The sequence below is a fragment of the Aegilops tauschii genome, chromosome 5 (genome assembly GCF_002575655.3).
Source record: "Aegilops tauschii subsp. strangulata cultivar AL8/78 chromosome 5, Aet v6.0, whole genome shotgun sequence".
Taxonomy (NCBI): domain Eukaryota; kingdom Viridiplantae; phylum Streptophyta; class Magnoliopsida; order Poales; family Poaceae; genus Aegilops; species Aegilops tauschii.
The window spans coordinates 345,970,546-346,041,629 of NC_053039.3; the positions used below are offsets into that span (position 1 = coordinate 345,970,546).

The window sequence follows — 71,084 nt, forward strand, 5'->3', positions numbered from 1 at the left end:
TTGCGCTCGAATTTTTAATTTCTGAAGATTGCAAAAAAGAGCAAACATACAACAAGTGATTTATTCAGTCTAGTATCTTGGGTTAGCCTAGAGGTGATTGCCATATTAATATACTTTGCATGAGTGATTACCAATGTGCGAATAAACTTGACATTCTTTCTAAACCTTTGGCATTGAAGATTTTGACTTGATGCATTTATTATAAAAAGTATGTGATAATTTCTTTTGTATGCGTTGAGATAGTTGAATATTATTAATATATCTCTGCCAAACATTTATTGTATTGCTTTACACTCATCGTAAGCATTACATCCGTTGATCAAGAGCATGATTGGTAGCATTCATATTCAAAAGTTATCCTTTGTTATCATCTACATGCTCGAGGATGAGCATGGATTAAGTCTCGGATGTTGGTACGTATCAAACATATCGATAATTTTTGTATGATTCATGTTATATTGCTATCAATTACATATAATTTACTATGAGTATAGATTGTAATAACTAATGGAAGAGGTGTGCATTACATGGGTTCAATCTTGCAAGTAATTTACCACAGTAACAGGAAGTGGAAAAGGCTTGTACTGAATTGTTGTCACTGAGTACATGATTCATAGTCCCCTAAGCATATTACTATGTTATCTTGCTAAATGCAATTACCTGTGTTTACACTTAAAGTCCAGATGGTGCAGAGAGGATCTCGATCTATGGACATGCTACTTAGCTATTAGATGTAGAGACGGTCTTCGTTTAATAGTATTTGGACATATTGCATACGTAAAACTTACACATTCATTAATCTGGCATGCGCATAAGATTTTCACTTCTCCACATGATTATGTTACTTACCACACTTTTATGCCTTGGAGAGTTACACTTGTTGAACCTATGAACAACCAGTCTAATTTTTGTCATAAGAATCGTCTTCCAACAACTTTTACATGTTGTATTTGAAGGAAATATGCCCTAGAGTCAATAATAAAGTTGTTATTTTATATTTCCTTATATCATGATAAATGTTTATTATTCATACTAGAATTGTATTAACCGGAAACTTGATACATGTGTGGATACATAGACAAAACACCGTGTCCCTAGTAATCCTCTACTAGACTAGCTCGTTAATCAAAGATGGTTAAGTTTCCTAACCATAGACATGTGTTGTCATTTGATGAATGGATTCACATCATTAGGAGAATGATGTGATGGACAAGACCCATGCGTTAGCTTAGCATAATGATTGTTTAGTTTTATTGCTATAGCTTTCTTCATGTCATATACATATTCCTTTGACTATGAGATTATGCAACTCCCGGATACCGGAGGAATGCCTTGTGTGCTATCAAATGTCACAACATAACTGGGTGATTATAAATATGCTCTACAGGTATCTCCGAAGGTGTTTGTTGGGTTGGCATAGATCGAGATTAGGATTTGTCACTCCGAGTATCGGAGAGGTATCTCTGGGCCCTCTCGGTAATGCACATCCTAATAAGCCTTGCAAGCAATGTGACTAATGAGTTAGTTGCGGGATGATGCATTATGGAACGAGTAAAGAGACTTTCCGGTAACGAGATTGAACTATGTATGAAGATACCCACGATCAAATCTCGGGCAAGTAACATACCGATGACAAAGGGAATAACGTATGTTGTCATTACGGTACGGCCGATAAAGATCTTTGTAGAATATGTGGGAACCAATATGAGCATCCAGGTTCCGTTGTTGATTATTGACTGGAGAGGTGTCTCGGTCATGTCTACATAGTTCTCGAACCCATAGGGTCCGCACGCTTAACGTTCGATGACGATTTTGTATTATATGAGTTATGTGATTTGGTGTCCGAATGTTTTTCGGAGTCCCGGATGAGATCACGGACATGGTGAGGAGTCACAAAATGGTCGAGAGGTAAAGATTCATATATAGGACGATAGTATTCGGACACCGGAAGTGTTCCGGGGGTACCGGGTACGTATCGGGTCACCGGAAGGGGTTCCGGGCACCCCCCCCCCCCCGGCAAAGATATGGGCCTTACTGGGCCAAGGGCGGGACAGACCAGCCCCTTGTGGGTTGGTGCGCCCCCATATGGGCCGATCTAAGTGGAGAAAGGAAAAGGAGAGGAGGAAAGGAAATAGAGGGAATAGGATTCCCCCTTCATTTTCCTCTCCTCTGTTTCCTTGCCCCCTCCGGAGATAAGGAAAGGGGGAGGCCGAATTGGAGGAGGCCCCCAAGTAGGATTCCTCCTACTTGGTGCGCCCCAAGGCTGCTCCCCTCCCACTCCCACCTATATATACATGGGGAGGGGGCGCCTAGAAGACACACCAACAATTGTTAGCCATGTGCAACGCCCCCCTCCACAGTTTACACCTCCGGTCATATTCACGTAGTTCTTAGGCAAAGCCCTGCGCGGATTACTTCACCATCACCGTCACCACGCCGTCGTGCTGACGGAACTCTCCCTCGACACTTTGTTGGATAAAGAGTTCGAGGGACGTCATTGAGCTGAACGTGTGCAGAACTCAGAGGTGTGGTATGTTCGGTGCTTGATCAGTTGGAACAAGAAGAAGTTCGACTTCATCAACCACGTTAACAAACGCTTCCGCTTTCGGTCTATGAGGGTACGTGGACACACTATCCCCCTCTCGCTGCTATGCATCTCCTAGATAGATCTTGCGTGAGCGTAAGAATTTTTTTGAAATTGCATGCTACATTTCCCAACAGTGGTATCAGAGCCAGGTCTATGCGTAGATGATATGCACGAGTAGAACACAAAGAGTTGTGGGCGGTGATAGTCATACTGCTTACCACCAACGTCTTATTTTGATTCGGCGGTATTTTTGGATGAAGCGGCCCAGACCAACCTTACAAGACCACGTTCATGAGACCGGTTCCACCAATAGACATGCAACTAGTTTTGCATAAAGGTGGCTCGCGGGTGTCTGTTTCTCCAACTTTAGTTGAATCGAATTTGATTATGACCGGTCCTTGTTGAAGGTTAAAACAGCAAACTTGATGAAACACCGTTGTGGTTTTGATGCGTAGGTAAGAATGGTTCTTACTAGAAGCCCGTAGCAGCCACGTAAAACTTGCAACAACAAAGTAGAGGACGTCTAACTTGTTTTTGCAGGGCATGTTGTGATGTGATAAGGTCAAGAAATGATGTGATATACGAGCTGATCATGTTTTGTAAAAGTTATCGGCAACCGGCAGGAGCCTTATGGTTGTCGCTTTATTGTATGAAATGCAAACGCTATGTAATTGCTTTACTTTATCACTATGCGTTAGCGATAGTTGTAGAAGCAATAGTTGGCGAGACGACAACGACGCTATGATGGAGATCAAGGTATCAAGCCGGTGACGATGGAAATCATGGCGATGCTTCGGAGATGGAGATCAAAGGCACAAGATGATGATGGCCATATCATGTCACATATTTTGATTGCATTTGATGTTTATCTCTTATGCATCTTATTTTGCTTAGTATATGGCGGTAGCATTATAAGATGATCCCTCACTAAAATTTCAAGGTATAAGTGTTCTCCCTGAGTATGCACCATTGCGACAGATCGTCGTGCCGAGACACCACGTGATGATCGGGTGTGATAAGCTCTACGATCACATACAACGGGTGCAAGATAGTTTTGCACATGCGGAATACTCGGGTTAAACTTGACGAGCCTAGCATGTACACACATGGCCTCGGAACACTGGGGACCGAAAGGTCGAACGTGAATTATATAGTAGATATGTTCAACATAGAGATGTTCACCATTGAAAACTACTCCATCTCACGTGATGATCATACATGGTTTAGTTGATATGGATCACGTGATCATTTGGATGACTCGAGGATTGTCTATCTAAGTGGGAGTTCTTAAGTAATATGATTAATTGAACTTAATTTATCATGAACTTAGTCCTGGTAGTATTTGCATATCTATGTTGTAGATCAATAGCTCGCGTATAGCTCCCCTGTTTTATTTTTGATATGTTCCTAGAGAAAACTAAGTTGAAAGATGATAGTAGCAATGATGCGGACTAGGTCCGTGATCTGAGGATTATCCTCATTGCTGCACAGAAGAATTATGTCCTTGATGCACCGCTAAGTGACAAATCTATTGCAGGAGCAGAAGCAGACGTTATGAATGTTTGACAAGCTCGGTATGATGACTACTTGATAGTTTAATGCCCCATGCTTAACGGTGATACGTCTCCAACGTATCTATAATTTTTTATTGTTCCATGCTATATTATATTCTGTTTTGGACATTATTGGGCTTTATTATACACTTTTATATTATTTTTGGGACTAACCTATTAACCGGCGGCCCAGCCCAGAATTGCTGTTTTTTGCCTATTTCAGAGTTTCGCAGAAAAAGAATATCAAACGGAGTCCAAACGGAATGAAACCTTCGGGAACGTGATTTTCGGAACGAACGTGATCCAGAGGACTTGGACCCTACGTCAAGACATCAACCAGGAAGGCACGAGGTAGGGGGCGCGCCTACCCCCCAGGGCGCGCCCTCCACCCTCGTGGGCCCCACGTTGCTCCACCGACGTACTTCTTCCTCCTATATATACCTACGTACCCCCAAACTACCAGATACGGAGCCAAAAACCTAATTCCACCGCCGCAACCTTCAGTACCCGTGAGATCCCATTTTGGGGCCTTTTCCGGAGCTCCGTCGGAGGGGGTATCGATCACGGAGGGCTTCTACATCAACAGCATGGCCTCTCCGATGATGTGTGAGTAGTTTACCTCAGACCTTCGGGTCCATAGTTATTAGCTAGATGGCTTCTTCTCTCTTTTTGGATCTCAATACAATGTTCTCCCCCTCTCTTGTGGAGATCTATTCGATGTAATCTTCTTTTGCGGTGTGTTTATTGAGACCGATGAATTGTGGGTTTATGATCAAGTTTATCTATGAACAATATTTGAATCTTCTCTGAATTCTTTTATGTATGATTGGCTATATTTGCAAGTCTCTTCGAATTATCAGTTTGGTTTGGCATACTAGATTGATCTTTCTTGCAATGGGAGAAGTGCTTAGCTTTGGGTTCAATTTTGCGGTGTCCTTTCCCAGTGACAGTAGGGGCAGCAAGGCACGTATTGTATTGTTGCCATCGAGGATAACAAGACGGGGTTTATACCATATTGCATGAGTTTATCCCTCTACATCATATCATCTTACTTAAAGCGTTACTTTGTTCTTATGAACTTAATACTCTAGATGCATGCTGGATAGCCGTCGATGTGTGGAGTAATAGTAGTAGATGCAGGCAGGAGTCGGTCTACTTGTCTCGGACGTGATGCCTATATACATGATCATACCTAGATATTCTCATAACTATGCTCAATTCTGTCAATTGCTCAACAGTAATTTGTTCACCCACCGTAATACTTATGCTCATGAGAGAAGCCACTAGTGAAACCTATGGCCCCCGGGTCTATTTTTGATCATATTAATCTTCCAACACTTAGCTATTTTTATTGCCTTTTATTTTACTTTGCATGTTTATCATAAAAATGCCAAAAATATTATCTTATCATATCTATCAGATCTCACTCTCGTAAGTGACGGTGAAGGGATTGACAACCCCTTTATTGCGTTGGTTTCGAGGATTTATTTGTTTGTGTAGGTGCGAGGGACTTGTGCGTGGCCTCCTACTGGATTGATACCTTGGTTCTCAAAAACTGAGGGAAATACTTACGCTACTTTGCTGCATCACCCTTTCCTCTTCAAGGGAAAACCAACGCAGTGCTCAAGAGGTAGCAAGAAGGATTTCTGGCGCCGTTGCCGGGGAGTCTACGCAAAAGTCAACATACCAAGTACCCATCACAAACCCTTATCTCCCGCATTACATTATTTGCCATTTGCCTCTAGTTTTCCTCTTCCCCACTTCACCCTTGCCGTTTTATTCGCCCTCTCTTTTCCGTTCGCCTCTTTTTCGCTTGCTTGTCGTTATGGCTAGTCCTCTATCAACTCCGTTGTCTCCTGAGTTTGAAGTTTTTCACTTCAAACAAAAACAAGGGCAAAACTTAAAAGATTCTTGGTTTAGAATGATGGAGTCTTACCGTAATTGTACCTTTGAAGTGAACCTTAGATTTTTGCTTCGCAATTTTTATGTTGGACTAAATATGTCTCATAGACAACTCTTGGATTGCATTGCCAAAGTCAATTTTATTGAAATTGATCCCAGTATTGCGCATGAAGTTATAGAAGGTATAGTGGGAACACTACCTCAACAAAAGGGGCCTCATCATACCCAGGAAGAAACACAAGTTTTTGAGAAAATTTGCGAAGTAACGAAAATTTTACAAAAAGCTCTTGAACCCCTTAAGGGTGTTAGTGGAAATCTTCACCGCATGAACATGTTGATTACTCTTTGCAATAAGCGGTTGGATTCTTTAGATCTGAAAATATCGGAATATGAGGGGAAGCTTAAAGAACCTCCCGGATTCGAGCATAACTCCGCTAAGAAATTAAAAACCCAAGATGGCAATACCTAGATCTATCCTTGCATTTATGCCTAGCTAGGGGCGTTAAACGATAGCGCTTGTTGGGAGGCAACCCAATTTTATTTTTAGTTTTTTTGCTTTTTGCTTCTGTTTAGGAATAAATATTTGATCTAGCCTCTGGTTAGATGTGTTTTTATGTTTTAATTAGTGTTTGTGCCAAGTTAAACCTATAGGATCTTCTTGGATGATAGTTATTTGATCTTGCTGAAAATTCCAGAAACTTTCTGTTCATGAAAATAATTGTTAAAAATCACCATAACGTGATAAAATATTGATTCCAATTGCTGCTGATCAATAAACAAATTGTCTAGGTCGTCCTATTTTGGCTGAATTTTTTGAGTTCCAGAAGTTTGCGTTAGTTGCAGATTACTACAGACTGTTCTGTTTTTGACAGATTCTGTTTTTCGTGTGTTGTTTGGTTATTTTGATGAATCTATGGCTAGTAAAATAGTTTATAACCCATAGAGAAGTTGGTATACAGTAGGTTTAACACCAATATAAATAAAGAATGAGTTCATTACAGTACCTTGAAGTGGTGTTTTGTTTTCTTTCGCTAACGGAGCTCACGAGATTTTCTGTTAAGTTTTGTGTTGTGAAGTTTTCAAGTTTTGGGTAAAAGATTTGATGGATTATGGAACAAGGAGTGGCAAGAGCCTAAGCTTGGGGATTCCCATGGCACCCCAAGATAATCTAAGGACACCTAAAAGCCAAAGCTTGGGGATGCCCCGGAAGGCATCCCCTCTTTTGTCTACTTCCATCGGTAACTTACTTGGAGCTATATTTTTATTCACCACATGATATGTGTTTTGCTTGGAGCGTCTTGTATGATTTGAGTCTTTGCTTTTTAGTTTACCAAATTCATCTTTGCTGTACACACCTTTTGATGAGAGACATACATGATTCGGAATTTATTAGAATACTCTATATGCTTCACTTATATCTTTTGAGCTATATAGTTTTTGCTCTAGTACTTCACTTATATCTTTTAGAGCACGGCGGTGGTTTTGTTTTATAGAAACTATTATTCTCTCATGCTTCACTTATATTATTTTGAGAGTCTTAAACAGCATGGTAATTTGCTTAAATTGGTGAATTGATCCTAATATGTTAGGTATGCAAGACTAGTAATTTTTTTTCTTATGAGTGTGTTGAATACTAAGAGAAGTTTCATGCTTGATGATTGTTTTGAGATATGGAGGTAGTGATATTAAAGTTGTGCTAGTTGAGTAGTTGTGAATTTGAGAAATACTTGTGTTGAAGTTTGCAAGTCCCGTAGCATGCACGTATGGTAAACGTTATGTAACAAATTTGAAACATAAGGTGTTCTTTGATTGTCCTCCTTATGAGTGGCGGTCGGGGACGAGCGATGGTCTTTTCCTACCAATCTATCTCCCTAGGAGCATGCGCGCAGTGCTTGGTTTTTTATGACTTGTAGATTTTTGCAATAAGTATGTGAGTTCTTTATGACTAATGTTGAGTCCATGGATTATACGCACTCTTACCTTTCCATCATTGCTAGCCTCTTCGGTACCGTGCATTGCCCTTTATCACATTGAGAGTTGGTGCAAACTTCGCTGGTGCATCCAAACCCCGTGATATGATACGCTCTTTCACACATAAACCTCCTTATATCCTCCTCAAAACAGCCACCATACCTACCTATTATGGCATTTCCATAGCCATTCTGAGATATATTGCCATGCAACTTTCCACCGTTCCGTTTATCATGACACGTTCATCATTGTCATATTGCTTTGCATGATCATGTAGTTGACATCATATTTGTGGCAAAGCCACCATTCATAATTCTTTCATACATGTCACTCTTGATTCATTGCATATCCCGGTACACCGCCGGAGGCATTCATATAGAGTCATACTTTGTTCTAGTATCCAGTTGTAATCATTGAGTTGTAAATAAATAGAAGTGTGATGATCATCATTTTTTAGAACATTGTCCCAAGTGAGGAAAGGATGATGGAGACTATGATTCCCCCACAAGTCGGGATGAGACTCCGGACTAAATAAAAAAAGAGAAAGGCCATAAAAAAAGAAGAAGGCCCAAAAAATGAGAGAAAAAGAGAGAAGGGACAATGTTACTATCCTTTTACCACACTTGTGCTTCAAAGTAGCACCATGATCTTCATGATAGAGAGTCTCTTGTTTTGTCACTTTCATATGCTAGTGGGAATTTTTCATTATAGAACTTGGCTTGTATATTCCAACAATGGGCATCCTCAAATGCCCTAGGTCTTCGTGAGCAAGCAAGTTGGATGCACACCCACTTAGTTTCTTTTTGTTGAGCTTTCATACATTTATAGCTCTAGTGCATCCGTTGCATGGCAATCCCTACTCCTTGCATTAACATCAATCAATGGGCATCTCCATAGCTCATTGATTAGCCGCGTTAATGTGAGACTTTCTCCTTTTTGTCTTCTCCACATAACCTCCATCATTATATTCTATTCCACCCATAGTGCTATATCCATGGCTCACGCTCATGTATTGCGAGAAAGTTGAAAAAGTTTGAGATTACTAAAGTATGAAACAATTGCTTGGCTTGTCATCGGGGTTGTGCATGATGAGAGCATTCCTGTGTGATGAAAATGGAGCATGACTAAACTATATGATTTTGTAGGGATGAACTTTCTTTGGCCATGTTATTTTGAGAGGACATAATTGCTTAGTTAGTATGCTTGAAGTATTATTATTTTTATGTCAATATTGAACTATTATCTTGAATCTTTTAAATCTGAATATTCATACCACAATTAAGAAGAATTACATTGAAATTATGCTAAGTAGCATTCCACATCAAAAATTCTGTTTTTATCATTTACCTACTCGAGGACGAGCAGGAATTAAGATTGGGGATGCTTGATACGTCTCCAACGTATCTATAATTTTTGATTGTTCCATGCTATATTATATTATGTTTTGGACATTATTGGGCTTTATTATACACTTTTATATTATTTTTGGGACTAACCTATTAACCGGAGGCCCAGCCCAGAATTGCTGTTTTTTGCCTATTTCAGAGTTTCGCAGAAAAAGAATATCAAACGGAGTCCAAACGGAATGAAACCTTCGGGAACGTGATTTTCGGAACGAACGTGATCCAGAGGACTTGGACCCTACATCAAGACATCAACCAGGAAGGCACGAGGTAGGGGGCGCGCCTACCCCCCAGGGCGCGCCCTCCACCCTCGTGGGCCCCACGTTGCTCCACCGACGTACTTCTTCCTCCTATATATACCTACGTACCCCCAAACTACTAGATACGGAGCCAAAAACCTAATTCCACCGCCGCAACCTTCTGTACCCGTGAGATCCCATTTTGGGGCCTTTTCCGGAGCTCCGTCGGAGGGGGCATCGATCACGGAGGGCTTCTACATCAACAGCATGGCCTCTCCGATGATGTGTGAGTAGTTTACCTCAGACCTTCGGGTCCATAGTTATTAGCTAGATGGCTTCTTCTCTCTTTTTGGATCTCAATACAATGTTCTCCCCCTCTCTTGTGGAGATCTATTCGATGTAATCTTCTTTTGCGGTGTGTTTGTTGAGACCGATGAATTGTGGGTTTATGATCAAGTTTATCTATGAACAATATTTGAATCTTCTCTGAATTCTTTTATGTATGATTGGTTATATTTGCAAGTCTCTTCGAATTATCAGTTTGGTTTGGCCTACTAGATTGATCTTTCTTGCAATGGGAGAAGTGCTTAGCTTTGGGTTCAATTTTGCGGTGTCCTTTCCCAGTGACAGTAGGGCCAGCAAGGCACGTATTGTATTGTTGCCATCGAGGATAATAAGATGGGGCTTATATCATATTGCATGAGTTTATCCCTCTACATCATGTCATCTTACTTAAAGCGTTACTCTGTTCTTATGAACTTAATACTCTAGATGCATGCTGGATAGCGGTCGATGTGTGGAGTAATAGTAGTAGATGCAGGCAGGAGTCGGTCTACTTGTCTCGGACAGAATTCTCTAGTCACGATCACCAAGTTACTAGAACTTCGTGATGAACTATAATAGGCAAGGGATAATGAAAATGATTCCCAAGCTCTTCGCGAAGCTGAAATCGGCGAAGGTAGAAATCAAGAAATAGCATCAAGTGTAGATGGTTAACAAGACCACTAGTTTCAAGAAAAAGGGCAAGGGAAAGAAAGGGAACTTCAAGAAGAATGGCAAGCAAGTTGCCACTCCCGTGAAGAAGCCCAAAGCTAGACCCAAACCTGAAACTGAGTGTTTCTACTGCAAAGGAAATGGTCACTGGAAGCGGAACTGCCCCAAAAACTTGGCGGATAAGAAGGATGGCAGAGTGAACAAAGGTATATTTGATATATAGATATTGTGTACCTTACTAATGTTCGTAGTAGCCCCTGGGTATTTGATACTAGTTCAGTTGCTAAGATTAGTAACTCGAAACATGAGTTACAAAATGAACAGAGACTAGTTAAGGGCGAAGTGACCATGTGTGTTGGAAGTGATTCCAAGGTTGATAAGATCGCCATCACACAGTCCCTCTACCTTCGGTATTAGTGTTGAGCCTAAATAAATGTTATTTGGTGTTTGCGTTGAGCATGAATATGATTGAATCATGTTTATTGCAATATGGTTATTCATTTAAGTCACAGAATAATTGTTGTTCTATTTACATGAATAAAACCTTCTATGGTCATACACCCAATGTAAATGGTTTATTGAATCTCGATCGTAGTGATACCATTATTGATAATATTGATTCCAAAAGATGGAAAGTTGATAATGATAGTGCAACATATTTGTGCCACTGCCGTTTAGGTCATATTGGTGTAAAGCGCATGAAGAAACTCCATGTAGATGGATTTTTGGAATCACTTGATTATGAATCATTTGATGCTTGCGAACCATGCCTCATGGGCAAGATGACTAAGACTCTGTTCTCTGGAACAATGGAGCACACCACTGACTTATTGGAAATAATACATACAGATGTATGTGGTCCGATGAGTCTTGAGGCTCGCAGCGGGTATCGTTGTTTTCTAACCTTCACAGATGATTTGAGCAGATATGGGTATATCTACTTAATGAAACACAAGTCTGAAACATTTGAAAAGTTCAAAGAATTTTAGAGTGAAGTGGAGAATCATCGTAACAAGAAAATAAAGTTTCTACGATCTGATCGCGGAGGCGAATATTTGAGTTACGAGTTTGGCCTTCATTTAAAACAATGTGGAATAGTTTCAGAACTCACGCCACCTGGAACACCACAGCATAATGGTGTGTCCGAACATCGTAACCGCACTTTATTAGATATGGTGCGATCTATGATGTCTCTTACCGATTTACCGCTATCGTTTTGGGGTTATACATTAGAGACAGCTACATTCACGTTAAATAGGGCACCAACTAAATCCGTTGAGACGACACCTTATGTACTGTGGTTTGGCAAGAAACCTAAGCTGACGTTTCTTAAAGTTTGGGGTTGCGATGCTTATGTGAAAAGGCTTCCGCCTGATAAGCTCAAACCCAAATCGGAGAAGTGTGTCTTCCTAGGATACCCAAAAGAAACTGTTGGGTACACCTTCTATCACAGATCCGAAGGCAGGATCATCGTTGCTAAGAATGGATCCTTTCTAGAGAAGTAGTTTCTCTCGAAAGAAGTGAGTGGGAGGAAAGTAGAACTTGATGAGGTAATTGTACCTTCTCTCGAATTGGAAAGTAGCTCATCACAGAAAACTGTTTCCCGTGATGCCTGCACCAACTAGTGAGGAAGCTAATGGTAATAATCATGAAACTTCGGATCATGTTACTACCGAACCTCATAGGTCAACCAGAGCATGTTCCGCACCAGAGTGGTACAGTAATCCTGTTCTGGAAGTCATGTTACTAGACCATGACGAACCTACGAACTATGAGGAAGCGATGATGAGCCCAGATTCCGCAAAATGGCTTGAGGCCATGAAATCTGAGATAGGATCCATGTATGAGAACAAAGTATGGACTTTGGTTGACTTGCCCGATGATCGGCAAGCCATTGAGAATAAATGGAATTTCAAGAGGAAGACGGACGCTGATGGTAGTGTTACTATCTACAAAGCTCGAATTGTCGCAAAAAGGTTTTTCGACAAGTTCAAGGTGTTGACTACAATGAGATTTTCTCACTCGTATCGATGCTTAAGTCTGTCCGAATCATGTTTCCAATTGCCGCATTTTATGAAATCTGGCAAATGGATGTCAAAACTGCATTCCTTAATGGATTTATTAAAGAAGAGTTGTATATGATGCAACCAGAAGGTTTTGTCGATCCTAAAGGTGCTAACAAAGTGTGCATGCTCCAGCGATCCATCTATGGACTGGTGCAAGCATCTCGGAGTTGGAATATACGCTTTGATGAGTTGATCAAAGCATATAGTTTTATACAGACTTGCAGTGAAGCCTGTATTTACAAGAAAGTGAGTGGGAGCACTAGAGCCTTTCTGATAAGTATATGTGAATGACATATTGTTGATCGGAAATGATGTAGAATTTTCTTGAAAGCATAAAGGAGTGTTTGAAAGGAGTTTTTCAAAGAAAGACCTCAGTGAAGCTGCTTACATATTGGGCATCAAGATCTATAGAGATAGATCAAGACGCTTAATAAGATTTTTCAATGAGTACATACCTCGACAAGATTTTGAAGTAGTTCAAAATGGAACAGTCAAAGAAGGAGTTCTTGCCTGTATTGCAAGGTATAAAGTTGAGTAAGACCCAAAACCCGACCACGACAGAAGATATAAAGAGAATGAAAGTCATTCCCTCTGCCTCAGCCATAGGTTCTATAAAGTATGCCATGTTGTATACCAGACCTATTGTGTACCTTGACATGAGTTTGGCAAGGGGATACAATAGTGATCCAGGAGTAGATCGCTGGACAACGGTCAAAATTATCCTTATGTACCTAAAGAGTACTAAGGAAATGTTTCTCAGTTATGCAAGTGACAAAGAGTTCGTCGTAAAGGGTTACTCGATGCAAGCTTTGACACTGATCCAGATGAATCCGAGTCTCAATCTGGATACCTATTGAAAGTGGGAGCAATTAGCTAGAGTAGCTCCATACAGAGCATTGTAGGCATAGAAATTTGCAAAAGACACACAGATCTGAATGTGGCAGACCCGTTGACTAAACCTCTCTCACAAGCAAAACATGATCACACCTTAGTACTCTTTGGTTGTTAATCACATGGCGATGTGAACTAGATTACTGACTCTAGTAAACCCTTTGGGTTTGGTCACATGGCGATGCGAACTATGGGTTTTAATCACATGGTGATGTGAACTATTGGTGTTAAATCACATGGCGATGTGATCTAGATTATTGACTCTAGTGCAAGTGGAAGACTGAAGGAAATACGCCCTAGAGGCAATAATAAGGTTGTTATTTTATATTTCCTTATATCATGATAAATATTTATTATTCATGCTAGAATTGTATTAACCGGAAACTTCATACATGTGTGGATACATAGACAAAACACCATGTCCCTAGTAAGCCTCTACTAGACTAGCTCGTTAATCAAAGATGGTTAAGTTTCCTAACCATAAACATGTGTTGTCATTTGATGAACGGGATCACATCATTAGGAGAATGATGTGATGAACAAGACCCATCCGTTAGCTTAGCATAATGATCGTTCAGTTTTATTGCTATAGCTTTCTTCATGTCATATACATATTCCTTTGACTATGAGATTATGCAACTCCCGGATACCAGAGGAATGCCTTGTGTGTTATCAAATGTCACAACGTAACTGGGTGATTATAAAGATGCTCTATAGGTATCTCCGAAGGTGTTTGTTGGGTTGGCATAGATCGAGATTAGGATTTGTCACTCCGAGTATCGGAGAGGTATCTCTGGGCCCTCTCGGTAATGCACATCATAATAAGCCTTGCAAGCAATGTGATTAATGAGTTAGTTGCGGGATGATGCATTACGGAACGAGTAAAGATACTTGCCGGTAACGAGATTGAACTAGGTATGAAGATACCCGCGATCGAATCTCCGGCAAGTAACATATCGATGACAAAGGGAATAACGTGTCTTGTCATTACGGTACGATCGATAAAGATCTTCATAGAATATGTGGGAACCAATATGAGCATCCAGGTTCCGCTGTTGGTTATTGGCCGGAGAGGTGTCTCGGTCATGTCTACATAGTGCTCGAACCCATAGGGTCCGCACGCTTAACGTTCGATGATGATTTTGTATTATATGAGTTATGTGATTTGGTGACCGAATGTTGTTCGGAGTCCCGGATGAGATCACGGACATGACGAGGAGTCTCGAAATGGTCGAGGGGTAAAGATTCATATATAGGACGATAGTATTCGGACACCGGAAGTGTTCCGGGGGTACCGGGTACGTATCGGGTCACCGGAAGGGGTTCCGGGCACCCCCCCCCCCCCGGGCAAAGATATGGGCCTTATTGGGCCAAGGGTGGGACAGACCAGCCCCTTGTGGGCTGGTGTGCCCCTATATGGGCCGATCTAAGTGGAGAAAGGAAAAGGGGAGGAGGAAAGGAAATAGAGGGAATAGGATTCCCCCTTCCTTTCCCGTCTCCTCTCTTTCCTTCCCCCCTCCGGAGATAAGGAAAGAGGAGGCCGAATTTGAGGAGGCCCCCAAGTAGGATTCCTCCTACTTGGGGCGCCCCAAGGCTGCTCCTCTCCCTCTCCCGCCTATATATACATGGGGAGGGGCGCCTAGAACACACACCAACAATTGTTGGCCGTGTGCGGTGCCCCCCTCCACAGTTTATGCATCCGGTCATATTCATGTAGTGCTTAGGCGAAGCCCTGCGTGGATTACTTCACCATCACCATCACCACGCTGTTGTGCTAACGGAACTCTCCTTCGACACTTTGCTGGATCAAGAGTTCGAGGGACGTCATCGAGCTGAACGTGTATAGAACTCGGAGGTGCCGTACGTTCGGTGCTTGATCGGTCGGAACGAGAAGAAGTTCGACTACATCAACCACGTTAACAAACTCTTCCACTTTCGGTCTACGAGGGTACATGGACACACTCTCCCCCTCTCGTTGATATGCATCTCCTAGATAGATCTTGCGTGAGCGTAGGATTTTTTTTGAAATTGCATGCTACGTTTCCCAACAGTATTGTTTTCAATTTTGTGTCATTCCATAAATATCCATCACACATTGCCTTTTTATTGCTTAGTGTAATTAGTAAGACTAGCAAGGTTGGCACATTTGTTAGAACTGTTGGGGACACAAGTGAAGTTTTATTTGTGTTAGAGAGCATTCAATTGTCGCATGATAACGGTAACTCCCGGGATTGATATCTTGGTTTCTCACTGAGGAAAAAAACTTGTTGCATACTGCAAACTCCTACAATGGGGATCCCAACAAAGGCAATTTGTCGTAGTGTAACACGAAATTTAAACTACATTGCATAAACTACTCGATTTTTTAAGGAAATAAAAACTAAAAGGACTAATCCTTCTCGTCCCCAAGCTCATTGACGGTGTCCTGGACTAGGGGCTACTCACCACATCGTCTCCCGATCAGTTGGATTGGGCCGAGGACCCCCATGGCCGTTTACTCATGGGCCAGTTCGGACAGCCGAAGTATACATGAGGAAGATTCCACAAGACTTGGCGATCAAGACAAGGACTCCTCTCCACCGGCGTATTCGACTAGGACTCTTGTTATCCTAGGCCTCTGGTACATTATATAAGCCGAGGCCGGACTAGTCGATAGGGACATGCTAGATCATCATGACATTATTCATCATACCTCTAGGGTTTAGACCACAACATATGATCTCGAGGTAGATCAACTCTTGTAACCCCTATACTCATTAAAGTCAATCAAGCAGCATGTAGGGTATTATCTCTTCAAGAGAGCCCGAAGTTGGGTAAAATCCCGTTTCATGTTACCATCGATCCTAAGACGCACAGCTTGGGACCACCTACCCGAGATCTGCCGGTTTTGACACCGACACTCATCCCATTCATGTCGTCCTCGTCGAACCCAGACCCGGAGTCGCTGGATCAAAGGTCAATGACCACCCCACCGATGGTCCGGTCTCGTCGGTAGCCTCTTCTTGTATGGCTCGAGCCGTCGGCTCTCCTCGGCGACGAGCTCCAGATTATTCTCACGGATCTTGGCAATGTACTCCTCATTGGCACGTGGCTCGTCGAGCCGGTCGAAGGCCTCCTAGTTCTCTCGCACCTTCTGGCGAGTGACCACTTAATGGTCGATGACAACAAACTCCGGGACCTCGTGGCTGTCGAGTGGGAAGTTGATCTCCACCCAGCTGTCGTAGATGCCCATCGCCTTCAAGTCGCAGGCCCTCTCCGCCAAGTCCATCGAAGGAGCCAATACGGTACTAGTGGCCGGTGTGCTGGTTCTTTATTTCCGAAACCCTCGTTCCCACGGTCGCTGGCGCACGCCATGGTACCTCCTCTTCGACGAAGGAGGCAGAGGCACGTCGGTGAAGGATCTGGAGGGGTACTCTGTTGCATGCTCGAGTCGGCTGCGCACCTCGAGGCGGATCCGCGCTTCAAATCGGCGGCATCGGCCTACGATGGCTTGATTCCACCATTTTGGGGCAATCAGGGGCGGCACTAGTCGATTGGTAGTGCCCGTGGGGGTGCGGGGTGGCTACGATGCGGGCAGGAGTGGTAGTGGGGGTTGCGGATGGATTCAGGCAACACCAGCATCGATGCAGTGCAAGCGAGCGAGAGGGGCGGCACAAAGGGGAAGGGCAAAATGAATCCTAAGATTGAGCTATGGCCAAGTAAATATAAGCAACGGCCAACGCGAGGAGTAAACTTTTTGAGAAGTTAAACCAGATGACAAATCGGTTAGGTCTAGTTTTTATTTAACTACTCAAAACACCCCGCAAAAAAACTACTCAAAACAAAATTTTATTTCTTTAACTGGTTTTGAGGGATCTGCTAGAGATGCCCTTAGAACGTCAGATTGATTCTTCCTGAGCACCGCACACGTAGTTGCAAAGATAACTCACAAACATACAAGCCGATTGATTGATTTCTTGCCTTGACCATACATGCACATTCAAAAGACTTCATCGTCATCAAGGTCCTCCTTCCAAGGGGCGTCGTATCATTAAAATTAACTTAACCGGTCAAGCCATGATCCAAACTTGCCCGCTGTCGTGCACGAGGTTGCCGCTTCTTTCGTGCGCACATGCAAGGCCCACGCCTGCCCAAACTAAGGCCGGAGAAGGGGAAAAGTTTATCTCTGCTTAGGGCAATACAATGCAGGCGATTAGGCATGTGTGTTAGGGATTAAGGGGTTGTTTGGATGGAGGCCTATCAGGCAGCTCCTCAGTCAGTTGCAGATCTCAACCTCAGGCCTCCAAAATCGAACGCCTGAGATTCGTGTCTGACTCAAGATGGTTTTGTGGAAGCGAAGCAAACAACCCCTAAATCCCAGTTGTTTTGGTAGTTTTCGAGTGATTCCTATTTCTTTTCCTAGCATCGATGCATCATGAAGAGCCAGATGTTTAACAAACCTGCACAAAATATTGTAGTTAGCGATCAGATGCTTCTGCATGCGCTCGTGTCTAGGAACTTAAGTGCTCCTGCGTTGGAGATGTCCTTACATTAAACAAACAACACCCGACAATTAACTGCATCAACAAACGAATCAATGGAAAAACAGGAAGCCCCTATATGACGCTCCTGGCGTCAAAATGGCCCAGTTTGCACAGGCATGAGCGAATTGGGACGACCATTAATTCATCGGTGTTGGATAACTTTTTTCCTTCGGATGACTATAGTGTGATTTTGAAGCACTATAGTGAACCGAAACATTTTTTCAAACCAAAAACATTGTAGCACGTGTTTTCCTGGTCAAATAACTTTTGAAAATGGGAACATTCTAGGAAACATGAACACACTTTCCAAAATTTGAAAAAAAATTATGTACATGCAAAAAATTATTAAAAAGAGAAAATTTATTTAAATGCGAACATTTCTTTATTTTTTTGATTTTTTGGAAAAATGATTTTTTTTAAATTTACATTTTTCAAAACACGGATTTAAAAATATATAAAATATTTTTAAGTATTTTTCAAATGATAATATTACTTGGAAACTCATTTTTTAAATGATAGACTTTAAATTATTTGATATTTTTTTGAAAACGGAAACACGGATATGTTTCCAAATTTATGAATATATTTGAAAAACAGGGATATTTTTTTAAAGTACGAACAACTTCTGGAAACAAGAATATTTTTAAAATTTGTGAAGAGATTTTGGAAATAAAACATTTTGTAAAGTTCACAAAGAATTTTGAATATGTGAAAAATATTTGGAAATTGGAACATTTGTTTTCTTTCCGGAGAACATGAGGAAACACAGACATTTTAAAAAATATATAAAAAATGAAAAACGAATATTATTTTAAAAGTTTGAATAGTATTTTATCATTTTAAATGGGAGTTTTTTGAGAAAAAACTAAAATTAGAAAATAAACCAGTAAATGAAAAATTAAAGATAAACAAACAAAATCAGTAAAGAAAAACAGAAGTAAAAAAAGAGACAGAAAAAACCGCTCAGGAACCTACTGTAGTGTATTCTTTACATGCACACTATGAGCATGATTGGTTTGATGCCAAAAGTTGGCATGCCAATATTTGGCAAATGCCAAATGTTGGCTAGTGATTGGTTGGCTACCAACTTTTCTTCTCAACCTCACAAAAAGTTGCCAACATTTGGCAAATTTTGATTTTGCCAAATGTTGGCTTGCCAAATATTGACAATGCCAATTGTTGGCATCAAACCAATTATGTTCTACCTATTCAGATGGGCCGACCCTTCCCGGTTCGCTCAAGCGCTTGCCATGTGCGAAGAGCTGGCAGTTTGCCGCATAATACGGCAAAAAGGGAATTCCAGACAAATGAACAGTTTTCTTCAAAGAGCAGCATCAAAAGTTGGACGTGCCTATATCTGGCCATGGGCCGGGCCGGGCTTGGGCCGGGCCTGAAAAAGCCCACGGCAGAAAACTGAGGCCCAGGCCCTCCCAGGCCCTACCATCGGGCCTACTTTTCAAGCCCAAGCTCGGCCCATCTGGTAAAAAACGTTAAGAACAATGCCTCTATGAGTATGAATAAAGTTATAGGTGTTTCTAAAAAAAACTAAGCCTCTCTAATAAAGAACTGTGTCCGTTTACTACTGCCAAGTTTATTGAAAAATTCCTAAGGGAGATGGGGGACATGGAGTGTCCGCGAGCTGCTTGAGTTGGTCATCCTGTGATGCCGTCGAGGTGGATTTCACCAACTGAGGGAGCAGCCAAAGCAAATGTTCATGGTGCAATTTCGTTTCAGAATAACAGGTGTGCTGCAGCAGCGATATTAAGAACCGAAGGTGGAGTCTTTTTGGGTGTTTCAGTCCAGGTGATCAATGGTGTGATAGACCCATCACGTCAGAAGCTATATCTTGTAGGGAGGCATTGTTCTTAGCGTGGGATATTAATGTCCAGCGTGCAGATGTGGCATCAGATTGCGTGGATGTTGTACGTACTATGGAGAAAGGGAGCAGAGGCGGGAATTCCATGATCATTAAGGAGGTTACGAGTTTGAGTGCTGAACTAGGAGATTTTAAGTTTTTTTTTCTCGAATACGATTTTAAGTTTGAATTTGAGAGGAGAGAAGACAATGTTGATGCTCATAACATTGCTAAGAACTCTTTACATCTTGCGCCAGGCCGTCATGTTTGGCTTTTGGAGCCCCCAGGCTATGTAAAACTTTCCATTTGATGAATAAATAGGCTCAGGTGTTTCGCTCAAAAAAAAAACTGTGCTGTTATCGGAGACTGGTTTAATAGACTGTCGAGCGTACGAGCGATCCTTTGCTTAACATCCTTATGCTGAAAATAGTGGCTTTACCAGATGATTGGCAGAAAACATGCTTCCAAAATAAGGCTTCCCTTTCCTCAAAAAAAAAAAAGACGTCCCTAATTGAATATGTGATTCTGTTAGACACTGGCGCACTGCATCTACGGTGCAGTGTTATCTCCAACAGCAGAAGAAAGCCTGAAAACATTAAGAAACCTACCCAGATATTATTCACTCATTAAGAAAACTACTGGATATTATTCATACAGCACTACGGAAACTGATAACAGATACGGTCGTTCTTTTCTCTCATGGAAGTTGGTTTTGTTAACACAGAGGGCCCGCGCAAAGCCCATGAAAGCAGTATTAGTATATATGAGAGTGGGCAAAAGGATAAGAGACCATGCAACCTTAGAAAACAAAGGATAAGAGATCATGCAAAATACTCTTTAAGTAAAACATGGTCCTACTATACAAGTCTGCAACTCCTTCATCTTAGCTTTCTAATAAAGCTTGGGTCTCTGCCTTTGGTCTAACATTTGTAAAATTACATGCATGCGGTTCTGTAATTTGAACGATGCCCAATTAATAAATCTCGAGGTGGACTTCGGTAAACACACACACACACAACCCCCCCCCCCCCCCCCCCCCCCCCCACCACCACAAAAAAACGTATAAAGGGTAGGGCGGTCATTTCACACGCCGTATTAAAATACCCGCCCGCCGTACGCGCGCCCGCGTCGCCGTACGGCGCTGTCACGTACGCCCGCCCATCCGCGCCCACGCCCGGTGTACGCCCGCCCCGCTGCGTACGCCCGAGTGATTTATAAAAAAACGATCGGACGAACCCTATCTTCACGTCGCCTCAGGCGCCGCCGCCGCCATCTCCGGCAGTACCTGGCCGCCGGAAAAAAAAAACCTACGTGTTGTGCGCTACCGGCCGCCGACAACCGCCCGTCGTCAGCTCGGCGTGCTGTTCGCCCTCGCGTTGTGTGTGACTAGACGCCGACAACCGCCTCGGTCGGGCAGACGCCTCCGCCGCCGTCAGCTTGTAGCTGTTCGCCGTCAAGTCTCCGGCGAATCCCAACACTATTCTCATGTCTAACGAAGGCAACGAGGTACGCGAGGCGTTGGCATAGTGATTTAAAAACGGATTTTAATTGCGAAGATGTTACGTGATGTTTGAATGGATCTTTGATTATATATGAATGTGTATAGATTGAGGCTGAAATAGGATATGACGGTGATGATGGCGGTAGCGAGGACGGTTCATTGTCATTGGATGAAGACGAACATGGCGGCGAAAATTATATGAGTTTAGATGAGTCTTACAGTGGCAATGTAAGTGGTCTGCATGTTGTCAACCATGTTAAATACAAGCATCCGCGATGACAATAACATGTTTGACTTTGCACAGATAGGAGGGGATGATGACAATGAGGATATGTATGTAGATGATTCATATGCTGAAAGCGGAAGCCATGTAGGTTTAGATTTATGTATTGTAGGTTATTTTAAAGTGACATGAAAAATGCATCAAATCTTACATATCATATTTACAATTTGCGCAGATGGAAGTGGAAGGGTATTATGAGTGGAATTTTTTCGATGATGCCAATGACGAAAACGATATCGATGCATCTTATAATGACAGCTCAAGCAAAGTAAGTAGTGGAAAGTGAATACATATGATATTCCTTATACAACTAGTTACTGACATATAACGTTGTTTGTATTTTTTTCCAGGGAGAGGTTGGTGGCGCGTGCGAAAACGATGATGATGCCGATGGTGATGAGTGCAATTTTGACACTGGGTACGATGAATACCAGCAAGAATCACTTGACAGGCATTGGACGGTGATGTCCACGACGTTCAGGACAGACGAGGAGGCATATGATTTCTATAACGATTATGCGAAAAAGTGTGGCTTCAGCATTAGGAAGGACAACTTGAAATATGCAAAGGGTATCGACGCACGTAGGCGCTTGAGGAGGTTTCTGTGTTCAAGGGCTGGGAAACGACAGGCCAAGTTTTGTACCATGGAAGGGAAGAAGCGCAGGCTGAGAGCGGAGACTCGGTGCTATTGCGAGGCCCATATAACTGTGAAGCTTGACAGAGAGCGCTCCATTTGGTATGTCAGCAGTTTCAGCGACGATCATAGTCACACTCTTGCTAGACCGGATGAAGTTATATATCTTCGATCTCATAATCAGATAAAGGAATACCAGAAGCTCGAGATCTTAGCAATGACAGGTGCTGGGCTCAAAAAACATTGGATTTATGACAACTTCGTTAGTAGGTATGGACCATATGCACGGGCTGGTTTCGGGAGGAGGAAGCTTTATAACATGTGTTATAGGGAGAAAATGAAGTTGCTAGCAAAGGGTGATGCGGACACTGCGATTGGTATCATGATGACGAGAAAGGCAAGGGATCCAGACTTTTTCTTTGAGCACACTGTTGACGCAGAAGGCAAGCTGAAGAACATGTTCTGGTGTGATTCTCAGTCACGTCGGGATTACCTTGACTTTGGTGATGTAATCATCTTCGACAGCACTTACAAGATGAATAGGTACGGAATGCCATTCATACCTTTTGTTGGTCTAAACAATCATCGTTGCACCACTGTGTTCGGTTGTGCTGTTGTGTCAGGTGAGACGGAGGATACATATGTTTGGGTGTTGCAGACCTTTTTGAGAGCTCATTGTCAGAAGAAGTCGAGGTCTGTAATTACAGACGGAGACGCAGCCATGATAAGGGCCATCAGGAAGGTCCTTACTGACGTGTGGCATCGACTTCGTTCGTGGCATATAAAGAAAAACATGCAGAAACACCTCCACCACAAGTCCCTTAAGGAGTTCAGGTCTCTTATTTACTATGCTACTACACATGATGAGTTTGAGGTGAGATGGGCAGCTTTTAGAGCTAAATGGGAGTCGGAGAAAACTGAAACATGGTTGAGTAGGATGTACAGGAAGAAAAGGCTTTGGGCTGCGTCATATCTCACCGGTGGGTTCTTCCTTGGTATGCAGAGTAACCAGAGGAGCGAGAGTCTGAACTCTTGCCTTCATATGCATCTTGACTCTGGCATGACAATTGTTGATATGGTTGTGCATTATGAGAACTGCATTGTTCGGCTCCGTGAGAACGAGTCACACGACGACTGCATGTCCACACAGACACTCCCTGTACCAGTACTCGACGAGTTCAAATGCATTGAAAAAGCCGCTGCCCGTGACTTCACTGCGGTGAACTTTTACCTCTTGCAGAAAGAAATGAAGAAGGCAGCGGATCTTGAGATCATAGATATACTCAGTGGAGCCGTCAGTAGAAGATTCGTAGTGGCATGGAAAAATAACAGGCAACTGAGATTCAAAGTGGACTATACACCTACTAATTCAGAAGAAACAGTGAAGTGCAGTTGTGATAGTATGAAACGTAAAGGTCTTCCATGCAAGCATGTTCTTTATGTTTTAGCCAGGTTGAACGTGAAGGACTTACCTAAGTGCTTAGTGCTGCGAAGATTCACTAAGAATGCTAGAGGTGGACTGCCCGTGAAACGCACTAGCGATCTCTTCGCATGGGGATGGGCAGGTACTGAGGAGAGAACTAAGTACAGTGAGTTGACTATTTTGTCTGCGGAAGCAAATCATGCGGCATGTCATAGACCATTCCTATTTGATAAACTGAAGGCTGCTCTAGAGGATGTGATAGCAAACAAGGACGTTGAGGAGGAAGATTATGTGAGACGGCATACGGTTGCACATGACGATGCTTTTGTGCCGGATCAAGATCATGTTTTTGTTGGTGATCCAGAGAAAATCAATACGAAGGGAGCACCGAAAGGGCAGAATAACAAAGGCCGTAGTAAGGGTTTATGCAGAATAAAAGGTCATTTAAAAAACAATTGTCCTCAGAATCCTAAGTATGTGCACACCTTTTTATTAACGTTTTTTTTTCTTGTTTAGTTTATTCTTTACAAAATTTTGACGTACATTATGATCTTTCTATGCAGGAACATGGCATGATGATCATAGCAAGGACTGTTTGAATAAGAAGAACAACTTCTGAATAGAGTTGACGATTTATTTGGTTGTATTAAAGAATAGTACTTATATATTTGTTTCAGTACATCGACCAGGGAGACTTGTAATAGGTGTTTATTTATGTCATATTTGTTGGCACTATACTCGTTGTTCTTAATATGATATGCGACACACACATTTTACATTATAATATATATTTCTTGACGCTATAGGCATTGTTTTTAATACGATATATGATGTATACATTATTTTCATAGAAATATATGATTTTGTATATAAAACATGCATGTTGGGCGATCGGAGGCGTTGTACAGCCGCCGGTTGCTTTAATTTAAAATAAAAACGTTAACAGCCGCTGAGCCGCGAGTGGCGCCAGCGGGCGCAAAGGGGCGCTACGTACGAGGACGATTCTGGTGCCGCCGCAGATGGCGATCCCGAGGCAGACGCCGCCCTCGGGCACAGAGGGGCGCACGCAGGCTGACGGGGGGAATCAACCTCGGGGGCGGCACAGGCCAACCCTGGAGCGACGCGCGGCGCGGGCCGGCTGGCCAGATGACGCAGCCCACGTTTGCCATCTCGCGCTGAACACGTGGTGCGGCGCGGGCGACGCTCGGCTCGTGCGGCGCGGGCGACGCTCGCCTCTGATACGTCAACATGATGTATCAACTGGGTATTTTAAAGCCCCAACATCATACATTCGCGAGAACACTCATTCAACACAAAATATAAATTAAATTTTAAAATATCAAATGATTACAATGTACTTTAAATAAGTTTGTCAGTCTACATAATCTGGACATGTGAAAAATATTTGGAATCACATAAAAAAAATAAAAGCATCCACACACAATCCTCACTCATGAACACATCATGTTTCGAAAACCACTTAGAATTCTCGTATGAGATTTTTATTTTTGTTTCCTCTTCGCAAGTCGAATTACTTTGTTCTTCACTTTTGTAAGCTCATTTTCTGGAGACAAAATAATTCCAGCTATCATTCTTTCTCTCGAACTATCAATAGATTCCTGAAAAGGAATAAAAATAATTTTAATTTCATCACTTATATATAATATGACGAACTAATTTTTCATACTAAAAATGTACCCACCTGAGAAATAGCAGTAATAAATTTTTCTCCGTCCCAGTATTGAAAACAGCGAAGGACGAACAGCCCACATGAATTCCTGTGTTCGAAAATCATAAGTGCAATTTTGAAAGCACGTTAAGTAAGATAGCACTGAATCAATTAATGTATTTCAAAAGCACGTGCAACATGTAACTCACCCATCTTCTTGTTGAGGCATGTTGTACGGGACTATAGGCCATGCGGACACATCCGGAAACGACATAATTGCACTATCATTTGCATCTTGGATATCTCCTGCAAGTTGCTCTCTCTGACAAAAAAATATAAACACGTTGACTACATATGGTAAACAAATTATATGGTTAATTGTACACACATGAATATGAAACTTACAAAATTTTCAACAAATTTCCTGGTAGCTTCAGAGATATTTTCGCCCCCCCTCAAAGAATCAAGCTCTTTCTTTCTACTGTGCATAACACACGTAATCCAATGGTCTTTATCCTTATTTAAAGCAAAATAAGCCTATTTCACAACTTAAATATTGTTACTAAGCTCGCCTTTCACATATGATAGTAATGAAAATACAATTCTGCAATACAAACGGTACCTTCGGTTTTGCAAAATATTCTGCCATGCATCTGTTGAGAGGTTCATTTGCATGTGCTAAACCTTCTGGGTCGTCTACCGACTTCCCTCGTTTTACTAACTTTGGACGAGTGTTCAATAACCAGTAAGACCTATGTGTGGGTACAAGATACCTGTCCTTGACGATACTTGAATCCGATATGTACGTCGCATAAGCATCAATTACCTGAAATAGATGAGTAAATTTAACATGGATGCAATATACTTAACACATGAAATAAGCATGACAATAAAAAGTACATACATCACCGGATAACAATGCATGGTTAAGTATCTGGCAAACTCTTGCCGCAGAAAGTCCTTCATCTTTACCGTTGTTGAATATTTCATGGTTCTTATGTTTTGGTGAGTGCTCGTACGCTTTCACGTACTGCACAGTGGCACGCACCATATCATCCACAGAATGATCAAACTGAGGGGTTGTTTCATTAAACAGTTCTACAACACAAGTCAATATAGTTATAGTACAAATTTGTAATATATAATTATCAAAAATATATTCATACCATGTTTAACTTACTCGCTTTCGCGGAACGTTTCGCACGTTTTCTCGGAGTCTTTTTAACATAAGGAGATTTCTGGTACTTTGACGCACTCCGCTTTCGCTTCGCTGGAATCACCTCCTTCTTCTCTTCTATCTCGCTATTACCATTTGACACGCCCTGTGACACTTCTTGCTCATTTTGTTGCACTTGCCATCTTGTTGCTTCTATTTCATCGGTTTTTAGAGATGATGCTTCTTTTTTTTCGACTGCTCTGGGACATCTATAGGACATCCTTCTCACCTTTATAGCTACTCAAGTGACCAGTACTGAATTTGAACGAATCCCCTCCTTCAGAATCCAAATCATAATGCCCACTGCCATTTCGGCCATTAGGTGTGTGTATGTCATCATACTGAAATTCTTTTTTAGGATACTTGTTTTCATACCTGGACTCACTATTCTGTCCAAACAGATTTTCTTCCTCCTCTGCCATTGTGCCTGGTTTGTACCGTACACCTGTTTTATTCATTTTCTCTAACAATCTCTGCAAAAGTAAGCCCAGTTACATGTTATATCTTTTTGTCAATTTATCGAATTTAATAGAGTGCATACCAGAATTGCTACATTTTTACCTGTGCGCATAACTACGGCATACGAAACAATTCCTTACGAATTTCCTTCATATCATTCATAACCCGGTCCATAAAAGGCTTTAGGTTAGCAGGGACCTCGGACACACAGTCCACTTTTTTCTTTCCCGTAACGGATGACTTTCGACTACTATGTTTCTTACTGCTTTCAGCTTGTTCATCCGCAAGTTTTTTCATTCTATACTCTTTCGTAATGCAGTCATCTATCTGCAAAGTGAGTATGCAATGAAAACATGAGTACATAACATTCTCAATGGATAATCAATGTATTGTTAAATAAACATTACAATATTACCAATCCATGACCACGACCATTTTCCAGGTCGTACTTGTCTCGTTTCTCCGCTTTAGATTCACTCCAGTTTTTCATTAGGGGAACTTGCAATGACAACGGGTCATTTTTCGGGCCGGTGGTTGGCTGCACCTTCTCCCAATACAAGTACTACAAAACAAATGACAAAATAAATTACGAACGCATAACATGAAGGAATATTAAATAGCATTAATTAATACCATACCTGGAGTAGGGCTAGGTTGCCACATGGCCATTGCCTCACACGGCCGTCCTGCTTGAGTTTACCAATCTCCGTCAAACAAGTTCGCAAAGTGAACACGTTAAAATTCAACGTGCTTATCCGCTTCACGTCATGCACCAACGCGCAGTACTCCTTTGGTATGGAGACAGCCAACATCGGTGCAATAATAGTCCCCAACAAAACAAGAACAGCCATCCGAAGAAAATCATCGTCGGCGAATTTATTCCTCACAATTTTTTGAATCAAGTCATCTATCACTATCTGACCATTTTTTGTGTGAACGTAAATAGGAATTTTCTTTATTAACTCTTTTCCTTCCGTAGCAAGAATGCCAAAAACATCCTCACCTTCATTCTTAAACCCAAATATTGAAAACACGTCGTCCGGTCTAAGTGAAATAAGGCCTTTACTGCCACTGTCTTCTTGACCATGATTTTTTTGCTGTTTGGATTATAACCTAACATCATAAAATGCAGCAAAAAATCACTCATTTGTACTGACGGAATGATCAACATCTCTTGCAAGTTTGTTTCGTAGAACCTAAATCGCTGAGCGGTTGTTAATTTCTCAACGAGACTTATCCACTTCTCTATGGAACATGGAATCACACCATCGATGTCCATACTGCATGTTAATTTTTTCCTATTAATAAATATAATTACGCAATAGCATCCGAAGAAATTGTACGAGACGGGAAAACGTGACCTTGATCCGGGCGACAGCCGCCGAACAATGGCTGTGGCGGAGGGAAAGTAGGTAGCCGAGCGTCAGCGATCTACGCCGGCGGACTTGGGACGGCCTAACACCCAATGCGGCAACGTGCGCTGTTGACGGTCGACGGCGATGGACGGCGCTGCACACGCGGTGACGGCGCTGCGCGCGTGGGGCGATAGTGGTAGGGCGACTTGGGGGGCACGGGGCGGCGTACGGGGGCGAGTGGTGGGGTTGGGTAGGGTTCCGCCGTGCGTGGCGGTATACGGCGATGGAGAGGAAAAACGTTTTTTAGCGCCGACTGGGCCAGGCCCGATACCGCCCAACCTATCCGTGTGACGGCGGCCACCGCCTAACCTGCTAATCTTTAGTCCCACATTGCTTCTCGTCATGCTTATTCACTTGTTTAAATACCGTCCTCTGTCTGCAATGTTAAGTCCCTGATTGTGTTGGTCTTCCTTAAGTAGGTTAATGTATATTCTGCTCTGGCACTCCAAAATCATGGAGTATCACATCAATAATTTACATTAATCTTCTTAAGTAAATCCATCCACACTACGGGATTTTTTATATTTTATATTTTATTTATTTTTTATGTTTCCATGAAACGTCACCATTTATTTTCACACGATACAGTTTTTCACACGTTACAATTTTTTATGTTTCGCCTTGAGTGGCACACAAGCACGCCTGCAAGATTTGGGTGCGTTTCGGCACTCGATGCATTTACTATGATTTTCTCAGTGAAAATACCCAGAAAAGGTCTTCAGACATGACGCAACTTCCGTTTGTACTCCGATTCCGTCGAAATTTGGCGTGGGAGACCGTGGGGGTCACTCACATGCGCACGCAAAATTTGGGTGTGTTTCGTCAATGTTGACATGTAGTCACAGTACAAACCTCAGATATCGGTTTGGGGTGACATGCATCCAGTAGGTGTTCCCTTTCGCAAAGCCATGAAACGTCGCCATTTTTTTTCACATGCTACAGTGTGGCACACAAGCACGACTGCAAAATTTGGGTGCGTTTTGGCACTCGATGCATTTGCTATGATTTTCTCCGTGAAAATACCTAGAAAAGGTCTCCCGACGTGACGCAACTTCCGTTTGTACTCCGATTCCGTCGAAATTTGGCGTGGGAAACCGTGGGGGACACTCACACGCGCACGCAGAAGTTGGGTGCGTTTCGTCAATGTTGACACGTAGTCACAGTACAAACCTCAGATATCGGTTTGAGGTGACATGCATCCAGTAGGTGTTCCCTTTCGCAAAGCCATGAAACATCGCCATTTTTTTCACACGCTACAGTGTGGCACACAAGCACGCCTACAAAATTTGGGTGCGTTTCGACACTCGATGCATTTACTATGATTTTCTCCGTGAAAATACCCAGAAAAGGTCTCCCGACGTGACGCAACTTCCGTTCGTACTCCGATTCCGTCGAAATTTGGCGTGGGAGACCGTGGGGGATACTCACACGCGCACGCAAAAGTTGGGTGCGTTTCGTCAATGTTGACATGTAGTCACAGTACAAATCTCAGATATCGGTTTGGGGTGACATGCATCCAGTAGGTGTTCCCTTTCGCAAAGCCATGAAACGTCGCCATTTTTTTCACACGCTACAGTGTGGCACACAAGCACGGCTGCAAAATTTGGGTGCGTTTCGACACTCGATGCATTTACTACGATTTTATCCGTGAAAATACCCAGAAAAGGTCTCCCGACGTGACGCAACTTCCGTTCGTACTCCGATTCCGTCGAAATTTGGCGTGGGAGACCGTGGGGACACTCACACGCGCACGCAGAAGTTGGATGCGTTTCGTCAATGTTGACATGTAGTCACAGTACAAACCTCAGATATCGGTTTGGGGTGACATGCATCCAGTAGGTGTTTCCTTTCGCAAAGCCATGAAACATCGCCATTTTTTTTCACACGCTACAGTGTGGCACACAAGCACGCATGCAAAATTTGGGTGCGTTTCGACACTCGATGCATTTACTACGATTTCCTCCGTGAAAATACCCAGAAAAGGTCTCCCGACGTGACGCAACTTCCGTTCGTACTCCGATTCCGTCGAAATTTGGCGTGGGAGACCGTGGGGGACACTCACACGCGCACGCAAAAGTTGGATGCATTTCGTCAATGTTGACATGTAGTCATAGTACAAACCTCAGATATCGGTTTGGGGTAACATGCATCCAGTAGGTGTTCCTTTCGCAAAGCCATGAAACGTCGTCTTTTTTTCACACGCTACAGTGTGGCACACAAGCACGCCTGTAAAATTTGGGTGCGTTTCGACACTCGATGCATTTACTATGATTTTATCCGTGAAAATACCCAGAAAAGGTCTCCCGACGTGACGCAACTTCCGTTCGTACTCCGATTCCGTCGAAATTTGGCGTGGGAGACCATGAGGGACACTCACACGCGCACGCAAAAGTTGGATGCGTTTCGTCATTAGATTTTTTAAATATGAATTAGTGCATGAAAAATACAAAAAATGCAATGATTTATTTTTTTAACAGCCGGCGCGCGGCGCAAACTGCCGGGCTAGGAAGGCGACCCACGGCGGCCACTTGGGCGCCGTTTGCGGCGCACACGTGAGGGCCCATGAAAGCCAAAAATCCACGGCGGCCACCACCCAACCTGCTAATTGTTTAGTCCCACATTGCTTTTGGACACGCTTATTCACCTGTTTAAATATCGTCATCTGCGTACAGTGTTAACTCCTTGAGTATTGCGGTCTTTCCTCATTAGGATAATGTGAATGATGCTCTGGCACTCCATAATCATGGAGTGTCACAGCAAAAATTCACATTAATCTTGTGAGGTAAATCTGTCAACACTACAGGAGTTTTTTATTCTGTTTTTTCATATTTACAAATACAGTACTCTTCGGACACATTATTTTTATATTTATAAAAATAATAAAAAGTTCTCCTACAGTGGACATAATAGGCGCGAGGGGGCGACCCACGGCACGCACGGACCAAAGCAAGGGCGGCCCACGGTGCACACGGGCCAAGATGGGGCGGCCGGCCGTGTGTGCGCCGCTAGGGGCGCCAACTGCCCACAGTGCTGTATTTTTAGTCCCACATTGCTAGTTTTCACGGCTAATAACGTGTTTAAATAGCTTCATCCGTCTACAGCATCAAATCTTTAATCGTGGTGGCCATACCTCACTATGCTTATGCAGGTTCTGCTCTGTCACTCCATAATTATTGTGGACTGATATAGCATGACCTGTATAAGTGTTTTAAGGAATGACTATCCGCGCTTAAAGATTTTTTTGTACGTCCTGACGGAGATTTTTTTACATCCTTCAAATTGTGTAGGGTTATTTGCATGACCTGGGCGTGACAGAACGTGCGTTTAGTGTCTGAATTCGTTGAAATCTTGCGTAGGATCCAAAATTAAAAAAAAATCATTATCATTGTTGACAGAAATAGCAATAGTAAAGTTTATATTAAGTAGTGTTTTTAATATAACTACTTAATAAATTATATCATAAGTATTGTTTTTAATATAAGTACTTAATAAATTATCACTGTGACTAAATAAATTTTATATTAAGTAGTGTTTTTAATGTAGCAAATAACTCATTATAATTTTTTAATAAACTGAAAAATGTTAGGCATTAACAAAAAAATCATAAACAATTATGACAAATAACTCATTATTTTTACTTATAAATTATAATAAACAACTCATTATTCTTACTTATAAAGTAAATAATGAACATTACATAAATATAATAAATCTAGTACTATTTTTGAAACAAAAATAGTAAAAAACCGTCGACAGCGCGCGTTGGCCGGCCCAATGACTGTGCGCGACGGCGCGCGTGGGCCGGCCCATTCACTGTTCGGCGGTGCAGGGGCAGGTTCGGCGGGGGCCAGGACTAAAGTTTAGTCCCACCTCGCCCACCGAACGACGCCGTGACCGCCTTATATACCCGCCTCCTACGCCCCTTTCGAACGCCTTTGAATACCGCCCTCTCCCGCCACTGCCCGTTGTGACCGCCCTGCAGGCCGTAGCTGGGACGAAAGGGCGGCCCTTTCGCCTCTGTCTTGATCGGGCCGGACCGATTATGCGCAGTAGCGGCCTACAAGGATGGTTGGACTTTTTTTTTGCTTCATTTTTTTCTCTCTTGTGAGTCACGGCGTGGGGGAAGGTGGGAGGGGCGCTTGTTTAGTCCCACCTCGCGCGCCGAGAGATGGCGGGACCGGCTTATATAGCCGCGTTTGTGCTCTTTGTTAGATAAAATAGCTATTACTAAAGAGATTTGACCTTACATAACTGCCGGGGCAGGCAACCGCCCTGGCAGTTATGTAAAGTCAAATCGCTTTATTACCTAGCTATCTTATTTTTTTTGTATCATTTTGTCCCTTCCGTGCACTTTTTAACTGGCATTTATTATTATTTTCGGTCGAAACACCTAACACACTAACCGGACGTGACGCAACGTGCTCTTGGGATCGAAACACGATCAATTTTTGGATTCCGTGTGGGAGTGGGCATACTAACTCACATGCAAAATTTCAGGCCATTCTGAAGATGTCAAAAACTTGACCTCGTTCTCCGTAGACCGTTCGGGTAGGAGCAAAGGCCCTGTCCGAAAACGAGTTTTTTTTGACATCCTTCAAATGAACCCAAATTTTTTCCATAGTGTTGTACCATCATGACTAGGATGCATAACAAGTTTCATCACTTTTTGCCACTTTATGAATTTTCTATAATTTTTTCGGTCGAAACACCTAAAACACTGACCGGACGTGACGCAACGTGCTCTTGGTATAAAAAACGATCAATTTTTGGATTCCGTGTGGGAGTGGGCATGCTAACTCACATGCAAAATTTCAGGCCATTCTGAAAATGTCAAAAAATTGACCTCGTTCTCCGTAGACCGTTCGGGTAGGAGCAAAGGCCCTGTCCGAAACGAGTTTTTTTCGACATCCTTCAAATGAGCCCAAATTTTTTCCATAGTGTTGTACCATCATGACTAGGATGCATGACAAGTTTCGTGGGTTTTTGCCACTTTATGAATTTTCTATAATTTTTTCGGTCGAAACACCTAAAACACTGACCGGACGTGACCCAACGTGCTTTTGGTATCGAAAAACGATCAATTTTTGGATTCCGTGTGGGAGTGGGCATACTAACTCACATGCAAAATTTCAGGCCATTCTGAAGATGTCAAAAAATTGACCTCATTCTCCGTAGACCGTTCGGGTAGGAGCAAAGGCCCTGTCCGAAAACGAGTTTTTTTCGACATCCTTCAAATGAACCCAAATTTTTTCCATAGTGTTGTACCATCATGACTAGCATGCATGACAAGTTTCATCACTTTTTGCCACTTTATGAATTTTCTATAATTTTTCGGTCGAAACACCTAAAACACTGACCGGACGTGACGCAACGTGCTCTTGGTATCAAAAACGATCAATTTTTGGATTCCGTGTGGGAGTGGGCATGCTAACTCACATGCAAAATTTCAGGCCATTCTGAAGATGTCAAAAAATTGACCTCGTTCTCCGTAGACCGTTCGGGTAGGAGCAAAGGCCCTCTCCGAAACGAGTTTTTTTCGACATTCTTCACATGAACCCAACTTTTTTGCATAGTGTTGTACCATCATGACTAGGATGCATAACAAGTTTCGTGGCTTTTTGCCACTATGAATTTTCCATATTTTTTTCGGTCGAAACACCTAAAACACTGACCGGACGTGACGCAACGTGCTCTTGGTATCGAAAACGATCAATTTTTGGATTCTGTGTGGGAGTGGGCATACTAACTCACATGCAAAATTTCAGGCCATTCTGAAGATGTCAAAAAAATTGACCTCGTTCTCCAAAAACTGTTCAGGTACTAAAAATGTCATTTAAATCAGGTGTGAGAAATATTACAAAAATTTAGGTATTAATGAAACAAACTTGCGTAAAGTGCTAAACTATCAAAAATATCAAAAGTAAGATAGATAGTAATGATATGATCTGAGTTTACAATGCGCTAGCAGCACTCCCGCAGCTGCCCGGACAGTGTAACACTGTCCGGGCAGCTGCGGCAGAGCTGCCCGGGCAGTGCAAAGTCAAATCACATTATTACTAACTATCTTATCTGCCAGGGTGCATGAATCCGCCTATTTAAGCCGGTCGGGACGTCCTTCGGCGGGCGAGGTGGGACTAAAAAATGCGCCTCCACCGTATCGGACACCGCCCCTGCGCCCTAGACCGCTCGCGTGCACGCCTTCCACGCGGCCCACTTGGCCCACTGAAATCGGCCCACCTCGGCGGTCCTCGCAGCGCCGTGGGAGGCGAGGTCTAAATTTAGTCCCACCTCGCCCGCCGAAGCGCGCCCGCACCGGCTTAAATAGCACGCCCCGCCCTACCCTGCCTTACTCCAAAAAAACAATAGCACGCCCCCGCCCTAGCCGGTCTGTTTGGGCCCGTGGGCCTTGCAGGGCCGAAAAGCGGTCCCTTTCGCCGACGGCTTGATTGGGTACGACTTAGTACGCCTCGCTCGGCTCCGGGCCAGCGATCTTTTTTTTTAAACAATTTTTTGTTTTGTTTTTGCTAATATTATGTAATTTTTTTATTGTTTCATTTTTATTTACTTTTCTAATTTTTATAATTTTTTCAATTCAAGTTTAGTTCTGTTGTAATTTTAATTTTTTTACAAGAGAACAATTTCAAATAATGGTATGTGTTCGAAGTTTAATACAAAATTTTTTATTTTCATTCTTTTTTGTAGTATTTTTTATTTTCCTTTCCTAATTTTCATAGTTTTTTTTGCATTCAAAGTTTAACTCATTTCTGTTTTAAAATTTATTTTCATTGTTTTTTGCTAATATTATTTATTACTCCATTTTTTCTTTTTTTCATTCTGTTTCCTATTTTCATACTTTTTTTGCACTTCAAGTTTAACTTTTTCTTTTTTAATTTTTTTTACAATAATTTTATACAATATAACAATTTTAAATAATAGTATGAATTCAAACACTCAATTTGTAAACAATATTTTAAAACCATGCATTCAAACACACTCGATATTTCATTATATTTTTCATAAATATTTAACATAATACAAGAAATTTAACTTAACTAAGCTAAAAAACATTATGAAAATAATTAAACATACTAAACGTTATTTCGAAAGTAACCTAAAGTAAACTACTCGTCCTCGACGCCGCCGAAGTCCGCCTCGTCATAGAGGCCGTCGCCGTCGTCACTGTCGTTGCTGCTGCAGTCGTCGTCCAGGGGCACCACCGGCGAGGCCGGCGCAGCCATCGAGTCGGCCACCGCGGCGTGGTAACCGAGGAAGTCCGGTGGGTCCTCTGGGTGGACGGCGACCGGGGCGACCTGCATGTACGCCTGGACGAGGGGCGGCGGCATCGGGACGTTCTCCGACTCCCGGATCGCCGTCAGGTAGCCCGACATGTCCTCCAGGTCGCCGGCCTCCGCCGCCAGCCGCCTGTACTCGGCCAGCAACGCCGGCTCTGGTTCCTGCGCCGACTCGTGTGGAGGGGTGCGGCTGGACCCGGCGCCGTCCCATGCGTGCATGCGATGATCGCCGCTGCCGAGGCAGACAGAGTCGCGGTCACCAGCGAGGGGCCCGCGCGGGGCCGCGTGCGTGCCGAGCTTCATCCGCGCGCCCATGGTCATGGTTTCACGGGTGGACCGCGCCTCGCCGCGGCGGAAGAGCACGTAGCCGTAGCTCGTCGGGGCGGGCACGACGCCGGCGACCGCCTGGGCGCGGTGTGGGGCGACGACGTCCTCGAAGGAGCGCCCGTCCTAGAGGTGGTGCCGCGCCGCGCGGTTGTGCTTGACGGGTGGGCGGGGGCCGGCGTAGGCATGGAGGCGGCGGTCGTGGTCGTCGGCGAGCCGGGCCGCCCAGCCGGGGTGGTCGGGGGCGTACTGCGGGTCCGCCCGCTCCTCCGGCGAGAGCCGCGCCCAGTACAGACCAACGGCGCGGGCGAAGTTCGGCGTGCCGACGTCGGGCACCGGCGCGACAGGCACACCGTCGACGCTGAGACGCCACCTCGACGGCAGGCGGACGTCGGGCGCGGCGGGGATGGAGAAGTCGGCGAGCTCCTCCGCCTCCTCCAGGGTCAGATTCGGGCGGGCCATCGCCGGCGGCAGAGAGAGAGGGCGCGAGAGGCGATGGTGGGTGCCGGCGAGTGGGGGAGGCGATAACGGGGTGCCACCGACGGCGGGACGGGCCGGCTTTTATAGGGGCGGGGAGGGGGCGGGGTGGGTGCCGGCGATTAATGCCAGCAGGCAAGGGGGCGGCGTGCGCAGGCGGTCAAAGCGGTGGCGTGGACAGGCGGCGAGCGCAAGCGTCAGCGTGGGAATCGACGCCGCGCGCGGGCCGTCGCCAGCAATTAGACTCCACACTGCGGCGATTCGACGGGGCGCTGCGCGGCGTAAATGGCCACCGCAATCCGCGCCGGATTAATGTGGGGGGCGGCGGCGGTGGACTAAGTACGTGTGGGCCGCCCCTCACGCGGGCGTACACCGCCACGTACGGCGTATAGCGGAACATACATCCGCGCGCCGCGGTACGCCGCGTTACGCCGCGCCCCCCTGAAATTTCCATTCTACCCCTCCTCACTTATCATACCAAAGAGGTATCTTCTAATCATCCAGGGGTTGTACCGAAGAAGTGATAAATCTCTGCCGACCCCACGAAAGAAATAAATAAATAAGTGAACCGGTCCCTGTCTTTTAGGCTGCTCCCTCTTTGCAGATCTTCGATCTTATGGCTGCTTCTCATTTTGTTAGTCGTTTTCTAGCTCCAGAGAAGATTCCATTCCGGTGCCATCTGTGTTCCCCATCAAGCTGCTAGATGCCACAGCATCATTCTATCCCTTGCTTCCTCTTGGCATCAAATTCTAGCACCTTGAGATTTACGTACGACTAACTTGTGTTCAGGATTACACCACGAGTTTAACACTTGATCACAAATACAGTATTTTGCAGCATCATGCCACCAAATTTTCGTGTGCCGATTATTCCTTTTTTTTTTTACTTTCTCCCATCTAGAGTTAACCGGATGTGCACATATTAACAGGCGGCCAGGAGCAGATTACATTTGTTGCATCATGACTACAGATCTGAACTAACCAGCCTGAAGAAAAAAACATGCGCCCTGCTTCAACGTCTCTCTACCATATTCATACCATCTCAAGATTCTCACCCTCACCTCGCATATTGGTTTTCTTGATTTGCCCCTCGATTACTTGTAATTAACTTTCCAGCATCATAGGTTCTTGATCGATTTGTTCATGGATCTCATGTTCGTGCATGCTTTATTATGCAATAATCAGGCTAGGCTACCGCCAGTAATCTCCTTGGCGCGCCCCGGATCGCCACCGGCGGCGACGGCCGTGGCCCGTGGTGGTGACGACGGTGAGCCAGAGTTCGACGCTCCTTGCTGACCATGGCCTCGTGCTCTCTGGCCTCGTCCGACAAGATCTGCTGCCGCCGGCACTCCTCGCTGCAGAACCCCTGGTCACCCCTGCAAGCACAACACTAGTATCAGTCATGCGCCAAGCGGCCAACCACGAAGCCTTCCGATCGATGCTGCCTCAGCCTCAGCGGTTAAGAATTTCAGATCACGAGCTTTGCACGTAGGCTGCAGCAGTACCTATACATGTACACGTCTTTGTCGGGACTGAGCTCCCTCCGGCACAGGAAGCAGGCCCCCGAGAAGCTGCCAGAAAGGCGGCGGCGGGCCGGAGGCGAGCTGACCATCTGCTTGAGGACGACATGACACGGTTGCGGGTGGTGCTGGACGAGGATCTGCAGCCCGACGACGACGTCGGAGGCGGCGTCTCCCCCTACTCGCCGCAGCCGGCGGCCGTGGGTGTGTCCCCCGAGGCCCCGCTGGATGTCAACGATGTTATCTCCACGCTGATCATCAGCGCTGCGGTGGCCATCGCCACCCTCCTCCCCGAGGTGGAAGATGCTTTTCTGGATCCTGGGAAGCATGGTGGTCGTGGAGCCGAGGAGGAGGTGACCACCTCAGTCCAAGGACCTGTGTAGTGGTGAGAGGTGAGGGTGGAGAGGAGTGATGGGTATATAAAGACGCTTGGCGTCCACAGAGTGGCCGTAGTAGAATTGGAAGATCGCCCTTAAGGCCAACTCCACCGCGCCACCCCATTCCGCCCCCGTTCGTTTAAGGTAAAACGGACAAACCAGACGGCCCAACGCGCGGGCGCAAACGGACTTTTGTTCGTTTTGTGTCCGCTTTCGACCCATCCCCGGACCAAGTTTGCGCCGGTTTGGGGGTGAAACAGACAGCACGCGGACGGGCGGGACGCGCGCGCTTGTCCTCCCCTAGCCCGTCTGTCGGTGGGAGAAACCAAAATCCCCCACGCCCCATTTGGTGCCATTTCCCCAAACCCTCCCACGTCCCTCCCGCCGCCCCCTCTCTCCCCCCGTTCATGGCCGACGCCCAGCCGAATTCCGGCGGCCTGGCCGACGACCCGCCGAGAAAGGTGAAGAAGAAGGCGGCCAAGGCGCCAAGGAAGCCGCGGTCGGAGTGCACGCCGGAGGAGATCGCCAAGTTGGACGCGGAATCGGCGAAGAGGAGGGGCCGGAGAGCGGCCGTCAAGGTCAATGCCGCCGCGGCCAAGTTCGCCGCCGAGCGCAATGCGATGGAGGCCGCGCAGCGCAAGGCCGCGGTCAACGAGAAGGAGGACATCGTCAACAAAGCGCACGCCCTCCTCATGCTTGGCATGGTCCGGCCGGCCGGTTTCCCTGCAGCGGCCGTCGGCCCGACGAGCACAGGCTCGTCGGTCGCCCGGCCTCCGCACTGCCAGTCGCCGACGTCGCGGACCGCGCCCATGTCGCCCGGCTTTCCTCCGCCAAGGCACGACGGCCAAACCCGTTTCTCAGGGTCGCCGGACGTTGGCTTGTTCGCGCCGTCCACACCGCGCCCCGCGGCTGTCATCAACCTCAACGTCACGCCTGGGTCAAGCAGCGGCGGCCGGCCGTCCGTCGAGATGCAAAGAAAGCAAGCACGGGCGCCGTTCACGGGCACCATGCCGGCCCCTCGCGTCTTGTTTGACGGAATGCCACCACCAACGCCAACGGTCGACGACCCCTTCTACAACCAGTACATGGAGGACGTGATCTTCGAGGGTGGGCAGGGCCGTGCCTACGACCCCGACGAGACCCAAAGTTAGGATGGACGCGCCCAGTACGTCCCTGATGAAGAAGAGGCCGACGACCGTGCTGACTACGACCATGGTGACTCGTGGCATGAAGACGATGACATCTATGTCGAAGGTGATGGTGATGAAGAAGAAGTCAATGACGTTGATATTAGTGGCGAGCCATTGTTCATCGACAAGCTCACCCAAAGAGCGGAAGCACAAAAGAAGATGAAGAGCATTCGCACGGGTTCATATACATAAGATGAGGACAAGTTGATTTGACAAGCTTGGATGGAGATTAGCCAAGACCCGAGGACCGGCGCGCAACAAAAGGGCCTTGTTGTTTGGACGAGAGTCCACAAAACATTCCATGAAAGGAAGATGTTTGAGCCCTACCAATTTACAAGCAACTGTGGCATCGGCTCGATTCAAAAGAGGTGGTTGTTCATCCAACAAGAGTGCAACAAGTATTGCGCCGAGCGTTGAAGCACGGCCCGTGAATGGCGTTGGGGACATGGTATGCTCCCCTCTTCCTAGTCCTTTCCTTGCTACGGTCATGAGACTTCGGCCTTGTATATGTTTGCATGTTCAATTGTTGTTGATCATGTGGTGTAGGCATTTCAATCTTTGGAGGCATTCAAGCCCGGCACAATGACAAGCCATTCACTCTTACAAATTGTTGGACGATCATCAACAATTGCCCTAAGTTCAAGGACCAATACCGTGAACTTCAAAGGAAGAGAGGCTTCAAGACGGCCAAGTTCGCCGGAGGTGGAGATGGCGAGGCGTTGAAGAGGCCGAGGGGCAAGACCAACTCCAAGGTTGACTATATACCATGGCATTGCATGACACTTTGCATGGCATGATGTCTCAAAAGGATGTGATGGACAAGAAGAAGCGGCAAAGCAAGGACGAGCAAATGAAGCAATACCTAGACCTTCAAAGAAAGAAGCTTGAGATGGAGGAGGCGTCCAAGAGGAGGAAGATCGACATGGAGGAGGCGGCCCGGCAAAGGCAGCCCGACATGGAGGAGGCGGCCCGGCAAAGGCAGCTCGACATCGAGGCCGACAACGTCAAGGCCAGGCAGAGACAGCTCGACATTGAAGCCACCAATGCCGCCACCAAAGCGAAGGAGGTGGCCCTGACGATCATGAGCGTGGACTTGTCGAAGATGAGCGAGAAGACGAGGGCCTGGTTCGAGGCCAGGCAGAAGGAGATGCTCGACGCCGAAGGCCTGAACTAGGTCGTCCGATCGGCCGTGGCCGTTCTTTTTGGAGGCTGGCATGGGTGCCGCCCGCCCGCTGGGCCGCTGGCTGTGTGTCGGCGAGAAAACCATTCATTTTGGAGGCCGGCTGTGTTGCCGGCCGCTGGCTGTGTTGCCGACGAGGACAACTATTCGTTTTGGAGGCTGGCTGTGTTGCCGGCCGCTGGCTGATGCCGGCGATGGACGTGTAGGCCTCTAGCTCTGTTGCCGGCGTGATGAACTGGGGCCGCTGGCCTTATGAACTAGGGCTTGGCATTTGAAACGTTTCTTTTTTTTTAAATAGACGCGGACAGAATGGGGCAAATGAATGCGTCCGCGCGCTGGGCGCACGGCCACCGCATCTCAGGACACGCCCGCACGACCTCAATTCTCTACTCAAACGGACAGAATCCGAATAAAATGGACATTCGTTTGGAGTCGCGCGGTGGAGTTGGCCTAAGAACTGTAGAACATACTACTTGCATAGAGTACACCTGTGTCGACCACCAACGGGAGTAACGGCGATGTGCTGAGCACGGGCTGGGGCAGGTGATAATGACGTGGTGATGCTGCTGGTGATTTGACAGCAATTAATATTGAGATGTGCCAGGTGGTGAGCGATCGATAAATAACTGCACTGATGAATAGAGTTAGTAAAATACAGGAAGAAACAGCAGATGGGTGAGCAGAGCACAGGTTAACACTCGTCAGAACCATTGCAACACAACAAGTGTAGATTCGAACCTTGCTTCCACAGCAAACCCCCCTTGAAGCAGATAACTAATGTAAGTGCGTTGCAACTCGAGTATCAAGAGTCCCTGCCATCATTGTCACGCATAATCTAGAATTTTCTCCCCAAAGTGGTGCGCATTTGCTTTCCTACACACAGACATGATAGGAAGAACCCGAACTTTCTCTGCAATTTATTCATGATTTAATAACTACCCCTCAGTAAACTAATATAAAAGCATTTAGATTACTAAAATAGTGATCTAAACACTTTTATATTAGTTTACGGAGGGAGTACTAATCTGTGGGCTATTTTCTATTCATGATTTAACACATGTAGCGGTAGGAGAAACTACGAATCTGTGGGCTATTTTCTATTCATGATTTAATTAACACATGTAGCGGTGGGAATAACTATCTGCTCCGAGCTCAAATACACCCGTGTGAACAGTAAATTCTAAAAAAATAGTAAATAAAATCTGAAAATAAATCATCGATGAACATCAACAAATTTTCTAGCATCCTGCAAAATTTGACCTTGAATGACATTTGTGGAGGCCTGTACAGATTCAAATCTCGAGGCTTAAAAAGACGCATTTTGGAGTAATTATTTTTTATTTTTTGGAACACACCTCTACAGATGTCTTTTCATGGAGAAATTTTGCAGGACGTTAGAACACTTTTTGGTGTTCATCCAAAAGAAAAATCAGATTTTTTTATTTTATTTTACTATTTTTCAGAATTTACACTTCATGCGGGTGTTTTTTGTTGAGAAACACCTATAATTGTATTCATACTAGTAATAATTACAGGTATACTGATTTGGATCTAAGATCCCAAAAAAATATAAACTAGCTCCTATGACTAATAATTACAGTGAAATCTCTTCGAAACACCTTCTTCGCGGTATTAAACTCTGCTAGATGAAATAGTCCAAAGACTTCGGTAGAGAGGCTGCAATTGGACTGAAGCAACGATGTTGTCACTCTTTCACCCACACGAACATTACAAATAATGGTTTTCGAAAGCGCCTTGAGTCGCCCATCCACAAAGATGGGAAGTCTTGATCGACGAACGTACTTGGGCTGGGAATGATCCCCTAGAAGTGCAGGCCGATAGATCACAATATCTTCATCATGGTATCGATGAAAGATTTCAACTTCACAAATAATCAAACCAACAAAAAAAATTTGACACACAAACGTAAACTCATCAGATCCGATTATTCGGATCTGCAAGGACACAAAATCCTCTAACCTCATGGCACCGCCAAAAAAAGGGGAATATATTTATCCTCACAAAATACGATGATCACTAGATGATGACGAAAAATATAGAACTCTTGAAGATGCAAAGTCCCCCACCTCTCAGCGCCCAGATGGCAGCCAAAGACGAGGGGACTAAATATTCCCTTGCGGCGGCAGCGGCAACCCTAACAAAACCGTCGCGAAGCAATTGAGCACATCCATATGTGAAGACTATGTGAGTGCCGAGTACGCGAGAAAAGGACGGGGAGGAAGGGGCCTCCTGCGGGTGCATTTGGGCTCTAGATCAGACTAACACTTTTCGCTAATCTATAGGCTATTCGGGAGACTAGTAGCACTTGATGCATTCAGTAAGAAGAAAGGATGGGCGCCCGTCATCCTGCAGATTGTTGGCTGAAGGCGAATGTGACATCCTGACTTAATTAATAGAAATAATAGACTACTCATATCAACAACGAGTTCCTTCTTTTTCGGAAGGTCATTCACAGGGAACCTCAAATTTAACTGTGTTTATCTTGAAGGAATTAGAGATGCGCGAGCGACATGGAACTGGATCCCAGATGCACACGACTAAAGACAAAGTGCACAGGAAAAACTAGTGTTGGTATGTGGGCCGGTCTATATCCCGCTAGGTGTCTGGTTGTGGACGGGCTTTGCAAATGGTATCAGGGCCGACCCTCGCGATTACACACACGTGTGCGGGTCAGTGGCACAGACATGTACATGACATGTGAGTCTTATCTTGGCACATGACATGGACACATGTGGATGCTGCCACTGACGCTCATAGATGTGTGCTAAGGGGGAACGTTCCAGCAGTGTCGGCGAGGACATCTATTTCTTTGAATGGGTGTGTATATGATATCTTGGATTAATAGGAATGATAGACTCGTATCGACAAGGATTCCTTCTTTTTTGGTAGTTCATTTGCAAAGAACCTCAAAGTGTGTAGAAAAGACTAATATTTGTCTATAGGGTCAGTCTAGATATGACTATGGCCGGGGCGTTATAGCGAGCTAGCAAGAATAATTAGATGTCTCTTACTATTACATCGTCATAGATATCTTTTGCTGCTCGCCTCATCCTCGTTTCGATCATTCGATGATGGCTATGGCCGGGCGTTACAGCAAGCTAGCAAGTTTTTGTAGTGTTTGGTGTAGTGGTCTTTGTTAAGAAGTCAATTTGCATTTGGTAGCGTTGTGTTCTATTGTTGGATGAGGCGAACAGCAGAAGATTGGTCGTTATGCTTGTAATAAGTCTACCCTGGAAACCTATGGTATAAAAGGTCCTTTACTATCTTGTATTATTAGTTTCAAAAATGAAATTGGGGGAAGACCCCTTAATTCGAAAGAAAAAAAACATGCAGTATTTTCTGAGGTTCTATACTCTCACGCCCAAACTAATGTTTTGGTGATCCTTACGTTTAAGAAAGCGCCCGGTGAAGATTTGAACTGTCAACTATAAAACAATTCATATTAAAAATTGAACAATACATAAAGCACTTCCTATTAGATACATGAAACTTTTAAAACTTACTAGCTTGAACCCCTTGCCCTAGTATACCGCTTCGGGTAATTTTTCCCCCATGCGCCCATGACCTACAAACAGGACGACGGTTGATCTACCTCTTCCCTAGGGAGATTGCGGGCCCCCATCTCCCTTTGTATGTCGCTTCGACGATTGGAAGGGTGAAGACCCCGGTGCTTCGTCCTGTTGGTGGCAGGGTTAGGAATAAACTTAGGGTTTGGTCACCAATCGGGGGCGGCAGGACGAAGACGTCAACATAGGCGTGGAATAAATTCTCCCGCCTCACCCTTGTTTCGATGGTGCCTCTTTGTATCATCGAGAGGCGTGTGGAGGACAATGCATTCTCAGATCTAGTTCTTTGGTTCTGGCTTTTTCTTCATGTTTTTCTTGATGCCTCTATCCTACGGGGCAAACAACATGGTTGTGCGTGTTGATCCTCCTACTCCAGTTTCAACCAACAGAGGTTGATCAGTGTCGACCTTGTTGGAGAAAGTGGGATTTTTGTGGAGGAGGAGATTCGGGTGGAAGCTTATCCTTGACTTTTGGTTGGCGCCGGTCATGGTGGTGCCTTCACGAGTTGTTTCCCTACTTGGAGTTGTTGTGATTGGTTCGGTCGACGCACTCTAGAGGGGGCAATCTAAAGTTATGTCGGCCTAGCGACCATGGATGTGTGGTGCAACAGTCATCGTCTGTGGGGAGTGTCATGTGGAGCATGGGTTGTGAGTGTCAGAGTGGCGACCCTGGAAGATTATCTTGTGGACCTCTCATGGAGTGATGGAGTGGAGGGAAGACGAGATGGCAGCTCCAAGTTTCAGGCAGATTTTTTTTCAAAGAAAGATTGTAAGGGAGGGCCCTACAATATAATTGGTGCCACAAACCCAAATGTCAAGTGCCATGCCTTGAACCTAGGTGGGTGGAAAGGCATTAGCCGCTTTCCACCACTAGGCTATGCCTTAGTATGTGTGTTCAGGCGGCATTGACAGTGTCTAGCCTTGTGTTGTATGGTCCATGAAGTTTCCCTCGGTGCTGATCACCGGTGCGTCCGGTTGTTGGGGAATGTAGTATTTCAAAAAAAAATCCTACGATCACGCAAGATCTATCTAGGAGAAGCATAGCAACGAGCGGGGAGAGTGTGTCCACGTACCCTCGTAGACCGAAAGCGGAAGCGTAAGTAATGCGGTTCATGTAGTCGAACGTCTTCGCGATCCAACCGATCCAAGTACCGAACGTACGGCACCTCCGCGTTCAGCACACGTTCAGCTCGATGACGTCCCTCGAGCTCTTGATCCAGTTGAGGCCGAGGGAGAGTTCTGTCAGCACGACGGCGTGGCAACGGTGATGATGAAGTTACCGGCGCAGGGCTTCGCCTAAGCACTACGACGATATGATCGAGGTGTGTAACTGTGGAGGGGGGCATCGCACACGGCTAAGAGAAACTTGTGTTGTCCTTTGGGGTGCCCCCCTCCCACATATATAAAGGAGGGGAGGACGAGGAGGCCGGCCAAGGGGGGCGCGCGCCATGGAGAGTCCAACTAGGATTCCTAATCCTAGTTGGAGTCCCCTTCCATCCAAGAGAGGGAGAAGGAGGGAAGGAGGAGGAGGGGAGAAGGAAAGAGGGGGCGCCGCCCCCTCCCTAGTCCAATTCGGACTGGCCATGGGGGGGCGCGGCCTCCCTTGTGGCCCTCCTCTCCTTTCCACTAAGTCCCATGAAGGCCCATGAACTTCCCGGGGGGGTTCTGGTAACCCCCGGTACTCAAAACTTATCCGAAACGACCTGAACCATTCCGGTGTCCGAATATAACCTTCCAATATATGAATCTTTATGTCTCGACCATTTCGAGACTCCTCGTCATGTCCGTGATCTCATCCGGGACTCCTAACAAACTTCGGTCATCAAATCACATAACTCATAATACAGATCGTCATTGAACGTTAAGCGTGCGGACCCTACTGGTTCGAGAACTATGTAGACATGACCGAGACACATTTCCGGTCAATAACCAATAGCGGAACCTGGATGCTCATATTGGCTCCTACATATTCTACGAAGACTTTATCGGTCAAACCGCATAACAACATACGTTGTTCCCTTTGTCGTTGGTATGTTACTTGCCCGAGATTCAATCGTCGGTATCTTCATACCTAGTTCAATCTCGTTACCAAAAAGTCTCTTTTACTCGTTTCGTAATGCATCATCCCGCAACTAACACATTAGTCACATTGTTTGCCAGGCTTATTGTGATGTCCATTACCGAGAGGGCCCAGAGATACCTCTCCGATACACGGAGTGACAAATCCTAATCTCGATATATGCCAACTCAACAAACACCATCGGAGACACCTGTAGACCATCTTTATAATCACCCAGTTACGTTGTGACGTTTGATAGAACACTAAGTGTTCCTCCGGTATTCAGGAGTTGCATAATCTCATAGTCACAGGAACATGTATAAGTCATGAAGAAAGCAATAGCAATAAACTAAACGGTCATAGTGCTAAGCTAATGGATGGGTCTTGTCCATCACATCAATCTTCAATGATGTGATCCCGTTCATCAAATGACAACACATGTCTATGGCTAGGAAACTTAACCATCTTTGATTGACGAGCTATATAGTCAAGTAGAGGCATACTAGGGACACTCTGTTTGTCTATGTATTCACACATTTACTAAGTTTCCGGTTAATACAATTCTAGCATGAATAATAAACATTTATCATGATATAAGGAAATATAAATAACAACTTTATTATTGCCTCTAGGGCATATTTCCTTCACCCGTATCACATTCGGCATAGGGTATTCCCGGGTCTGCTTCCCTCCGGCAATGATAGGAGGTCTCCTTGGGTCACTTCTGGTTTGTGTTTATGTGGTTGGCGTCTTTATGTGCCCTTCTCCACTCCATTGGTGAAAGTGGGTGTGGCTTTGTTGTTTTGGGTTTTGAGTGGGCTTGGCCCTGTGGTATTCGAATTCAAGTGGGCATGAGCACGGGCATGTGATGTTGTCATTTGAATAGATTGACCCTATTAGTATTCTATGTTCGACTTTACACTAACTAATTGGACATGATTCTTCTTATTTAATGAGATGCAGAGATTTAAACTCGATTAAGCAAAAGAGAGGTTGAACTGTTCATCTGGCTTGCTTGCATGAGTGTTGGTTGCACGAGACATGAGCAATCAGTGTTATTATGGACCATACAAAGAAACAATATGGGATCCTTTAACTAAAAGGAATCTTATGAGATTTTTGGTGGATTTAAATCCTTACGATATTTTCTACATTTGTCATTTGATTCACATGATTAGAATCCACCGTAAGTTTTACTAAGGATTCCTTTGAGTTCTATTTTAGAGAAAAATTTCCATCCACTCAAACCTCTTGCTACAATTTCTTCGTTCCATGATTCAATTTTCTTATAGTTTTTAATCCTCTAGGATTCAAAAGGACATGCTACCACAATCACATGTTTGCATATTCATGTGTTTTGAGAATCCTAAGAATGGGTTCGTTGCCCCCCCCCCCTTCGCGTCGCCCCTCTCGGGCGGCTCGAGGGCGACAACCCTAGCCCCCGCCACCTCCCCCCTTCCTCCCCTCCCTCCTCGCCGCCGCCAGAGGCATCCGCCGGGCAAGCCCGGGGCGTGGCCAAGGAAGGTGGCGGCGGGGCCTCTACTGCTCCGTTTCTCCAGCGGGGGCGTCGGAATCCGGGGCGGCGGCCTCGTTCGGTGAGGCACCACCGTCTCCTTGGCTGGTGGTGGCGCGGGTGTGGTCCGGTGGGCTTGGCTGCGCGGGCAGCAAGCTCTCCGGCGGACGAGATCCGCGGCGCCGGCGGTGGGGCTTCTGGCCTCTTGCGGCTCCAGATCTGGCCGCCCCTTTCCCCTTCTGCTGCCCTGCGTGCTCCACCGCGTCAGATCTGGACCAGGTCGACTTGGTTCTCCGGTGCCTGGAGCTGGATGCGGTGTTGGTGGTGTGGAGCCTTGACCGGGAGAAATCCATGGCGGCGACGTCCATGGACGCCGTTCCCCTTCTTGGAGGCGCCATTCAGGTCTTTTGCTCCACCCTCCCCTTCCCTTAGCATCACGGGTGAAAACCCGGACTTTGTTGGGCGGCGACGGTGCTCTTGGCACCGTTTGCTTCGTGAAGTCGTCGCCTTGGATGCTTTTGGACTGTGGGCACTGCGGCGTGGTGGTTGTCGGGCGGCGGCGACAGTGTGGCCCCAGTGGCGGCGACGGTGGCATCGCTGCTCCTTCCTCCCTGGACACCCTGTTGTTGTCTGACTGGCATCTTTCTCCTCTCCAGAGGTCGTCAGTGGGCAGCGGTGATGCGGTGTCTCTGGTGAAGTTTCTTAGTCATGTAGGGTGTGCTTGGTTCCTACTCCTTCTGGTTGCATCCTTCCGTCCATGTTCTAGGGTGAGCAACCCCATATGTCGACGGTTCGGCGCCTTTCGAGCCAGGCGAGGAGGCAGGGGCCTCCTTCGACAGTGGGAATGGATGAAGATGTTGTTCCAGGGCCTTGGTTGTTTGGTGCCGGCATAGCCTATCCTCGACAGCGGGCACTTCCCGGAGCCCCATTTCTTCTTCCCTGGTGATTCTTGTGTGGACGAGGGCCTCTGCGTGCTTCATCTTGTGCTTATCTTGTGCTATCTTACTAGCTGTAGTGAGTGAGGTTTTGAGAGCTGCCTGCCAGCACCCTTGTATCTTGCCGTGTTCTTGTTTTTTTTGTTTGTTCGGGTTTGTAATGCAATGGTTGTAATCCTAGTCGGTTGATGGCTTTGTTAATTCAAAGCCAGGCTCCCCCTTGAGCCTTCATTCTAAAAAAAAAGAATCCTAAGAATCAAAGAAGCCCTAAATACCGACAAGAGTGACATCATGCTAATAGAAACTCTAAAACGAGCTAGCTCATACTAAAAAAATAATGTCTTACAAGGGTACATTTACATATTAATAAGCAATCTAGCGCAAGGTATTCTATATTCTATATACCTAAGAAAGTGATCCTCACTACTTCTAATTATCTCAACATGCATGCTTTCACATCATCAAAATATTGTTGTAGCTGTCAGATTTATTAGCTAACTCCACTAGCATCCATTAGATCTACGCATGAGAATCATCTACCATGCAACATGCATTAGTGGATTCTAAATGGATTTTACATCACATTAGGTTTAATTGTGACACAACCCACTACGACACTAGCTATTTTTTAAACCATGCAACCATGCCACATCAGCGTGCCATGCATGTAAGTTACAACTTACATTTGTTTACATCACCATATCCATGCAACAATAGTCATGTGTCATCAGTTAATTCTTTGCATCATGGTTTGTGCTCTCATAGACATGGCATATGTGTTGGGCGCTTGTGGCATACTTATATATAGTTTATCCTTCACTTTTTCTACAAATTGCACTCTTTTGCTATACTAATAAATAGCTATAGGCCACTACCTATTCTTTCTAGTCATACAATCATGCCACATCAACAAGCCAGGTATGTAAGTCATATGTTAGATTTTTGTATATCCATGCAGCGCTGCCATGCAACACTAAGTTTTGTGCTCTCATGGGCTCAGTCTATGTGTTGGCCGCTTGGAGCACACCTATATAGTTGACCGTTCACTTTTTTTTTACAAATGACACTCTTTTAACTGCAATCTAATATTTTTCTCTTCTATACGTGATTTTTTTATATGCTTCATATTTTTTTCATGTTTTTAATGCGTATATCAAGAAATACTCTTACATTTTATTTTCATTAGTTATAGTTGTTTATGTAGCACACAATAATGCATTTCTTTTCACAAGATTACCGGAACAGCACATGGGGTACATATCATCTAGTTAACTTTACGCTGCACTCCGTTCAATTTTTGCCAAGAACAGATTTGTATGTTTAAACAAAGTACTGTCCAAAATATTGCATGTGCCAAATGCTCCACGGTTGTGATATATCCGTAGGTTGTGGTATACAATGATATTCGGGGACTTCGTCAAAAAACTTGGATGATTCACATCCTCCATTGATCGGCTCAACGTTTCTGCCGAGGTTCCAACAAGCGTAGACCAGATTTAAACGTACGCCGTCCCTATCTTTTCCCTCCTTTTCCTTATTGTCCTTGGCATCTTTCGAAGTGCATGCTTTGGCGCACTGGCAAAGAGCACCAGAACTGACGCGCCAACCAACCGATTCGTCCCAGTCCTTCCCAGCGTCTCCTCTGTTGGGAACTCGAGTAGTGCCATGGACCATCCTCGCTCTGCCTAGCTAGAAATCACAATGTAGTGACGAACAACCCCAGAAGATTGCGCGAATCTGCAGCTGGTGGTTGCACTACTGGCTCTTGTACTTGCAGCTGGACCATGCTGACTCAGAGCAGCTGGGGTTTGTACTTTGTACTAGGCCCCAAGGAAGTTGGCTCTACTCGTCGTCTCGTCGCGGCACACCAGCTCGATCAATCACAGGACAGGAGTAGCCATTTGCTTAGACTTCAATCTTGGGAGCAGTCAGCGTCTGCAATGATCGGCACATTAGAGTTACTCAGAAAATGGTAGCAACTCAAGGCCATGATTAAGTGATTAATTAGTTGCTTTTTGGTATAAATTACCACAATAGCTAAATGTCAGTCCTGGTTTTTGTATTTGGGTCAGTCGATTTTTAGAGAAGGAAGAAGGAAGCGCCCGAGATAAAGAAGGAGAAGGCGAGGCCGCCGGCGCCGGGAAAAACACCCCACTATCTATCTTAGGATGGCGGGTGCGGTTCGCCAGAGAAGCACCCCCACTATTTATCTTAGGGTGGCGGCCTGGCGGGTGGGGTGCTGCTTCGCCCGAGTTTTTTGGGTGGTCGTCGGGCTTAGAGGGGATGGCGGGGGCGGCGGCAAGACCGGCGGTGGGAGGCGGTTCACGGGAGGGCGGTGTGGCGAGGCAGTCATGGGAGCAGCAGGCGGCCCGGCCGGTGGTAGCAGGCGACGGGAGGAAGATCGAGCGTGATCTGCTCCCAGGAGGAAGATGGATGGAGGAAGAAAACATGAGCATCACCGTTCGTTCGTCATCCAACGGCTCAAATTGATCCTAGCAAATCGACCGACCCAATTCAGTTTTTCAGGCGACTTACATTTACCTAGTCCCATAATTTACAGGCAAATTAAGATTAGGGCATATCAACGCTACAAACCAAGAATAGAAAAGGACACTGAAAAATCCGACAGGTTTTCAAGATGGAAGTTTGCAGGCACATGCTCGGAGATTCTCCGGTGCAGCTGGACGTACAATGTTGCGAGAAAATGCGTGTCCCACGATCTCGCTACACCGATGCCGACTTGGATTAGGACGCGCTCGAGGCTTGACGCGTCCTCCTAGCTTCTGCTGCTTTGGGTGGGGCAGAGCTAGTTTCGGGCAAGGAGAGAGGTCCACCCACGTAGCCACTTCCTTTCCACGCCACACCCAAATAATTGCGATCGACCTTCTCCCCTTCCTCACGCACGGCCGGCCTGATCAGCCGGAAATATCGTGGCTGCTTACACCACGTCCGACATGGGCACGGCCACCAGTACTGCTAAGCTTAGTCTTAGGTGAAGAAGCATCCATCACACGAGTGAAGATGGCAGCAGAGTGGAAAAGCGCAGCGGCATCGTTCCGTTCGGCTAGCTAGCAAAGGAGCCGTGCTGTTCGTCCAAGTGCTGTGTAGGCATGGCGTGCTAGCTAGTAGTAGTAGCTAGCAAGTTCGTGGTCGTAGCCGTGGGTGCAGTTCAGTGCCAGCTGAGTCGATGTGAGCTAGCTCGACGTACGTACGGTTCGCGCGCGCTCAACCGGTCGGCACCACGCACAGTGCTGTGTGCTGATGCCTCCTGCCTCGGAAGTCGGAATGATAGATCGAGCTCTGTGACAGCCCACCTACCATGCATGATCGCAGCATCTGCCAGCTGCGCTGATGCCGACCGGCTGGGGTTAACGCAACGGAACTGTACTGGGCGATGGCAGGAACGCAGCAGGTCTGCTGACGGGAAACGGATGGTGAGTACTCGGGCGGGCCAAGAAGTTTTTAGAGAGAGGTCCTATGAAAAAATTTATATCCCTTTATAGAGCCCAATTCTTGGGGATTGGTCCTCTCCCACTTGGACGACGTGATATGGAAGAATCGGGCGCCGTCAAATGTTAAGTTTTTTGCTTGGTTAGCTACATAAGATAGGATTTGGACCACAGACAGACTAGATAGACTGCCAAATAAGGGTGGGAAAATTGTGACCTTTACCCCTTTTGCAAAAGGGAACAAGAAATCGGGATTCATCTCTTCTCCAAATGTCGGTACACCTTTAGGCTTTGGAACATGGTGGAAGCAAAACTTGGGCTTGTCCATATGCATACATCTTCATGGCACTTGGACGGCTCCGTCGGTGATTGGTGGGATCGTAGAACCGGCACGAACGCTCAACATGCTTGTGGCGTGGGCAATTTGAAATGAGAGGAATGCTTGCATTTTCTGGCACAAGAGTGCACCGCCTCCGATTGTCCTGAACATCATCTTGGAGGAGGCTAGGCTTTGGATCACCGCAAGTGCAAAGAAACTAGGGAAAATTTTATTGCGTGAGTAATTGCCATATGGTCTTGTATGGGTTGTTTGTAAAACTCTATTCCCCTCTTAATTAATAGATGAGGCAAATCTTTTGCTTCCGTTTCAAAAATTATATATTTGTTGTTTTCTTTATGTTCAGTCGCAAAGAAGATGCTCGCTTGCTCGTAAGTTTTTCTTGTTTTTTCTGTCCGTCTCTTTGTTCGTCAAACTGGGCCGGTTTTCAAATTTTTTCTTTTCAATCTTTTAATAGTTTTCTTTGGTTTTTAATTTTTTTTTTTCAGTTTCTTTGCTTAGAGCGCGCCAAAATGACCCTTGGTTAGTAGCTTCCGAGACATAGGCGCGCCCAAGTCCTATACAGCGCTTGAGATGCCAGTTTGTCCCAGTAGCACCTTAAGCCGCTCGTATGGGCCAGCCCACCTAGCCACTAGCTGTTGTTTTTTCGCTTGGTTTCATTTGAGTTGACTAGTTGACCATGATTGTCGGAAATAAAAATTTAGCTAATTCTGAAAAATTGCAAATTTGAATTAGTTTTCCAAATTTTTTGAGAAGTTTGCGAATCTAAAAAAATCGCCAATCTTGTAAAAACGTTATAGAATTTCAAATGCCATGCATTCAAAAAATGTTCACAGAGTTGAATAAAGTTCGCACATTTGAAAGAGTTCATGGATTTGGAAAAAAGCAAGCATTAGAAAAAGTTCACAAAAAAATTAATAAGAAAAATCTACAAACCCAAACAAAAACCGAAGAAAACCCACAGCCCATAAGACCCGAGGGAACCGATGGGGGAGATTATATGGGCCAACGCGCGGGGTGGGGGTTGCGCCCCATACCAATAAGCCCTTATTAAGCGCCGGAGCTATATCTCGCGAGATGGAATGGTCACTCGCGCGCAACATCTATGGTAACCGGCCAGCCCATTAACTTTCTCTTAAAAGAAAGAGAAGAAGGGAACGACCGCACGAGCAGGGATTATCCCTGGTCACCTGGTCCATTTCCAGCATTTTTAGCCACTACGCTCGACATGGGATCTTGATGAAGCACAGCGGCATGCTCTACTTGAGGCAGAATAAGCCAATTAACACTGGTTTTTCTGTGATAATTTCCTTTGTTTTTTCACCATTTTTTATTTTTTTGTTTTTTTTTTGTATCTTTTATTTTTTTTCTTCTCCATATTTTTTGTTTTCTCATTTGTTCCTTTGGTTTCAATGCTATTTTTGTCTTCTTTTGTTTCTTTTCTTGTTGCTTCCCCTGTTTTTTGTTTTGTTTCCATTCTTTTTTTTCTTTCTGTATTTGTTTCTTCGGTTTTATTTTTCATTTTCGTTTTTCTTTGGTTTATTATGTTTCTTTTTGGTTTGCATTTTTTCTTGTTTTCTTAGTTTCTTTTTTTCATTCTACATTTTGTATATGTAAACAACATCTTTCTAATATATGTTGAATATTTGTCTAATAAAATTTTAAGATATTTTTAATCCATGGTCAACATTTTTATACACATTTATAATATTTTTCAAATGCTTGATTAACATTTTTTAAACATGGTCAACATTTTTCCTATACAAACTTTTAATAATTTTTATATGCATATTTAGCACTTTTTCAAATGCTTGACTAATAATTTTCTAAATGCAAGATTAACAATTTTTTGAACACATAGTCAAACATTTTTTATACATATTTAACATTTTCCAAATACTTGATTAACATTTTTTATATACATTACCAATAATTTATTTTAATTTTTTTAATACATGGTCAATATTTTTTATATATACATCTAAATTTTTTAAATGCTTGATCAACATTTTTAAAAAATTTTGTTTAAAAAAATTTCAAATGCTTGATTAACATTTTTATATACATGATAAAAATTCATCATTTTTTAATACATGTTCATCATTTTTTTCTACACACATTTAACGAATTTCACATGCTTGATCAACATTTTTCAAATACTTGTTCAAAAAAATTAAATTCTTGATTAACATTTTTTAAATACATAATCAATTTTTTAATACATTTTTCATATACAGGATAAACATTTTCTCTATACACATTAAACATTTTTCAAATGTTTGACCAACATTTTTCAAATGTTTTTATAGAGTTTTTTGTAATATAGATATATTTAGAATATTTTGAAGTATAAAAAAAGCTAAAAACGAAACAGAAAGCATAGAAAAACAAAAAAGAAGAAGGTTGTGGCCTTCCACGCTCTTGGGCCGGCCCATCTCGGTCTCCCCTTCAGCGATGGTTCCTACTCTCTCGCTGAAGGTGAGGGATAGGGACACCCCTTATTAAGAGCCAAATAGGAATTGGCGTTTTTAGAACCACAAGCTCATAACCCACATAGGATGAGCGGGGGAGTTTCCTGGATATTTTTACTTGAATTTGTAGCCTATACAATGGCCTATGGGCTGCAATTATGATATCGGGCCGGAGAGAATCAACAAGGCTTCTGCTATGTTAGATTTATGTACTTGGATCTAGAAACAAATTTTGCACTTGAGCCGACGCTAAAGGCAAAACACATAGTCAAACAAAAATATTGTGCATATACTGTTTTTTTCAAAACCATATGACTACCCAATGTATTTCCATTAAAGAAACAGCCACATACTGCAAAGTTCATGGCATCAAGGCGGAGAAAAAGAAGAGGGTAAAACCCTAAGCAACTATAAGCATCAAAAGACGAGGTCATCAGTAATCCACTACACATATTACACAAAAGTTGAATTGAAGTAAAAGCAAAGTGAAGCTGAAGGAACACATTTTCAGCTGCATCCTGCAGTCCTATTCTCAATCGGCGCACATCCATGTTTGTGAGCAACAAATATATTGAATCACCATCTTTTAGATCTTTTCGTCTGCATTCCTTCGGCAGCATCGCCCAAGTTGATGTAACTACACATTGTGAAAACCACATTGGTAGGATCATAAGGGGTCCCTTGTTGGAAATAAACAGCATTACGTGTCTTCCCCATTATCCACACTAAACCCACTGCCCTACAAAACAGCAACAAGTGTTCCTTCACTGGGAACGTAGAGATCCCACCTTCAAAAAGATCATATGTATCAGTAGGGGGTCTCTAGAGATTCAGAGCAGACAACACCACTTGATAGATAAATCTTGCTAAAGAACATCTAAATAAAAGGTGATCACAGTTTCATCCTGAGTGCAAAAATGACATTGGTTATTTCCTGTGCGCCCCCTCTGAATAAAATTATCCTTTGTCAGTGTGATATTCTTCAACGGCAACCAAAGGAAATTCTTGATATTCACAGGCACTTTGATTTTCCACGGGTTTTTTTTCAATGAACAACTGCCAACGCCATGAGCTATAAATACAAAGATCTAACGGAAAATTGCAGTCATTCAACTTCCATTTGACCCTATCTCTAGCCTCCCTCAATCATATATTAACCAACCTATCCTGCAATTACTGCCATTGCAAAGCGGTCTCTCCATGCAATGTTCTCCTGAGCATGGTTAATAATATAGCTAAGAGCCGGCTATATGGGGTTATCATGTCATTTATAGTCAACCTAATAGCCATACTACTCCCTCCTTTCCGGTTTATAAGGCTTATCTCAAAATTTTAGTTTTTCCATTTTATAAGGCTCAATTTGGTTGTTCCCCATCACATGTTCAGATTCCAAGGTGCATTAAATCATTGCATGCAAGTATTAAGAGAAAATTGACCAATGCATGCACTTTATGCATACATGCATTGCAATTAATACATTGGTAAACATCATTTTTTGAGGAAAACAAGAGCATTAATTGGGTGCTTTTGCAAACTACAAAAAATATTCCACCACTCACCATCTACCTTGATTGGTGAGATTTTTGAATTGAGCCCTATAAACCGAAAAGGAGGGAGTACTATGCACAACCATTAATACATGGCTCACATCTTTCTCTCACAAATGTTATTGGGGCTCGTGCTACAACCGGTTGTGAGCTTGTAGCCCGCTTCTCTTCTTTCTCCTCTCCTCTCTTCTCCAACTAGGCACAAATCTGACGTGGCGGCTCTTATAGTCCGCCTACGTCACTATCGTACTTGCTCACTCTATCTAAACCAGATGGCATGATGTGTTTAACTGTCTTCTACTTGAGAAGGTAATATTGTACAGTCTAGGAAATTGAGAATACTTTCTTTTCTTCGAAAAGGAGATTGAACATACTCCCTTCGTATCAAAATATAAGACGTTTTGTAGGCTAGTTTAGCACACAAAACATCTTACATTTTGGTACAGAGATAACATGACAACATATATATGTATGAGTTTATTTTGATGATGAAGCTCGACTGATCCCTATGTTGCCTGAGGGGACGAAAATAAGTGGTGAACAATGCCTGTCAAATAGGAGAAGCAAGATAGCGGCCATTGTTTTTTTCGAGAACACCTCGAGAGGGGCAGGGGTTCCTGCATTTTATTAAAAAGAAGAGAGTTGGTCCAGTTTAGAATGAAAATCGGATCCGAAAATCTAATATTCTTGCCTAATCAGGGAAAACCAAATGAAACCCCAAAAGAAAGAGAAAAGTAAACGAGAAAAAAGAGGCACAGGAACTTGGGATAGGGAAAGACAAATGCTAGCGGCCATTGTTGCATGGCGGGACTACTAGTACTATCAAGGATCATTGGAAGAGCCAAACATAGCCTCCACAAACGTCTCCGGGCCCTTCTTTCCCTGGAATTTAGCCGTGCCCAAATAAACCGTCCTCCCCCACTTGCCCTCCGCCCCCTTTCTCCAATCCTCTCTGCCATGTCCGGTGTAAGGCAGAGAGCGAGAGAGAGGAAACGAAGCAGCAAATAAAGGAGAAAAGGTTTGTTGCAGCAGCAACAACAACAGCATAAGGGGGGCAATAAACCGGTCGACCGACCATGTCGTCGGGGTCGGCGTTTGGCGACTTCGGCCCGCTCACCGAGCGCCGCAAAGCCGAGAAGGCGCGGCAGGTGAAAAAGCGCATCATGATCGCCGTAGGGACCATCGCCATTATACTCATTGTTTGCGGCATCGTCGTCACGTTGAACGGGAAGCAGAAGGAAGAAAAGGACGGGTCATCCAGCGAGAAGGGCTCCTCGAGGAAGTCCGGTGGCGGCGGCGGCGACGACGACGGGGGAGGAGACCTCAAGGCCGTGAAGAAGACCATCACGATGATGTGCAAGCAGGTGGACTACCAGGGCGTGTGCGAGGAGAGCCTGACGAGGTGCGCGAAAGCGAACGAGTCATCGCCCCTGGGCGTCCTCCGCTTGGCCGTGAGGGTGATCGGCGAAGCGTTGACGGAGGCGTTCGACCGCGCAGAACTGATCCTGACCAACGACCTCCTCGTGAAGGGCGCCATTGCCGACTGCAAGGAGTTCTTCGGGTACGCCAAGGAGGAGCTCAACCGCACGCTCGCTGGCATGGATGCCAGTGACAGCATCACCAAGCAGGGGTACCAATTGAGCATCTGGCTGAGCGCGGTGATCACGCACCAGGAGACGTGCATCGACGGCTTCCCCGACGGGGAGTTCAAGGACAAGGTGAAGTTGTCGTTCCTCAAGGGGAAGGAGCTGACCAGTAACGCGCTGGCGTTCATCGAGAAGGCGGCGACGTTCCTCGCCGGCCTCAAGCTCCCGCAACGCCGGCTGCTCGTCGAGGAGGAGGGAGCGGCGCCACGGCGAGCCGAGCCGGCGCTAGGGGAGGATGGCATCCCGGAGTGGGTGCCCGAAAGCGAGCGGAGGGTTCTCAAGGGCGGCGGGTTCAAGGCCGAGGTCAAGCCGAACGTGGTGGTGGCCAAGGACGGCAGCGGCCAGTTTAAGACCATCAATGAGGCGCTCATTGCCATGCCAAAGAAATATGATGGAAGGTACGTACATATACATGCATGCATGTCCGTCTGAAAACAACGTTCATCTAGATGTATGAACTCGTTTCGTGCATCCTAGATATGTCATCCAACTGAAGGCGGGTGTGTACGACGAGTATGTTACGATCACAAGCCAGATGCCGAACGTGACCTTGACCGGCGACGGTTCCAAGACGACGATCATCACCGGCAAAAAGAACTTCGTGGACGGGATCACGACCTTCAAGTCGGCAACCTTCAGTAAGAGACGCGGCCGTCACTCAGCGCCCACTTGTTCACTAATTCGTTGTCGACGGGCACGTACACGTTGCTGACTAATCGTTTGTGTAGCCGCGCAAGGCGACGGGTTCATGGCGATCGGGGTGGGGTTCGAGAACACGGCGGGCGCGGCGAAGCACCAGGCGGTGGCGCTGCTGGTGCTGGCGGACAAGTCCATCTTCCTCAACTGCAAGATGGACGGGTTCCAGGACACGCTGTACGCGCACTCCAAGGCGCAGTTCTACCGCAACTGCGACATCTCCGGCACCATTGACTTCATCTTCGGCGACGCGGCGGCCGTGTTCCAGAACTGCGTCATCACGCTCCGCCGCCCGTTGGACAACCAGCAGAACATCGTCACAGCGCATGGCCGCGCCGACGCCCGGGAGGCCACGGGGTTCGTGCTGCAGAAGTGCCAGATCGTCGGCGAGCCCGCGCTCACGGCGCCCGGCCGCCCGCCCATCAAGAACTACCTCGCCCGCCCGTGGCGCGAGTGCTCGCGCACCATTTTCATGGAATCGGACCTCCCGGCGCTCATCGACAAGGCCGGGTACCTGCCGTGGAACGGCGAGTTCGGGCTCAAGACGCTCTACTACGCCGAGTACGGCAACACGGGACCGGGCGCCGACACGGTGGGGCGCGTCAACTGGGTAGGGTACAAGAAGGTGATCAGCAAGGACGAAGCCAACAAGTTCACCCTGGGGAACTTCATCCACCCCCAGCCGTGGATCGACCCGACCGGCACGCCGGTCAAGTACGACTTCTTCGGATGAGGGGGGTTGCGAGCGCGCATGCCGTAGCCCGTTGGGTATCCATCGGAAGGGGGAGGGGGCAGCGGCCGGGTGCATGCATCCTGAGTTGTTTGTCACCGTGCATGCATGCACGATCGAGCGGAGCGCATGCGGGCGAGCTTTGTTTGTGGGAGATGTTTGAATCTGGCGATCTGCGCGCGCATGCATGCCTGTATAGTTTTACTTTGTGTTGGTATATACTGGCTGGTATACGCGTTTCTTGCACTTGCACATGTATTTCCCTGATTACGACCAAAATTTCGACAATGGTAGATTATGGATAAGGAAGATGATCACCACAAATTGACTTTTTCCCCCAAAACCCTAAAGACCTCTGGCGATTAGGGCGACGGTGGCCTTGGCGGTGCCCGCGGATCCTATCAGCGGAGTGTGTCGATGACTGATCAGGAAGATGACTGCATCCCCCTATCGTGAAGAGTAACGCAACAACTACGCTCCTTCTCCGCGCTCGACTAGGGTGCACATGGAGAAGGCGCTCGGAAAACTCAACATCTCGGAGGAAGAAGCGACGTTGGTGCTCCACCACCATGGTTGCTGGCGGACAAAGTTCTGCACTGGAATCTATTCCATAACAAAACGATCTCCAGTGCCTTGCGTCCAGCTTCGGGAAACCCTGGGGACGGGGGAGGGGGGGGGGGGGGGGGGGGGGGCTGTTTATCCATCCTCTTGGAGAAAACAAGTTCGTCGCTAAATTTAAGGCCAAACATGATCGTGGTCGTGTCTGGGAGGGATCGCCCTGGCATATCAGTAAGCATGCAGTGATCTTAGAAGATTTTGAGGCACACATGTAGCCATCAGAACTCATATTTGATAGGTTGTAGATATGGGGAAGGATGGTGAATCTACCATACAATCTGAAGAATGATGCATGGGGTTTGGCGATTGCGCAATAAATTGACAAGCACACAACCTTGGTGCATATCGATCTGGTGGGCGGGTTCTTGAGAGCACGAGTGACAACTGATGTAAAGAAACCCCTACACCGATAAATATTGATTGGTTCAGCCAGGAGGAATAAAAGAGATTGGTACAGCATTGAATATGAACAGGTTCCACACTTTTGCTTCTCTTGTGGCTGCCTTGGGCAATTTGATTTGTTTTGCCCTGCGTCGGGAACAAGAGACGAGACCAGTGACCTACCGTTGAAGTCAAGTCTCGGGGCGTCTGAGGATTGTAAAAGGGCTAGCTCTGATGATAGCTCGACTAAAGAGAGGCAAGAAACTTAGAACAACACGAAAGAATTCGAGCATCAAGCGCTTGTCAGAGGGAAGGGAATGAGGCGACCTCCCCACTTAAGAGTAACACCCAGAACAAACGTAAGGGAGGTCTGCAGCTTAATCAGGTGTAACACCCGGTGAATGCTCGGTTAAAGCTACTCTTGATAGAGCCTTAGTGAATGCTCAGTTCTTGAGTTTCTTCGAGTTTGCAAGTGTGAAACACATCGGTAGTGATGGATCAGATCATTGTTGTGTGTTGGCTGAACTCCGGACTAGTGCAACAAACAAGTGGTCATGGACGGCTCGTGCTTTCCGCTATGAGAATGTCTAGCATTCTAACGCATAGTTTGGAAATATTGTTCGTGATATGTGATACGGCCAGGACTAATGTGAGCGTTTCCAATGTTCTTGATATTTTTCCACAGGTCCATGGTTTAGAGGCCAGAGGTGTGTACGTAGCAAAATACATTAGATTTGAGGAGAACCACGAGCAGGTTATTTTTTATAAAATAGACACGATCTGTTTTTCAGGGTAGACACCCGTATCAAGTTTTAGAGGGATCTTTAGAAAACATCTGTGTTGCGATTTCTCTTCGTGGAAATTGTTTTGCGCGTGAGCACCTTCGTCAAGATTGGTTTTCACGTGCTGGGCCGCAAGGTTCAAACCCTCTACTACATGTACATCGCGTGCGCGGGCGACGGGTTGCTACTGCTGGTGGTGGTGTGTCGTGAAAGATCGGGCCGCAATAACAGATCGGATCTCGCCATCGAGGTTCGGTCTACGTCAATATGTGGCATGCGGAAGTTGGACAGGAGGGTCTGCAAGGAATTGCGAATGCCCTGGGAGACATCGAAAGAAATTTGGGATCTTGGGGGGCGATAGTTCGACAATTTATCAGAGGAAGTTCGCAAACTCCAGGAACGTCTTGATCTTCTCGGCGCTTGCTCAGTTGGCCGGGGACAACCGGAGAAGGAAAAACTACCCGAGACGTTGCGGGAGGAGGAAGTTTTGTCCAAACTACCCTCGCAAGTGCTTTGGCTGCATGAGGGGCATCAAAACACGGGTTATTTTCAAGATCACGCAGCTCAACGCAAAGGGGTTAATCGCATTGACTCGCTGGAAAGGGCAGATGGGTAGACTTGTGTGGAACCGGAGAGGTCAAAGAGGAAATCAACAGCTTCTACCAATCTTTGTACCAGTCCCAAGAGTACGGACCCATGAATGAGTTGTTGGACTTTGTAGTTCCTAGGGTTACAGAGGCAATGAAAGAATTTCTCGAGAAAGATTACGTAGCCGAGGAAGTTAAACTGAAATGGCACTACCGAAGGCTCCTGGTTTTGAATGGGTTGTCATTCGTTTTTACTAGCAACATTCGGATTTTATGGGCAATGATGTCACTCAAGCTATACTGGAGTTTTTGAATGGAGGAGAACTACATGTGGGCCTAAATGACACGGCAATTACATTGATCGGGTACGGTGATGTCTACTACGCAACCTTCTTTTTCTAGACTCGTGTTGGGCCTCCAAGCGCAGAGTTTTGTAGTACAATAGCAAATTTCCCTCAAGTGGATGACCTAAGGTTTATCAATTCGTGGGAGACGTAGGATGAAGATGGTCTCTCTCAAACAACCCTGCAACCAAATAGCAAAGAGTCTCTTGTGTCCCCAACACACCCAATACAATGGTAAATTGTATAGGTGCACTGGTTTGGCGAAGAGATGGTGATACAAGTGTAATATGGATGGTAGATATAGGTTTTTGTAATCTGTAAATATAAAAACAGCAAGGTAGCAAGTAGTAAAAGTGAGCAAAAACGGTATTGCAATGCTTGGAAACAAGGCCTAGGGTTCATACTTTCACTAGTGCAAGTTCTCTCAACAATGATAACATAATTAGATCATATGGCAATCCCTCAACGTGCGACAAAGAGTCACTCCAAAGTTCCTATTGCGGAGAACATAAGATGAATTGCTTGTAGGGTACGAAACCACCTCAAAGTTATTATTTCCGATCAATCCATTGAGCTATAACTGTAAGTGTCACAAACAGCCCTAGACTTCGTAGTAAAATAAAACCATATGACACACACCAATCAACCCTAGTGTCACCTAGATACTTCAATGCCCCCACCAGTATTTGTGGGTCAATTATACGATATGCATCAAACAACTTCAGATTCATAATATTCAATCCAACATAAAGAACCTCAATGAGTGCCCCAAGATTTCTACCGGAGAAATAAGGACGAAAACGTGCATCCACCCCTATGCACAGATTACCCCAATGTCACCTCGGGAATCCGCGAGTTGAGTGCCAAAACATACATCAAGTGAATCAATAGAACACCCCATTGTCATCACGGATATCCCACGCAAGACATACATCAAGTGTTCTCAAATCCATAATAGTATTCAATCCGATAATAGTGAAACCTCAAAGGTAAAACTCAATTCATCACAAGAAGGTAGAGGGGGAGAAACACCATATGATTCAACTATAGTAACAAAGCTCGCGGTACATCAAGATCGTGCCAAATCAAGAACACGAGAGAGAGAGAGAGAGAGGGAGAGATCAAACACATAGCTACTGGTACATATCCTAAGCCTCGAGGGTGAACTACTCCCTCCTTGTCATGGAGACCGCCGGGATGATGAAGATGGCCACCGGTGATGGTTTCCCCCTCCAGCAGGGTGCCGGAACGGGCTCCTGATTGGTTTTTCGTGGCTACAAAGGCTTGCGGCGGCGGAACTCCCGATCTAGGTTTTTTTCTGGGGGTTTCTAGATTTATAGGAATTTTTTGCGTCGGTTTCACGTCAGGGGGGTCCATGAGTCAGCGACAAGGCAGGGGGCGCGCCCTCCACCCTTGTCGTTGACTCGAGATTCTTCTGGCCCAACTCTTTTGCTTCGGGGGCTTCTTCTGGTCCAAAAATCACTGTAAATTTTCAGCTCATTTGGACTCTGTTTGATATTCCTTTTCTGCGAAACTCAAAAACAAGGAAAAACAGAAACTAGCACTGGGCTCTAGGTTAATAGGTTAGTCCCAAAAATAATGTAAAATAGCATATAAATGCATATAAAACATCCAAGATGGGTAATATAATAGCATGGAATAATCAAAAATTATAGATACATTGGAGACGTATCATACGGCACCCACAAAAACTCTCATTACCGGCCTATACCTCTATGCCATGTTTTATATAAAATTGTTGTCAGCGCTATGGCTGACAGGGTTCGAGTTATTCTTGATGAGGTTATAGGGGAAGAACAAAGGGCCTTTGTACTGGGTCGTTTGAGCATGAACAATGTGTTTGTAGCCTATGAGAGTGTTCATGCTACTAAGAGGCGGAAGAAAGGCAAAAATGCTTGTTGTGCCATTAAATTGGATATGATCAAAGCCTATGATAGGGTCGAGTGGCATTATCTTGAGGTTATCATGTACAAATTAGGCTTCAATGATTGTTTGCCAGATTGGTGATGAAATGTATGACCTCGATGAGGTTCACTATAAAGGTGAAGAGTGATTTCTTACCATATTTCACTCCGTCCAGATGACTCCATCAAGGGGACCCCATGTCACCGTATCTATTCCTTCTTTGTGCTCAAGGCCTTAGTTCATTATTGAATCATTTTGGTGGAGCACGTATTGAATAGAGGCATACGTCCATGCACCTTGGGTTAATCATCTATTGTTTATTGATGACAGATTGATCTTTCTCAATGCTAAGGCAAAAAGTGCATACAAACTCTATGATATTATCTAGGTCTATGCTAAGTGTTCAAGGCAGGCAGTTACTGGGAGGACTCCATCTTTTTTGGTGGAAACACTTTGCAACCATTCTGGGAGTCCTTGAAACATACACTTGGTATTTCTGTTGAAGCATTTTCAGAACACTATCTAGGACTTCCGACATCGGTTGGCGGAATTACTAGTGTTACTTTCCATCACATAAATGAGAGAAGTCAAAGCAAAATGCAGGGATGGTCAAGCAGGAATCTAGCATGTGAGGCTAGAGAGGTTCTTACTAAATCAATTATTCATGTCATCCCAACTTACAAGTATGAGTTATTTCTTATTAACTAAGAAGCTATCCAAAGGTTTAACATCATGCATCGAAAAATATTGTTGAGCAAACTCTGTGGATAAAAGATCCATACATTGGATATCATGGGAGAAGCTTGTTGAACCAAAAATCAAGGGCGAGATGGGATTCACGGACTTCCATTGTTTTAACTTAGCAATGGTCAGTAAACATGGTTGGCGCTTGTTGACTACTTCGGAGTTCCTTTGTGTTAGAGTGTTGCATGGTAAATATTTCCCCCAGTCGAATTTTCTTCATGCCACAGCTCCACCGCATGCCTTGGACGACCATCATGGCTAGAAAGAAGGCAATGTAGACTGGTCTAATCCATCAGGTTGGTGATGGTATAACGACCTCGACATGGACAGGTCCTTTGATTATGAACAATGCTACTTTGAAGCCAATAGGGCAAACGGGTGTTGCCCCACTTAACAATGTTTCATACCTGATTGACGACTATACGAAAAATTAGAACTTGGAAGTTTTTCGCGAAAACTTTTTCAACCCAGGAGCCGAAGCTATTCTTAATACCCTCTCAGTCCATCTCGTTGTGAAGACTCATTAGCATGGACTTTTGCAAAATATGGTAGTTGCTCTATAAAGTCGGCGTATCATCCTCTAGTGACTCGCAATGATCTTACTTCTACGGGGGAAGGGGGGATTACAGAAACCTCACATCGATGGACTGTGGTTTGGAAGCTTCGTGTTGTACCTAAAGTCCGGCTCGTTTGGTGGAGGGTGCTCTAAGGTATTCTCCCAGACTCGGTTAATCTGAAGTACAGACATATTAGACAACTTGGCCTATGTGATGTGTGGCAGGCCATGGACAAGGACTTGATGCACGCTTTGATTAGTTGCACTCACGCAAAAAAAAACAGATGGTAGCGAGATGCCGGTTTGATTTGCGTTTGTCAAGACTGCATCTAGATTCTTGGCAAAGCATATATTGCTTGATCACATGTTCACTGATGTTGATAGATGCAAGATTATCACAATTATGCACTCCATTTGGTCCTCATGCAATCGATGACGCATGACAAAGACGGGTATGAACCTGTACAAGCGATGAAATGGGTGCATGAAACTTTGGCGTTGTTGGAACACCCAGCAAGATGGAATAAGAATATGCTAGAGGCCACATGATCCAGGTTGGATCACCATTAACACCGATGGATCACTTAATGCCGATGCACTGAAGGGTGGGGTGGGTGGTGTTGCCCGGTCTCATCTTGCTCTCCTCGGCGCATGGACTAAACCCTTGTCGGGAGTCTCAGGTCCATTTATTTCTAAACTTATGGCTTTTTGGGAGGGATGATCATCGCAACTCAGAGGCTACTCACATGTGATCATGAAGGTCGACTGTCTGGATTTAGTCAACCTCTGGAATTCGTGCAACAATTCTGGCTCGGTTGTAACACCTATCTTGAAGGAATTGCAGGAGATAGTACCTAGTTTTGCTTCCTTTTCGCTTACTCATGTCGGGAGAACTATCAATGTCCCCGCTCATCAATGTGCCCAACTCGCTTGTACATTGGATGTGGCACAGAGTTGCCTTCATCAAAGTCCAGAGTTGCTTGTTAGTTGCCTTCGGGAGATTGTAATCGAATGTTACTTAAGTAACAAAGCTCCCTAGTTCGATGCAAAAAAAAAAGATTATGGACAAGGAATCACCCACAGCTCGAGATTTTTTTTGTTGTCTTTGACCCATCGCCTCGTCATCGCCAATACTCCTATCATTGGGCGATGCTAAAGTAGCTGGCGCTCACCACTTAGCTCCCCAGTGGTCAAGTCGGGCTTGGTGGAACTTTCCATTCTTCAAAAAGTTAAACATTTGACTAGCTTTCCATTTTTTGCAAAAAAATGGCAACTTCCAAATGTATGTGTTTCCAACTTTTGAGAAATTCATCTCCATCTTTCGAGGCTTCAAACTTTCCAAATTTAAAAAAAAAATAAGAATTCAAAATTTTCAGATAAATGAAGTCCTAAAGTTTTTGAACTTGCGCCTCTTCACCACCCTCACAACCGCAACACGTGGGCTCGCATCCGACTCAGAGTCAACGTGGTGGGATTTTGAGGACAAAGTGAGCTTTTGGACCAAAATGAACCACGTCAACAAGTTCAGTGGACCGATTTTGGCATTTATGGGTTTTTGGTTTAAAGTGGACACTTGGGGAAAGTTCAAGGACTAATGATACATTCTAATCTAAAAGTTGTACAACTGAAAAGTGAAAACCCCTTTTGAAGGCCAATCCGGTGATATATTTTTCGTGACAAAGAACTTATATTAGTTCTTGAGGCATGATTTTTTGTTAAAACTTCAGTATAATAGTCTTGTACTCCAACAGTTCCCATTCTGAAATCACTTTATATAACCTGAATACTAGAAACTGAAGTTGTTAATGCTGAAATACCAAAATACTGTGATTTCTTGACCAAGTAGTGTGCAAATCTTATGTTGCTTAGATTTACAAAATTAGCAAAACAAGGAGAAGAAATACTGTGTCGTTCTAAAGGCAACCATTGGTGCCAGAACAGGGTTCTGTATGCCAGTCGCGTTAACCAAAAAAAAATATTTCCTTTTTCTTTACGGGATTTTTATTTTATTTTCTTGTAACGCTTGGGATAAAACAATTTTGCATGCCACCGCCTGTGCCTGCAGCAGGAAGTTGTCTCAGAGATGTTTCCTATTACAGTACAGAGTAAATGCTTTCGTAGCGTCAGAGTACAGTGCCAGTAGCAGCTATGAGCATACTCACGAGAAAATCACACCGCAATTTAGTTTCAGAGTTTCATACTATTAAAATCTAGAGATGCAAAAATGCAAATGGTAGATAAATCCAGATGACAAATTTGCCAAGTTAGCTTTGCAGGACCGAATGAAAAGAATTTCACAAACTCAAACGGTGGCAAATCAGAAGCTGTGACTGGACTGATGATATGAACAGAGAAACACATCCAGGCAGCATTTCCTCATAACAAGCATTAAATCAAACCACAGGCACAAGCACTCGCAGACCAGCGACCTGATAGACACATTGAAGCCTAGCTAGCTATCGCCTAACCGCCGAAGCCGTACAGGGTGCGGCCCTGGCGCTTGAGCGCGTACACGACGTCCATGGCGGTGACGGTCTTGCGGCGCGCGTGCTCGGTGTAGGTGACTGCGTCGCGGATGACGTTCTCGAGGAAGATCTTGAGCACGCCGCGAGTCTCCTCGTAGATGAGCCCGGAGATGCGCTTCACCCCGCCCCTCCGCGCTAGCCGCCGGATCGCCGGCTTGGTGATCCCCTGGATGTTGTCCCGCAGCACCTTCCTGTGCCGCTTCGCCCCGCCCTTGCCCAGCCCCTTGCCGCCCTTGCCGCGCCCGGACATCTTCTCGCTCTCTGCTCTGCTGTGTGCGTCTCGCGAGGAAGAAGACGAAGGAATTGGGGATTTCTCGCTGGGAGGGGGTGGAGCCGAATTGGATTGGATTGCTGCGAGGCTGGTGGAGGGGGTTATATAGAGCTGGGTAGATGGGAGGGAGAGAGGGGGGATGCGCGGGCCGTCGGATTGGGGACTGATCCGCGTGAAGTGTGCGAGCGATGGGTTGAGCCGTTGGATGGGGAGAGGTTGGCTGCTATTGGTTGATCAGATGAAGCGCGGATCGGCGGGGTGCGGTTTGGAACGCCCGGGTAGCGGAAAATAGCGCGGGAAGTTTTCCGCGTTCCATTTTAGCGAGCAGGGAAAGGCGCAGTAGCGTATATCTTCGCCCACAGCGCCCACATGGCCCGGGCGCAGTAGCGTATATATTTTTCTTTCTTATTACGTTTTTGTTTTTCTTTCTACTTTTTCATTTTTGTTTTCCCCTTTTGTATATTCCAATGGTCTAAAACATGTTCGATCATTTAAAAAATGACCATGTAGTTCAAAAGGTGTTCACATAATGTATAGAAATTTATATAACTCAAAACTGTTAACAAATTTTAAAAATGTAAAGAAACGTTCACGGGTTCAAAAAAATTCATATAATTTTAAAAGTGTTTGTGCATTTATAGAAAATGTTCCAGTAATTTTAAGAAAGTTTTCAGATTTTATAGAAAAATATTCATGTTATAACTATTAAAAAGTTATTCTTGTGTTTCAAATAAAATGTTCGTATAATTTAAAATTATCTACATTTTTTTTAAATTGTGTGTGCAACTTTAGAAATTGATCGCGCATTTTAGAAAACATCCATGTGAAGACAAAAACTTTTGCATTGAAAACATAAATTAGAAAATGGAAAGAAAAAAGAAACAAAAAAGAAAAATAAGAACCATAAGGATAAAAGGATAAAAACATGTCCCCCGTAAAAACACACAAGAAACACATATGAGGAAACTATCTCACGAAAAAAACACATATGAGGAAACGGGGCCCAAAAAACACACACATAAAGATGCTGCCGAACTGAATCATCTAAGGCCGATCCACGCGTGTGTGTGTGTGTGTGTTGGGGGGGGGGGGGGGGGTGTTTGTCCTGCAGGTGAGCAGCTAATATTACTCACTACGGATGACATATGGCATTTGACCTTTTATGTTGAGTTGTGTGGCAAGGATGGGTCGTAATGGATCTACGCAAGTTTTGGTTGTGCCCTGCTTTGGTCGTCTTTTTATAAAGAGTCCAGGGTCTTCTTTCTTTCATATGATAGGTATATCATAGGAATAGGAAAATCATAAGAAGTGAGATAAAATGCATCTCAATTCTTATAGGGAAAGATATGTCATTTGATGCATAGGATAAGAAATTTTCCATTCAATGTAGGCTGATGTTTTTTTCCTTTAAAATGTGAAAGATTGATTTCTATTCTACATAGGAATAGGGATTTCATCCTGCAAACCAAAGGGCTCCAAAGGAAATTTTTATTTGGAATCCTATCACACGAAATCCCTACAAAATTCCTTCAAACCACCCAATGTTTACCGGGAGCAACTAGTTAGAGAATGCCTCGGGTTGGGCTATTCCTGGGGCAATGGTCGGCACATCTGGCAAGTACTCTGGCGCCGCCACGTGTTGCGTGTTGGACGCTTCCCCACAAAAAATGATTATTTTTGTTGTTGTTTTTTTGCTTGTGGTTTTATGACTTTGTTTGTTTTAAAGTTTTCTTGGTATTTTAATTTTTTTATCTCGTTTTTAGTTTTTGATTTTTTTAGTGTGTGCCTATAGCATGCAATGTAGCACTGGATAAAAGGGAAACCTGTAGTGCACTATTGCACTATGTGGAGAGCACAAATGCAATACAGCACGGGGCAGATAATGCATTACACGGAAAGTACAAAAGGTACACTTAGACAGAGAGCACATAATGCATTATGCGACAAGCACAAGTGCACTGCAGTGGGGAGTATAGAGTGTACTCCGCTAGAAATAAAAATTCTCTTCCCGACCCACTTTTGGGTGTTTGATGAAGTGTATGAAGAGTGCATGAGTCTACACTAGCTTAGCACAAATACACTATAAGCATGCACGAAGAGGGGTGGTGAGATGTGCATGCATGAAGAGGGAACAAATATGCTGAGATGAGAATGCAACCAAACACACCCAAAGTACACCACATAAGGAGCACAAGGACGCGTTTAGTTGGTCGCATTAGCCTCAACCAGGCCCGAGCGTGAAGAAAAAGGTCTGTTTAGTTACCCGCATTCACTATTGGGACTGCATAGCACGAAGATTAAAGCACCTCTGGGCCTGTATCCCTGGGAACGCTCAAATCGGCCGTTTTTCCTCAGCCAGGCCCGAGCGATGCAACGCTAGGCACGTGGTGAGTGCGGTCCCGAGACGTCGCGTTGTTTCCAGACGCGTCATCATAAATT

The 71,084-nt window shown here is 45.0% G+C and overlaps 5 protein-coding genes across 5 annotated transcripts; 2 read left to right on the forward strand and 3 right to left on the reverse strand.

Moving 5' to 3' along the window:
• The first annotated feature begins 16,829 nt into the window (after positions 1 to 16,829).
• Positions 16,830 to 24,443, forward strand: LOC109751397 (protein FAR1-RELATED SEQUENCE 5-like). The gene is made up of 6 exons (XM_020310289.1): positions 16,830 to 16,889; positions 21,590 to 21,712; positions 21,789 to 21,854; positions 21,943 to 22,035; positions 22,118 to 23,966; positions 24,388 to 24,443. The coding sequence occupies exons 1-6, from the start codon at positions 16,830 to 16,832 to the stop codon at positions 24,441 to 24,443; spliced, it is 2,247 nt and encodes a 748-aa protein (XP_020165878.1).
• Positions 24,444 to 25,201: 758 nt separating this feature from the next.
• On the reverse strand, positions 25,202 to 27,980 carry LOC141022848 (uncharacterized). The gene is made up of 12 exons (XM_073499120.1): positions 27,807 to 27,980; positions 27,584 to 27,730; positions 27,432 to 27,495; positions 27,251 to 27,270; positions 26,939 to 27,182; positions 26,437 to 26,591; positions 26,267 to 26,319; positions 25,899 to 25,971; positions 25,703 to 25,815; positions 25,527 to 25,602; positions 25,360 to 25,443; positions 25,202 to 25,210 (listed from the first exon to the last, which is right to left on the reverse strand). Exons 1-12 carry the CDS (start codon positions 27,978 to 27,980, stop codon positions 25,202 to 25,204), a joined length of 1,212 nt encoding a protein of 403 aa, XP_073355221.1.
• A 9,475-nt stretch (positions 27,981 to 37,455) lies between these two features.
• On the reverse strand, positions 37,456 to 38,604 carry LOC109751400 (uncharacterized). The gene is made up of 2 exons (XM_020310292.4): positions 38,181 to 38,604; positions 37,456 to 38,051 (listed from the first exon to the last, which is right to left on the reverse strand). The coding sequence occupies exons 1-2, from the start codon at positions 38,522 to 38,524 to the stop codon at positions 37,862 to 37,864; spliced, it is 534 nt and encodes a 177-aa protein (XP_020165881.1). The 5' UTR covers positions 38,525 to 38,604; the 3' UTR covers positions 37,456 to 37,861.
• A 19,311-nt stretch (positions 38,605 to 57,915) lies between these two features.
• Positions 57,916 to 60,163, forward strand: LOC109751398 (pectinesterase/pectinesterase inhibitor-like). Its single transcript, XM_020310290.2, has 3 exons — positions 57,916 to 58,883; positions 58,963 to 59,123; positions 59,214 to 60,163. The coding sequence occupies exons 1-3, from the start codon at positions 57,916 to 57,918 to the stop codon at positions 59,912 to 59,914; spliced, it is 1,830 nt and encodes a 609-aa protein (XP_020165879.1). The 3' UTR covers positions 59,915 to 60,163.
• An 8,057-nt stretch (positions 60,164 to 68,220) lies between these two features.
• On the reverse strand, positions 68,221 to 68,719 carry LOC109751394 (histone H4). The gene has a single exon (XM_020310286.4). The coding sequence runs from the start codon at positions 68,622 to 68,624 to the stop codon at positions 68,313 to 68,315; it is 312 nt and encodes a 103-aa protein (XP_020165875.1). The 5' UTR covers positions 68,625 to 68,719; the 3' UTR covers positions 68,221 to 68,312.
• Positions 68,720 to 71,084: the final 2,365 nt, after the last annotated feature.

What these genes read in the sequence shown, in the direction of transcription:
- LOC109751397 (XM_020310289.1), top strand. Translation starts at nt 16,830, where the DNA reads ATGCCCATCGCCTTCAAGTCGCAGGCCCTCTCCGCCAAGTCCATCGAA. An exon ending in ATGAGTCTTACAGTGGCAAT is followed by an intron (nt 21,713 to 21,788) that starts GTAAGTGGTCTG and finishes GACTTTGCACAG; the next exon opens with ATAGGAGGGGATGATGACAA. An exon ending in ATAATGACAGCTCAAGCAAA is followed by an intron (nt 22,036 to 22,117) that starts GTAAGTAGTGGA and finishes ATTTTTTTCCAG; the next exon opens with GGAGAGGTTGGTGGCGCGTG.
- LOC141022848 (XM_073499120.1), bottom strand. Translation starts at nt 27,980, where the DNA reads ATGTTGGCTGTCTCCATACCAAAGGAGTACTGCGCGTTGGTGCATGAC. An exon ending in GGATGAACAAGCTGAAAGCA is followed by an intron (nt 27,271 to 27,431) that starts GTAAGAAACATA and finishes TTATGCGCACAG; the next exon opens with GTAAAAATGTAGCAATTCTG. An exon ending in TCAAGTATCGTCAAGGACAG is followed by an intron (nt 25,972 to 26,266) that starts GTATCTTGTACC and finishes TATGCACAGTAG; the next exon opens with AAAGAAAGAGCTTGATTCTT.
- LOC109751394 (XM_020310286.4), bottom strand. Translation starts at nt 68,624, where the DNA reads ATGTCCGGGCGCGGCAAGGGCGGCAAGGGGCTGGGCAAGGGCGGGGCG.
- LOC109751400 (XM_020310292.4), bottom strand. Translation starts at nt 38,524, where the DNA reads ATGCTTCCCAGGATCCAGAAAAGCATCTTCCACCTCGGGGAGGAGGGT. An exon ending in AAAGACGTGTACATGTATAG is followed by an intron (nt 38,052 to 38,180) that starts GTACTGCTGCAG and finishes TTGTGCTTGCAG; the next exon opens with GGGTGACCAGGGGTTCTGCA.
- LOC109751398 (XM_020310290.2), top strand. Translation starts at nt 57,916, where the DNA reads ATGTCGTCGGGGTCGGCGTTTGGCGACTTCGGCCCGCTCACCGAGCGC. An exon ending in CCAAAGAAATATGATGGAAG is followed by an intron (nt 58,884 to 58,962) that starts GTACGTACATAT and finishes CGTGCATCCTAG; the next exon opens with ATATGTCATCCAACTGAAGG. An exon ending in CTTCAAGTCGGCAACCTTCA is followed by an intron (nt 59,124 to 59,213) that starts GTAAGAGACGCG and finishes TCGTTTGTGTAG; the next exon opens with CCGCGCAAGGCGACGGGTTC.